The 70874-nt window shown below is 39.4% G+C and overlaps 6 protein-coding genes across 11 annotated transcripts in view; 2 read left to right on the top strand and 4 right to left on the bottom strand.

Moving 5' to 3' along the window:
• Nucleotides 1-8393, bottom strand: part of brd4 (bromodomain containing 4) — a 20062-nt gene extending 11669 nt beyond the window's left edge. The window contains exon 1 of the mRNA XM_044015862.1: nt 7701-8393. Coding sequence (XP_043871797.1) covers nt 7701-7798 — 98 coding nt within the window. The 5' untranslated portion in view covers nt 7799-8393. The remainder of the gene's footprint in view (nt 1-7700) is intronic.
• An 8176-nt stretch (nt 8394-16569) lies between these two features.
• lpar2a (lysophosphatidic acid receptor 2a) lies at nt 16570-20289 on the top strand. Its single transcript, XM_044015866.1, has 4 exons — nt 16570-16782; nt 17589-18335; nt 19330-19592; nt 20032-20289. Exons 1-4 carry the CDS (start codon nt 16779-16781, stop codon nt 20125-20127), a joined length of 1110 nt encoding a protein of 369 aa, XP_043871801.1. The 5' UTR covers nt 16570-16778; the 3' UTR covers nt 20128-20289.
• A 2671-nt stretch (nt 20290-22960) lies between these two features.
• pbx4 (pre-B-cell leukemia transcription factor 4) lies at nt 22961-50440 on the bottom strand. 3 transcript variants are annotated; one of them, XM_044015865.1, is made up of 10 exons: nt 49571-50438; nt 45592-45665; nt 28505-28749; nt 27707-27897; nt 27196-27331; nt 26882-27038; nt 26413-26415; nt 25494-25597; nt 24542-24628; nt 22961-23733 (listed from the first exon to the last, which is right to left on the bottom strand). In XM_044015865.1, exons 1-10 carry the CDS (start codon nt 49753-49755, stop codon nt 23644-23646), a joined length of 1272 nt encoding a protein of 423 aa, XP_043871800.1. In that variant the 5' UTR covers nt 49756-50438; the 3' UTR covers nt 22961-23643. The 3 variants fall into 3 exon arrangements, with proteins under 3 accessions (XP_043871800.1, XP_043871798.1, XP_043871799.1); XM_044015863.1 differs by lacking the exons at nt 25494-25597; nt 26413-26415 and adding an exon at nt 47222-47335 and having other exon boundaries at nt 49571-50440; XM_044015864.1 differs by lacking the exons at nt 25494-25597; nt 26413-26415 and having other exon boundaries at nt 49571-50432.
• Nucleotides 50441-53166: 2726 nt separating this feature from the next.
• On the bottom strand, nt 53167-58283 carry LOC122760698 (kinetochore-associated protein DSN1 homolog). 2 transcript variants are annotated; one of them, XM_044015847.1, is made up of 11 exons: nt 58209-58283; nt 57983-58019; nt 57125-57407; nt 56946-57019; nt 55442-55514; nt 55244-55328; nt 55088-55144; nt 54870-54959; nt 54639-54786; nt 53819-53906; nt 53167-53739 (listed from the first exon to the last, which is right to left on the bottom strand). In XM_044015847.1, the coding sequence occupies exons 1-11, from the start codon at nt 58241-58243 to the stop codon at nt 53657-53659; spliced, it is 1053 nt and encodes a 350-aa protein (XP_043871782.1). In that variant the 5' UTR covers nt 58244-58283; the 3' UTR covers nt 53167-53656. The 2 variants fall into 2 exon arrangements, with proteins under 2 accessions (XP_043871782.1, XP_043871783.1); XM_044015848.1 differs by having other exon boundaries at nt 54888-54959; nt 58209-58282.
• Nucleotides 58284-59585: 1302 nt separating this feature from the next.
• atp13a1 (ATPase 13A1) lies at nt 59586-67818 on the bottom strand. The gene is made up of 25 exons (XM_044015868.1): nt 67338-67818; nt 66600-66689; nt 65970-66233; nt 65724-65879; nt 65532-65601; nt 65334-65440; nt 65118-65247; nt 64953-65008; nt 64698-64824; nt 64427-64564; nt 64194-64314; nt 63883-64040; nt 63368-63543; nt 63169-63279; nt 62948-63073; nt 62760-62868; nt 62484-62677; nt 61883-61979; nt 61610-61794; nt 61284-61398; nt 60996-61192; nt 60745-60887; nt 60510-60621; nt 60276-60419; nt 59586-60157 (listed from the first exon to the last, which is right to left on the bottom strand). Exons 1-25 carry the CDS (start codon nt 67689-67691, stop codon nt 60047-60049), a joined length of 3591 nt encoding a protein of 1196 aa, XP_043871803.1. The 5' UTR covers nt 67692-67818; the 3' UTR covers nt 59586-60046.
• Nucleotides 67819-67855: 37 nt separating this feature from the next.
• On the top strand, nt 67856-69627 carry LOC122760712 (coiled-coil-helix-coiled-coil-helix domain-containing protein 5-like). 3 transcript variants are annotated; one of them, XR_006358474.1, is made up of 5 exons: nt 67856-68256; nt 68430-68570; nt 68670-68821; nt 68975-69112; nt 69331-69627. XR_006358474.1 is itself a non-coding variant. In XM_044015869.1 (4 exons), coding segments are annotated over exons 1-4 (366 nt in total). In that variant the 5' UTR covers nt 67856-68254; the 3' UTR covers nt 69402-69627. The 3 variants fall into 3 exon arrangements, 2 of the variants coding, with proteins under 2 accessions (XP_043871804.1, XP_043871805.1); XM_044015869.1 differs by lacking the exon at nt 68975-69112; XM_044015870.1 differs by lacking the exon at nt 69331-69627 and having other exon boundaries at nt 68975-69265.
• The last annotated feature ends 1247 nt before the right edge of the window (nt 69628-70874 follow it).

The following is a 70874-nucleotide window of genomic DNA, read 5'->3' as shown; positions in this document are numbered from 1 at the left end:
GTTTGTCTATTGTGAGATATTATAAAAACATGGGGGTCCAAAATAGCACCCTCAAAAGAGCTGACACAGCTTCTGATATAAATATAAAAGGCTCCATGTGGAGTAATGGAAAACAACAATTAAAAACAATGAGGTAATTGTACATGTATCAAGTATAATTATTTTCTGATCAATTTCTGCCCAAACCCCTTTAAGTGGTAATATGTCTGTACATCAACTATGCATCAAGAGGAACCAAGAGGCACCAAGAGGCTAGAACAGGGGTGTCAAACTCATTTTTGTTCAGGGGCCACATAGAGCACAATTTGATCTCAAGGGGGCCGGACCAGTAAAAATAGTAAAATAATAGCATAATAACCTATGAACAGCAAGAACCCCTTTGTTTTTTCTCCTTTGTTTTATATTTACTGAAGGATAATTTTACAAAACATGAAATTTCTTGAGAAATAAGTGCAATTTCAACAATATCATGCCTAAATTTACTATTTACACAGCACACTGGATCTATAAAGGCATAAACATTTAGTCACAGGTATCTGGAGCATTTGACATTACGTTTAGATCAGTGTGAAATTTTAACAAATTCATCCTGTGGGCCGATTGGACCCTCTGGCGGGCCGGTTCTGGCCCCCGGGCCGCATGTTTGACACCCCTGGGCTAGAATTATGACACGCATGTGTGTGCTTTTCCTGGCTCTTTGTCATTCTATTTTGTCTCTGGTAGCATTTGGGGATGTGGGCGGGGAAGAGTGGCGGGTGGGGGGTGTCACATCATCTGGCAGCTGAGGAACGGTGTGTACTCTCCCAGGCAGGAAGATCACATTCAAGATACACACAATGACTGTAAGACAACAAAGCCAAATAAAAAAGTAGAAATAATAGAAAAAACTAAAAAGCCAAAGGGACAATACTGTTAAGCAAAAAAATATTAAAATCTCTATTAGAAACAACCTCTAGTCTTCCACACTGAAATTCCCCACAAAACACTATTGAAGAAAAAAACAATCCACTGTACAGTATAGATCTGTGATTAATCACATTCCTGTTGAGTCATTTTCTGCAAAGAGCGAAGCAGTTTGTACACCACATGATTGGCGCATTGGCCTCCCCAAGGCATTGAAACGCAGTGGAGAATGTGACTGACCAAAACATTCAGTAATATGGCATGAAACAAAACACAAAAAGAAACAGTTTAACACTGATCATACATTGAGTTGAGCTTGAAGCTAAACTTGAAAGAGTATGACTTGAAAGATAATATCAAAATAAACACACACAAACTGTCTAAACCCAATAGACCATGGTCCACAAGGCTAATTCTTCTCAGTAAAGCAAAACTATATGTTAAGCATGTGCAGGTGACACTGCTAGAAAATAAAGCTTCTTTTTTTTTAAAGGCTTTAGAGAAACTAAACTAGTAGTTATTTTCATTAATGAACAATCTAACAATTGTCCTTGGCCTATGAAATGATAAAAAGAGGAAGGAAACTGAATGTACAGTAGTGTGAGATCTAACAGTCCACACAAATGTAATGTGCTATTAAGGGTACATATGGCTCAGTTGTGATACAATAAGGTTGTAGATCCTTAGCAATGAAACAGTCACACATTCAGAGATTTTCTTTCCTTTTCCAACTTGGGCAGCAGTCTTGTTAGCATCCCAACAATTCTGGGCTGAGCCAGGTCCGTTTTTTTTTGTTTTTTTTTTTACTAAAATGACTGACATGTTTCCTCATGTTAATGGAATATCTAAAAAATATATTTATTCGTGTGATAGACTACACACAGCATGCACAGCAAAACAGTTCTTGTTCATCATTAAAGAGATTAGGGATCATTTATGATAAGCATAAGGCAACACAAAAATAACTGACCTTGCTAAACAAGAATAACAAGTTATAATGGATGAGTTATCAGGAAGTCTGACGTGATCTGAACTTTGATCAGCTGCCCTTATTGCGAACATGACATGCTAGTTACAAACACAAATGTAAAAAGAAAAAAGGTGTTGTTTAGTCACCCATATTGTTGAACTACTGTTATATTTATCAAAATCCCAATACCCCAATATTTCGAATGTATTATGCGTAGCAGTCTCAGTAAGTGAATTGAGAATGCCCAAAGCAGGAAGCACAACACTAACCCGAATTCACCAACAGTGAAGTCTCACCGTGGCAGTGTTCTCACATGAACTCATTAGGACCTTAATCAGACACTGTACTAGGGAGCTAGCAAAGAAAATCTTTTCAGAAATTCAAGAGAAACTTCTGAGGTAATTTACATTCACACCCTCCACACAATCTGTGGAATATCTCCTGAGTTTAGTACATGTTTAACAGCAGCTTGACATCGAAGGTGAATAGCTCTCTGACCATCTCTCACTGCAAACTACCTCACAGCAAGTGGCCCAATACTGTTTTAGTAAGACCAAAGGATAAGACTGCTTCCCAACCTCAGTTTCCCCTGAGTTGAGAAATATCTTCATTCTTTTTGTTAAAAATACTACCCCCATTCTAGTAATACAAAGCCAAATGCAAATCGGTGAATTATTCCTTTAAATGAACAAAATACACATCTGGATTTCTTGGTGCCTCCTCTATACGTAAACTTGAAAACATAAGGACTATTTACAGATTAAGTAAACTATTACCTCATTGAGATGGAACATGTTCAGGTTGAAGGTGGCAGGTTTTAAGACCTCAGACACTTTATTCTAGGTCGGAACATCTCAAACATGGAGTCCTCCCCGGCAGCAGTGATGAGTTATTTCTGACTACGGTTTAAAGGGGGGGGCAATCATAAACCAGCACATCGATATCAATATGATAGGTAGGTTTTTTGTTTGCTAAACTAGATAACGGGGCACCAGTAATTCAATATTATTTTTTTAAAGTACACAACACTGAAAACCTTTAGTCTACATCGACATCAATTACAGCCTCAAGGAACATACAAATCAAGTGATGTCCTTGAAATGTGGTAGTGCATTGTGTTTTGGATTTGTTTCCATTACTCATACTACTTTTTCACCAACATTTTTTTCAAAGAAATAACTAAAATATGTAGTCTTTTTTTTAAATACAGGGATATATAATATGACATCATAAACAGATCTGGTAACAAAACTAAAAAAGTGAAGGTTAAAGTAGAAGAAAAAAGAAGTCGCAATATTCCTGATGTTGATTAGACTGTGCAGAACAGTGTAATCATACATACACACAAACACTGCCAGATGGACAATTGAAAATATTACAGCAACCGGTGCAATAACTGAGGAAAAACATAACACATGATGGTTATGTGGAACTTTTTCAGAGCGTGACACAGATATCAGCCAGTATTAAAAAAATAACTTGATAAGACACTCAAAGATGCATCACTTGGCTGAGCATGCCATGTTTTTTAAGCAGACAATGGAGAGTGAAGAGGGGAAAAACTAATGTGAAGGTTCTGGGTCATCCAGGTCAGTGCATCTTCATGAGTGTAGATATGGGCGACTCAACTTGCTTGAGTTTTGTTGAAACGTTTCACCTCTCATCTAAGACCCCATTTAGACCCTGGTATTAACATCCACCCCAACTGATCTGATTACGTCTGGACAAGCAGAGGTCTGAACAACCCTTGTGTGTCCTGAATGCATCCTCAGATCTGATCACCATCTCCTCATCTCTCTTTTTCTCTTTCTCGGTCATTTGCCACACACACCCACCTACTGATGCGCACACAGACATTGGTCATCAGACACATCGGTACAGACAGTCTCGTTGAAAGCATAGCATTGCTTTCACAAACAGACATAATGACATCAGTGCGTATTTGAATAAAAGCCTGGGGAAACCCAGATCTGATCATATGTGGTCACAGGAGATCCATCAAGGACAAATTTTGTTAAAAGGTGTGAAATGAACACTGTCCACTTATGATGGGATTATTATGGACATATGTTAACACTAGGTCTAAATGGGGCCCAAGGAACTTCTTCAGATCTGACCACCAGGGTTCACAAATACTGGGTATGCCGACTAAATTTAGTGTCAGTCATCATCTAACCGCTTTATCCTCCACCAGAGGGTCGCGGGGGGTGCTGTGCCAATCTCAGCTACATCGGGCGATAGGCGGGGTACACCCTGGACAGTTCGCCAGTCCATCGCAGGGCCACACACAACTAGAGACAAACAACCATTCACTCTCACACTCACTCCTATGGTCAATTTAGAGTGTCCAATTTACCTAATCCCCACATTGCATGTTTTTGGACTGTGGGAGGAAGCCGGAGTACCCGGAGAGAACCCACGCACACACGGGGAGAACATGCAAACTCCATGCAGAAAGGCCCTTGTTCCAACAGGGGCTCGAACCCGGGTCTTCTCGCTGCAAGGCGAGAGTGCTAACCACTACACCACCGTGTGGCCTAAATTTAGTGTGAAATACTAAATTTCACTTAATCTTTTTGAGTGTTTTTCTCAAAAACAAACAAAAGAAATACTGCATCAAGTACAAAAACTTTTAAGATTATCCCATGCACTGCATTTGATCTTAGCCAAAAAGCCAAGTAGCAATGAGAGCATGTCTGGTAATTTGGCCAGTTGCAAATAGTGTTGCTCAGTCGTTAACACATTAAAGCTCTGGCCAAAACAAGAATTTCTTTAACTGTTGCACACTTTTCCTAATTTTTCTGTTTCTTACACAGAAAAGGCCTTTGAGGAAAAAGTGAAACGTGAGACAATACATCACCTGTCATAAAACAAGAGTCACGCTCCAGCTCTTTATTCACCTTATAAAATATTATCTTCAAAGCTATGCGTTGCCATGATACATTTTTAATGGTAGCATGTCTTTAGAAACAGCTGTTGGTTTTTTTCAGTGATACCCCAACATTTGTGCAGCTGTCTTGTTGTAAAGCAACAAAACCTTGTTTGTCTTGACATGAAACGTATCACTTTATCTAAACACAGAAAAATACAGAGCAATAGTATTGTGTGAACTCATTAGACAACGGTTGGAACATGACAAACTTTTGTTTATATTTTAAAGTTAATGCACTACAGTTTTACAAAAACAAATTAAATGCAAACACTTGATTCAGATTAGAGAGAGGGACAAATATATTGGTATTATATTAATGATTTGTTTAGGATATATCACCAGTACTCATTTTTCATTTCAATGGCGCTGCAACAACTTTTTTGTCAAACCAATGATTATAATGCAGGGGTTGGTATGTGATAGCTTGGTCATTTGGGCATGGTTGATAATGTGGGTCAGTAATATTTGTTCAATTTAAAATTACAAAAGCAAAAGCGAACTGCTGCTGAGAAATTCTGACCTCCCCAAGGCAAGTTTGGCTCAAGAACCTCAAGAGTGAAGAGCATTTATCACAAGTCAATATGAGTGAAAATATGTCACGTTCGATATGATACAATCATATCACAATTAAACAGAATTGTAGTAATATGTCTTTTAAATAATTAATGTTGCAGTCAAATGTTACATTCTGTCAGTCAAGGCTGTAAGAAAAATGAGAATATGCCAGCCTTAAAGACCTACATTCAGATAGGACCAATAATGTCACATGAGACTAATCAGCCAACAGAGGCCTCCAACAGAGATCAATCAAGTGGTCCACTTCCTGCTGCTTCATGTCCTACATTACTCTAAAATCTGGAATAAGAGTTGACCTTTGCCCTGGACATACATCACTGCAGACTGCTGTGGAATGTTTTCTCAGGAGGAAGTGGCTCTGGTTACTGGGGTGGGGGAAGCACATCTCACACCAGGAAATATGTGCAGTGTCTCAAATTGGATAATTTAGTCAGTATCCTTACATACACAGAGTATAATCAAGTACACGATTCCGAAAATGTAATATAGTCCTAAATCCAATAGGGCTGTAAATATCTACCTTCCTTGTCATTGCCATATTAGCGCCTGCCCTTCCTTACACATAAAAATCATGTCATCAACTGCACTGACATGTTTTCCTTATACACTGTTTATGATGGGGGTCCAAGGCAGTGACCATCAACAGTGTGAACTATAAATTGTTTGGTTTTGACAGTTGTTTGTGAACCATAAAGTTAGTTACTGTGTACTTCATGTCACCATACTTCAGGATGAATGTCTGTATGGAAGAGTGAGCATGGGAAGTATGCATATTATTGACACAAAACCCTGATCCGGCAAGATGTTTGCATCTCTGATGAAAGAAAACTATTAATCATTCATGTATGCTGGGGTGGGGGGCGTTACTATGTGTCAGAATGATGTCCTGTTTTGCCTGAAAGCAACAGAATAAATAGTTAATGAGGCCACAGTGACATGGCCAAGAACGCCACTGTTTGCCTATTCACCAGCCTTATCACTCCTTTAACACTACTTCAGAGGGGAGATTAACTTGATGATGATCTAAAATAATCTAAGATTGGTGGGGGTGTCAAACGTAGTAACCCAATCGAAAATGATGGCTCCTCAACTACAACCCGGTATTAAGGGCCTGGGTGACATGAACTTCCATATGCTGGAAAGTCGCCCAACAATGTTTTCAATACATTTTGTGAACAATGAAAGGCCAAGCAAATGCAGGACTAGGAAATCAAATATTTGACTATCACATTTACTACTCAAAATGTATGTGTGTGCTGCTTAAATAGGTAATATATGTAAATAAAGCTAAAATACAGTACTTTTTATGAATTGTAATGATTTATTAGGCATTGCACATATGGCTCTAGTGTCTCCAGTGATCTATAAAGTAGAGGTTAAATTAAAATTATTAAAGTCAAAGTCAATAGAGTCCCCAAGTCCCTACTGACAGTCTAACAACAGTGATAAAGCCATTATCACCAGCAATATCAGTAACGGTATCAATGTGATAATCCCTCTAGGATGACTGAATGACACATTTACCCCACATTTTTCAAAATATATTGCTCTACCTCTAAAATTTGGCTTCATGAATAACAAACATCAAGTTTCTATGGTAACACTCAACATCACACTGCACTGTATTTTTTATTCTCCACGGTTCCAATTATCTCTGAGATGATCATTATGGTTGACCTATGCTATTTTATTGAGTCTTTCCACATAAGGAGAAAGTTTTTGTTTACTTCTGTGTGGGACAACTGAAAATTATGAATCACAACATTCATTGTTTACAATAATTAACTGAATGGTTGCATGTTTTAAAAGGTATGCCACTATTCAACACATGAAGTAGATTACAGGAAACTACTGGATGAGTCACACAAGAGTGAGCACACAAACTGGCTGGAAAGGTCCAACCATGAGTCAGACACTTATAACAGGAAAAGGCAAGCATCATGGTAGCTCCTTCGGGTCAACTTCCAGCTTGTTAGGATAAGCAAGCCAAGCCCTACCAGGAATCAAAAGACATTTCTGCTACTACCTCTCACAACCCCCTTCTTCCTCCAACCTATTCTCCCATACCCCCTCTCTCAACAGGAGGTAGGTTCATGGTTGCTGGCTGAAATCTGGATAACAATACTAGTCTAAAAACACGGAAGACATACTTCTTAACATTTACCACATACTAACAACCATTAGTCCAAGCTGTCTTTAATTTAGGCTTCAACTCTGGTGTTAAAACATGATAGTATTCTGTGTGTACACGATTGTAAAGATGTCACTGACACTGTTAAATATTGCAGAACTTTCCTCTACCTTACCAGATAACATTACCTTTTTACAGAGACTGAGTGTGCAATTTTTTCCAGGAGGGCATCCAGTTTTTGAAAATCCAGCAAATCGTTTGACTTGGCATGCATCTTGTAATCCATTTATGAACTCTACCAAATAGAAACTGAATCCAAAAAACAAGAATGAGGCTTGAAAGAATAACAAAGAAGTTTGTTTTTCCTTTCCTCTCATCCAAAACACAGGAGAGATTTATTCTTCATGCTCCAATATGTATACTAAAATCCCACAGAACATGGTGAGTAATCCTTAGTGTAGTCCAAACGAAGTTTGAGGATGGCTGTCCAGGAAAAGGGCCCCAGTTTGGAAACAGTTGGTCCAAGTGGGAAGGAAAGGGTTTGGAAGCCTCCAGCCAGCAGGCTGTGTTAGCTGAGTGAACCAGTCCGCTCTCTACCCCATCCCCCTCTCAGCAGTACAACAGGCCAGTTGCCACAGGCTCTTCGCTCCATTGTGTGTCTTCTCCAGGGCCTTCCCAGCTTAAATGGACACAAGCAGCAAGCAGGCAGTACACAAGGAGAGAGGTAGGTGAGAGAGGGGAGAAAGCTCCGATAAGATCCAGGCGGAGCTCTTAATTCTCCTTGCTCGCTCTCTCACCCTCTCTCTCACACAGGCAGACCAGCATGCAGTTACTCAACAGTAAAAATGGCTCTGCTGCTTCCTCATTCAGCAGAGCCTCAGCCCACACACACACCCCTCCCTCGCTTACTCCTACGTGCTTGCTCATTCCACCCCTCCCCTTTTCCCCCATCAATAGTTTGAGGTCCTTGCTCTCTCCTCTCTCTCCCTCTGTTACACCTTTAACACCCCACCCCCTTCTTCTTGTCTTCCTCTGTCCATTTCATCATACCCATCCCCCACTCTTCTCTTAAGAGTGATCTTCTACATGCTTTCTCCCACCAATTTAAGGGCTGCCTTACCTGGTTCTTATGAGGACCCACTTTTGATATAGTAGATGGACTACTACTGGTTTTATATTTTACAACTATGGAGAAATAACCATCTGATATAGAGCCATGGCTGTAAAATAAACTATGCTGTCCCAGTAACACTAGCAGCTTTAAATGATATTTATTTTTGAGCAAGATAATTTGATCAGGGAATCACCCTGATCAAATTGGCCAGGTAAACTCCTGAATAATGGAAAGTTTAACAGTCATGTTCAACGTCTTCATGTTCAACAGCTGTGAACATGAAGTTATCACAGAGAATAACCAGAAGTGTGTCAGAAAGACTTCAAAATAGAGAGATCACCCAATTTGCATTTCCTGTAGCAAAACAAACTCCAGATTTACATTTATCTGAGTACAGCATATGCTAGTGCCCTTTGTAGCATTAAGAAAATAACTGTTATCAGATAAACAATATGGTTTTGATTTAATCTGCAATATATTGCTTCCTTTGAGGTAAATTTGAAGTTGTATGACTGTAGTTACACGTACATCATTCATCCATCTTCTACCACTTTATCCTCATTAGGGTGGTGAAGGGAGCTTGAACCAACCAATCCCAGGTGACATAACTCAATCAATTCAAAAGATATGACTGTGTTATTCATCATTCAAAAAATTAAGACATTATCTGTCCAGGTTTATATCAATTGAATAAAAAAAGTGCCATAATACAGATGTGCCAGTAAATGATCGCGACACATGCAGGTAAAGGGGCAAAAGACATGCTTCTGCGTGTTTGTGAGCATATATGTGTGTGTATGTGTATGTGTATGTATATGTATATATATATATATATATATATATATATATATATATATATATATAAATAAAATGACTCCACTGATACTGTACACTTAAAAGTGACAAGACGACCAATGACTTGTCAGTTATTTTAAATGTAACATGACGAAGCCAGTACACATCAACAGTCTCAAACAATTGACATATGTCAAATCTATAGACGTCAGGTATGTGGTAAGGAGACACCAGGCACATTGTACACCAGTCTGGTCACTAGTGAGAGACGTGCACAAAATCTAATCTGTGGTCCAGCCAGACACTGATGGTGTCCTCAAAGACCAACTTCCCCGTCCACGTGCCATATGTACCATTCCCACAGACAATACAGCAGCTGCCAGAGAAACAAAGCTGTGACCGACAGCAATTCAGAGTCGGCCAAACCGATGGCCCTGCCACTGGAGGAGTGGGGGAGATGGCATTCACATTCAGACACAGAGGAGGGTGTTGGTGGTGGGGAATAATAGTATGAGGAAGGTGGAAAATACAGGAGTGTTGCATTTAGACTGGGGGTTGGGTAAGAGGAAGATGCAGTACAGAGATGAGACTGCGAGAAAGTCTGAAGGCACTTCCATTAATCATCAGAGCACTGGAGCAGTCAGAATCTACGAGAGCAGAGAAAATAGGGAAAAGGCAATTTGCCAACTTTAGGTGGGTGTAGCATGGACTACCTGTACCTTTATTTATGTGTTGTTTTTTAGTTCAGCATTAATATAATCCTTGCAGCTGACGACATGCAGCTAAACTGGCTCAGTTGCAGGACTTTTTTACATTTGTCCTTGCAAACAATCTTTATATACATTTACAGCCGACATGAAGACAAACAATTTGTGAATGAGTGCTTTGTTGCTGCTGTATCATTGCTAATAGGAGACAAAGCAAAGCCCAGCATCTACCACCAGGTGCATGACACAAAACAAATTCCTTTACATTAGAGGTTGCTGTGACATATATATCTTGAGTTTAAATGGCACCTGATAGAACAAGATTCCCTGGTATCTAGAAGTAAGCTTTATTAAACCATAAAATAATAATAATTGTGAATGTATGTTTGGGATTAAGAATTGTTAAGATTAGGAATTTGACTAGAAGGCCTGTGTCTACAAGAAGTGGGTGTTAAAAAAGAAATGAAACAAATTCTAACACCTGCTCAAGACAGTCCAGGCATCTGCTGCTACTTTAAGCCCCCTTTACACCTGGCATTAGAATGTGCTTTGTGTGATCAGGTAGCGTTTGGATAGCGCTTTGCCACATGCATTTACACCTGGTATTAACACGTGTCTCTAGTGGCTACAACAAGATTTGATCACTATTCGATCACGGCCATCCCACCTAATGTCACCTCCCCCTCTTCTTCTGCAAAGATTATGATTTTGGCACCATGTCCTGTGCACTGCCTTATCAACAACAACATTAGCCACACGTGAAGTGGATTACTCTCACTTTTAGGAGATGCATCAGAGAAGCATCAAAGAAGCATCGCAATTACACTTCTGTTCAATGTGGTCACAATACGTTTCCGATTGGATAACAATGTGTCCTTGGGTGTATTGACACCTGTATTTGCAAGTGGATTATGTTGAAATACTGAACTTAGCATATATGTGCCTTAAAAGAAATTGAGATCCATCAGACCAGACTATATTTCTTACTCAACTGTCCAGTTAGGGAGAGCAGCCTAACTTTTGTTGTGTATTCTGAGATTTATCACAATATAAAAATTAGGGTATCTTAGTTTCTGTGGTCAGCCTAGACAGGTTTGGCCTTTCTTCCCTAATTTCTCTCAACAACACATTTTGTCTGCAGAACTGCTGCTCACAATACATTTTTTCACCAGTCCAAGTAGACTTGGTGGTTGCTGTACATGAAAATTTCAGGAAATCAACTATTTCGAAAATATTCAACCAATGGCACCAAAAATCAGCCTGTACTTGGACAAATGTATGGTTTGTGCTGCTGTGACTTGATAAGTGTATGGCTAAGCAGTTTTACAGATATTTTGTACAGACTAAATGTATAGATCCCATTGCTTTATTGTTACCTGGTGCCATTTTAACATTTGCCAATTCCAACATTAAAAAGAAAATGAAAACTGTATCATTAGCTGTATATGCCCAACATGCCACTGCACAACAATGATGCTAAGATGAAATGTGGTTAAAGAAAAATCAAATATTACATGCCCTGCAAGTGTATTTACATTTGCTACGTTACTGTGGTTTTACTCCAGTTATCCAGCCAATAATTAAAAAGTGATAAATGATGCAAATTAATTAACATACACTATTATAGATTTTGCTTGATTGCGTGTTTGTTACCGGACCAAACTACTTTTCATTCAGAGGTCACTTATAACTAGGCCAAGGATGGTGTTGCCATGGCAACTAAACCAGAGAGAACAGAACCAAAAAAGGATTAAGAAAAAAACTCACCACAGAATAACATCAGGAACAAGGAAAGTATTCTCTCACAGTATTCTCAACACATGACTAGTTACCAAAGTCACAGCCATACCTAATTTAGATTCAGTGTTCAATGCTGGCAGGTAACTTCTTATTCTGATAAAATATCTATGACTAACAAGAATGCAGGTGCATTTAGCGGTACCCATCATGTAAAAGAAAAATAATGTGAGCTTGTAAATGAAGCAGCAGAAATGCAAAAGTACACATACAAAAGTATCAAGTATCACTACATAGTGCTTTTCTGAATTATAAAATTACATACAGTAGATCATCTGTATGCATGGCTTTCTGTTACCTAAAATGTTACCACAAAATGATGGAGCACTTCAGTTTCACCTGGAAAATGAATTTATATAAAGACATGCGTAAACAATAACGCTACACCTGGAGGTTAAACCTATTCAAATAAACACAGCGGCAAAGTAGTTAGAGTCAGTCAGTAGTGTCTGTTCATGTTGGTACACATGAGCATTCAGCTGTTATAGCGATGGCACTGACGATAACAACTTGTATAATTGAGGGGTTCTCTTCAAAGGAAAGTGGCAGGGACTAAGTGACGGGCCTTTATGCATGAGTAACCTATTTGAACACACCACCGGATGGATGCCACAGCTTTGTGTCTGTGACTTTCAGCCATATTAATCACACAAACACGACCCAAACACATCTGACTACGACAAGGACCACTACCAGATGTGGTGAATAAAACGATACATTACTAAGTATTGACTGCTGGCGTGCAACTATCGTCGAGGAGCCAAGATCCTAACGTTAGGCCACAGGGCATAGATTATTGCCTGGGTTTCGCAATGGACGCCCGTGTAGTGCAAGGAAGAACTGCAAGCATAATAATGAGAGTATGGGTATCCTGTTTCCAAGAACATGGCAACAAGTTCTGAAAATTGAATATCAGAATTCTATTGTTTTATTATTTCCTTCTCCATTGACTGCATTCTCAAATAATAGCCCCAGACTGAGTGTGCGCCATCATCACCGTGACGGCGTCACCGTCTCCCACAACACAAGACAGTCGACGAGCAAACTAGCATTAGATGCCCAACACAGGGGTCGTAACAAAGTTTATTTAGCTGCTCTTGTCGTAATTATGGCCAGCGATAGGTGAGACAGACGAGGGAAGTCAGACAAACACACAATGGAGGTGCGGTTATTGTGTCTTTTAATAGACAACTGCCAACTAGCTTTAGCTAGCAAGCTAGCTAGCCAGAACAGGCCGCCGTGCAAGTGGACGGTCTCAGTGGGCGCCGGACATCGGCGCTTTAAATCCTTAGCGATACTGATACCGTGTTTCTTGCTGTCTAGGCTTACTGTGACAACGAGACTGACAGAATAATGCTTGAAACAACGGCGTTTACCTGGGTTTATCAGGTTGCCAGGGCGCGCGGGATCTTTCTCTCCGAGGATCCTGAACACCTCTCGTTGTCAATGACGTCACGCGTAGTTCTTTCGTGAGGACGTAAAGAACGCGTCACGACGACCGCAAAAGCAGCAACGGAGACCAGAGATATTTCATTATATACTTCATTTATCTACAGACTCAATGTTCATATATCATATATGTATATGAATTTATATATATATATATGTATATATATATATGTATATGTACATATATATACATATATATATAAATCACACACACAAGTATTATACAAATACACACATACATACATATCATGTCTGTCCAAACGAATTAAAATACATACAATTGTTGTTTGTTCCAGTATTTCCAACAAATGGAGTATCGCGTCAAACACATTAGCAATTTGAGAGTTAGTAGACTGCATTGTCCAACCCTATTTTCCAAATATGTAGTATTGTTCGCATTTGTTTGTTTTATTTTAATTTAATCTTGGTTACTTTTGGATTTTAATTAGGGTTAGTCTGTTAATAGAAATTACCAGCAAAGTAAAATAGCAAAGTAGTAGCAAAACCTGACTAAATATCTCGGCACATATAAGGATATAAGGATAAAGCAAAGTTAGATGATATGTGTATACAAATAAAAATTGCAATGTGGACAAGCGGCAGAACAAACTTATACTTCAGTCAAATCAGCTTCTATTGTTATGTCATTCATGTAAACTAACAAGACACAGCCACTTTACATGCTATATTCAGCTCACTTCAGACAATACATAAGATTCCATATACTGTATACTGTATATACATACATATATGTATGTATATATACTTTACATATTGTATGTTATTATGAACTATTAAAAGAAGGCATCTGTACCAATGTCTCCAAGGCTGCAACTGATAACAAACAGTAGAATGTGATGTTGGACAGAACCAAAGTGATGTCATAAACTGATGCATCAAGTTTGCAGACAAATTTTAAAACATAATTCCTTAAAACAGCTTGAAGAGCATTGACTCACACTGACACAGTGCACTGGCACTGCACCATCTGGCTTCCTAAGTAAGATTCTCAGAACATCATTATGTGCCAGATAATGATGTAGTTCCTGTAGTGTTTAGTTGGATACCTTCTGCATCATCTTTGTTCATTCATCCAAGTGCACAAGGGAATAAACCCATCGGGAAGTCTGTGTTATCTTTTTTCAAACAGGAACATAGGGTACATCATCTTCAGACCACTCTCCCTGTCCTGGGTGACCGTGCCGCATTCCAAATGTTTTGGATCTGGACCTTAATCCCCCAGGAGTACTGGATGGGGACCATCTGTGTCTGTCTCTCACTTTGTATGGACTACACTAGATGTGTGAATGTTGTGCTTGGATTGGGCCTCTTGCATATTTGTGCAGTCTGTCATCTTTCCTGGTCTTCAGTGGTTAAGACCGGTACTCTGTGTGTGAAAGACATCATATCCTTGAATTAGTTATATTTGCACACACACCAATTAGTGATAGTGAATTTGACTTCAGCATTTAACTCATCCTTATTACACACAAGCGGGAGGCAGAAGCAGTGGGCCCTGGATTGGGTGCCTTGCTCAGGGGCACCCCAGTCCTTGGCCCTTAACCAGTGACCTTCCAATTATGTGCCCAGTTCCTTACCTCTTGGCCATGGCTAACCCGTTGTTTGCCTCTTCTTTGTATTCTAGAGGAAGGGAGGGGGGATTCCTTGTCTATGCAAAGATAGAATCACAAAGCCCATTGGGGCAAAGTGATTTGTGATGCTGATCCATAGTTAGATAAAAATAAATAACAATGATAATATAATAACTAAATGATTGATGATACATTTTCTCTTTTCTGTTTCATATTAGATGTAATTTGATTCCTCTAAAGAGTGAAGAAAAACAAAGCAAAAAGCAGATTTACACAATACTTAAAATTTAGAAAATAGGATTGGACAGTGCACTCTATTAGCTCCAAGATTGGCTGCTTTTTTCCAGTTACCAATAGAAAAATATTACTTTAAAATGCACAGGGAATGACAAAACTGTGGTTTACGACGCCCCCCAGTGGACTACCACTGCTCCACATGTCTTTTCCCTACCACAGAGGGAATAGCGGAACTCAGAGCGGAACTGAGTTTGACTATGTTTCCAGTTTCCTCCCGGAGCGGTCTGTTACACACCTTAACGTTTGATAACAACAGAGTCAAACATAACTGCTATACATGTTTATATCTTAAGCTTTTGATGACATTTTTTGTCTACTGGTACTTTATTTTGAATGATATCGCCAAAAGTGGTAGTATTCGTATTATCGCTACATTGAACCACTTTCACCCATTATAGTGCAGGTCCTGCGGTAGCCACTAGAGGGCAATTCAGCGGGCATAACCTGCGCTAGACTGAGGCAGTCTCAAGAGTGTTAACTGCCCTCCAGTGGCCACAATTAGGAATTACACTACATTAAATTGGGTCAAACTAACGTAAACAGAGAACGAATGGCGTACAAGCATTTCCGGTATGAATTTTCAAAATAAATGAATCCTAAATAACTAGACACGTAACCTATCGCCCAAATTCATAATAAAAAATATTCATAAATCAGAGTGTGTGACACTGGAACAGAGATTTTATACAAGGCGCTAAAGAAATCTGACTGACACTTTGATAATGGTTCCAGTTTCCTCGAGTCAAACATAACTGTTATACGTGTTTATATATTAAGGTTTTGATTATTTTTTTGTGGTTGCTGGTACTTTATTTTAAATGTTATCGCCAAAAGTGGTAGTATTCGTATTATCTCTACATTAAACCACTTTCACCTGTAATAGTGCAGGTCCTGCGGTGGCCACTAGAGGGCAATTCAGCGGCCATAACCTGCGCTAGACTGAGGCAGTCTCAAGAGCGTTAACTGCCCTCCAGTGGCCACAATTAGGAATTACACTACATTATATTGAGTCAAACTAGCGTAAACGTAGAATGAATGGCGTACTACCATTTCTGGTATGCATTTTCAAAATAAGGGAATCCCAAATAACTCGAACGGTAACCTAGCTCCAAAATTGATAATAAAGTATTCAGAAATCGGAGCGTGTGACACCTGTGGACACACATGTTCTACCTACCGCTAAACAAATCTGATTTTACTGACACTTTGATTGCAATTCTACTACGGTTATTCTAGTTCCGTTTGAACTGACTCAATCTCACCACCTCTGCTAAGAGTAGCTCAGAGTTGAAGGAGAGCCACCAAAGTAAACATCCTATCTCACGGAGTGGTGTTTGATTTTTTCCGATATTTCAGTCTGTACGTGGAGGCATCACCGCGACCGAGTCCAGCTGATGTGAGTGAAAATAATTCACGTCCACCTGAAGGAAGCGACAGACAGACACACACACAGAAAGACAGCGAGGGACACCGGTTTTTACGTCGGATCTGTCTGAATGGAGGAGTGTCTGAAACATGAGTAAGTTTTAAGCAGTTTTATACTAAACTTTCGTTCAGGTTTTCTGTTTATCGGACATGTAGGCTACTTGTTGCACACTATCTCACAGTAAAATAATAAAAAGTTATTGACATATTTCTTTCGTTTGGGGATAAGGCTTTGGTTAGGTTGCTGTTCATTTGAAATGAAGACGGTGCTCGGGACCAGTAGCCCTCATTGAGACTAAAACCGGGTCCTAATGAGGCCGAACCTAATTTCTGAGAAACTACTTCGTGGTGAGATTAAGATTAGGGTTAGTGTGTGCGTTTGTGTGTGTCAGAGAGAGAGAGAGAGAGAGAAACTTTGTTTTTACTTTGTTTCGCTGTAAACATTACAAACAACAGGAGTAGTTGAACAAAACTATTTTGAAGACATCACCACTGGTCTCGGGACACTGATGACATTTCTTTCTTTTGACGTTTAAATACAAGTTAACATAATTAACTATAATCATATAATCACAACTACAGCTGTAATTCATAGAACTTACTGAATGTATCTTCTTCTCTGTTGCTGAGGGTCATCTGTTCAGTGTCCTGATCACACTTATGTTGAATTTTGCCAGTTATGTGTAAACAGTGAAATCCAAAGATTAGTATAGTATAGTAGGGTCACTTTAAAATGTTTCTTTACAATGTAGAGCACTTTGAGCCTAAGGACATTTAATACTTTTGTCCTACATTGCTTTTATTGCATCTCATTTGTTAAGACATTATATTTCTATGCGTCGATGCTGCTGTTGTGTTGCCTGTTGTTGGGTAAATGTGATTGACATTTTGTGTCTGCAGCCACGACCATGGAGAGCAGTATGTCCAACACCTGCTACTACAACCAAAATGTCACCTTTTTCTACAACTGGGTCGGTAAGAGGATCAGTGTGGTGTGGACGACTCGGGACTTTGTGGTGATCGGACTGGGCTTGACTGTGTGTTTCATCGTAGTCCTGGCCAACCTGATGGTGATGGTGGCTATCTTCATGAACCGCCGCTTTCACTTCCCCATTTACTATCTCCTGGGCAACATGGCTGCAGCAGACCTATTTGCCGGCATTGCCTATGTCAACCTGATGTTGAACACAGGCCCATGGACCAGCACGCTCACAAAGGAGCAGTGGTACATCCGAGGAGCCCTGATTGACATAAGCCTGACTGCCTCTGTGGCCAACCTGTTAGCTGTGGCTGTGGAGCGCCACCAGACCATTTTCACCATGCAGCTGCACAGCAAAATGAGCAAGCGCCGGGTGGTGGTGCTGATAGTTTGCATTTGGGCTGTGGGCATCATCATGGGCCTGGTGCCGTCCATGCTTTGGAACTGTGAGTGTCATCTGGAGGACTGCTCCACTGTCGCTCCACTTTACAGCCGGCGCTTCCTGATCTTCTGGGCAGTTCTGAACTTGCTCACGTTCCTCATCATGGTGGCCATGTATGCGCGTATCTTCATCTATGTCAGATACCAGACTCGGTACACTTCGCAGCACACTTCAGAGCACAGCCAAACTGTAATCAAGCTGATGAAGACTATCTCCATGGTTCTGGGTGAGAAGTCCACAACCCACACACTCCATAAACACATTTACCACAGGCTACAGCTTTCAGTTTCAATACACATATAATAATAATAAATCTTTTGTCTGATGTCTGGACATAATGTGTTGTAATCCAGAGACTTCAGGTTGTTTTCTCTGTACTTAGAGCCTCCCTCTTCCTCTACAAACCTGTTTTACAGCTTCAGTGTCAGCCTTGAAACTAAAATACCTGCATTGAGCAGGTATTTTAGCAGGAGGAATTGCCAGTGAAATGGAAATCACAGTTGTCCTCAAAATCCCCTCCCTTGATTGCGCAAGCGACTCATCTCCAGTTGATTTTTGAGTTTCATTTGCACATTATTAAACAGATTTAACTGTCAGTGTAATTGTCAGACATGCACTAAACTCCAGAGATCCTCCTGAGAGTTAACAGGGAGTCTTACATGCCAACACAAATGCCCACTGAAGTTGTGTCGGAGATTCTCCGGCCAGATTGCTTGTAAGATCTCATGTTAATGTTCAAGTGAGCGCAAACTCTGGGGCAGCAAGTGTTCTGCCTCCTGCATGGTCAATCCAGGCGATACCCCTCATTTCATCTAAATAATACAACTCCTGTGTTTGTCATCTACGAACAGTAAACTCTGGCTGATAAAACCAAATCTCAGAACATTACCCATGTCAAAAAACAAAAACATTTCTTTGCACCATAGGAAGTTTGGTGCATCCAGACCTGGAAAGGACCCGTTTGTAGAGCAGATGTAGTGGAATACCCATTAGGCCCTGAGCCGTCAGCCTACTAATGTAGTTTTGAGGCTGTAATTAAAGCACAGCAGCGTGTTGCTCCACTTTACCTTTAACCTTGATATTAAATAATCAACTCATCATCATTAAAACGTGGACACTGGTGTCATATTATTTATTTATATATATATATATATATATATGTATATTATTATTATTGCTGTCGACTCTTCCCGCATCATTAACAGCCCTCATCTCTGCAGGTGCCTTTGTAATCTGCTGGACTCCCGGCCTCATGACTCTCTTACTGGACGGGCTTCTAGGTAAAGACAGCCACGCCAACGACTACGAGAAGTTCTGTTTGGTGATAGCGGAATGCAACTCTCTGGTCAATCCCATCATCTACTCCCTGCGGGACGAGGAGATGCGTCAGACGTTTAAGCAGATCCTGTGCTGCCTGTGTTGGAGAGGAGGTGATGGGCAGAGGGAGCCTTCACCTCTTGAGATCGACTCGGCATTACCTGAGGTATCTTTAGTTGGGGCTGATACAGGTTATTGGCCACACAGTCCAAGGTGGAGAACATGAAATCTACACATTACACAAACAAAATTTACACTTCAACACTTTAATTCCGGCTTGTTTAAAATTTTTCATCGAGAACCTGTGGCTTAGATGAACAGTAAAAGATTTAGATTTTGCCCCTCAGTGAGTCATGCAGATTTTCACTTACAGCTCAAATGCACATACTGATTACTAATCTAACGTCTGGCTTGAAGCAAGAAAATGTTTGAGGATCCTCTTGACTTTTTTTGGTTTCACTTAATTCATTCGGTAGTGAAGATTATATTTCTTTCCTTTTTTTTTTTAAATCTAGAGGAAATTGAAATGCATTTATTTATTAAATCTTTTTTTAAATAGTATTGGAAATGTGCACTCAGTAAATTATTTATTTTATTGCCCATAGGAAGCTCTTGGCTGTGCCCAGAAGTCAGAAGATCAGGCCTTGTGTGCACTTCAAGACACAAACAAAGATGGCGGTTGGACAATGCCAGGTGTGTGACAGCTCTAGGCCCACATAGAAAATAACAAAATGATTTTACGGTCATCTAAACAAGATATATTGTGTAAAATTGATTGAAACTGACAAACTACCTCCTGCATTTGTAAATCTACCTAAAATATGTATAAAGACGCATTCACTACTAACCTGAAAAGGCTTTAATCAATGCTGCACAGTGTTTTCATTCCTTAAGTTTCCATGATGCTGACACATTCACATCATCAAATGGTGCCATCTCTCCTTTTATTACATTTGACTATCACAAGAGCATTTGTGACAAATTATAAAATGAAAAACTCCTAAAATCTGAAATCAAATACTGAAGGGAGAAAAAAAAAAATCACACTAAATCATTTTATTAATTTTCTAATAAGAACACTACAATTTGTCATATTCTTCCTTTTGTTTTACTCTTTCTAGAACAATTCTAAAGTTGAGGTATAAAAGGAGTTCATACAGACTCACAGGTCTGAAAACAGTGGGGGTTATATACAAGAGAAATGGAAAGACAGAGGTAGAGAGAGGGGTAAATACAAGGGAAAGACGGGAGATACAAATATACTAATAAAACAAAGAAATCAAAAAGGTTTAACGTGACGTTTGGTGCTGTGGAAGTTATTTAGTCACTGACTGACTCCAAACACTTGAGTAGTTAAAATTAAGATCTGTATGATGTTTTTCTTGTTGTCTGTATTTTCAAGGTGAGTAACTACAGGAAGAGAGCTCAATGACTGGGGCAGAGTGCAGACCATGCACTTCAATGTCAGAGTCTCGAATCTTTTCCTGTTTCAGAATGTAACAAAAAATTAAACCGTTTAACCGCAATTTTGTCTGTGACAAATGTTAACATCTTATATAACTGGGTTTTCTTTTATAATTGTTCCAAATTCTGATGGGTTATTTAAATTTAGGATTATCATGAGGCACAATAATAGGTAAATATTTGACTCTATAACCAGGGGAGTATGGAAAACCTTCCTCTGGAGAGGGTGTCCAGGGAATAACCTGGCAAAATACCCCAAGTATTGTCCATTGCAGAAGCATAATCAATAGTTATCTTTCCACAGCATCAAGCATTACACCTGTAAACCTCGACATTGCCACTCGGTTATGTAACAAAAGACCTAAATAATATTCAAAGTTGATACAGAGTAATGTGAATCCGTGACACAAAGGCCAAACAAAAGGATATAAAAGGGAAAAAAAAATACTGAAACATTACACAAACTGTACAGTGACATCCATTACAACAGGTAGAAAAAGGAGGAGAGGGAGGGGCATGACAATTTGGTGTGGCGATAACCATAAGATTTTCATAAGATACAGTCGTATGAACTGCGATGAGTAACAAAAGCATGTAATTAAATGTGGGATATCAACTTGTGACCAGCTCATAAGCTCAAGTTTTGTTCTGTAACATGTTTCAACAAAGTCTGACACTTAAATATTCATAAGGCTTTACCTTACTGTCAAAATGCTTTGTTATTCACATAACATTTAATGTATAAAACAGTTCCAAAAAAAGAAAATCCCCAAAAATGCTGCAGGTATGTCTTTTACATGTTTTACTACACCCAGTGCTGCCTCTGTTTTGGTAACAGAGGAGAGAGAGAGAGAGAGAGAGAGATAAGCCCTTGCCCAATTGGCCATAGAACTACAAAACAAAGTGAAAAAAAATAGTTGTGGTTTTACCAGAAGATATTAAAAGATTGGTAAAGTGGAGAAGATACTTTCTATGTTCACAATCAAATTATACGTCTAATATGACAGATCTCAGTGCACCCACCCTCCCATGAAGACCCACAACAAAAACCCCAAAAAATCAAATCAACTCGAGGCATGACAACACCACACAGAGAGACACAGATACAAATATAATTCCCTCCTCGCCTCGAACTGCAAAGGTGGCTGTGCACCATCTTTAGAGAGAGAGACAGAGTAGCATTATTACATTGCTGAACGTGGTATTTTTGGTTTTGGTACAACAGAAGGTTGTAGTGTGTTACCTCGGGCTGGGCTCAAGAGCGAAAATGTTTCAAGATGGGGAGTAGATGTCAGTTGAACCCCCCACCTGGTGTGTCAGTGGCTGGTGGAAGCACCCAGTTTATATAATGCTTACAAAGGTCAGAGGGCACCAGCCAGTTAAAAAAAAGAAAAAGAAAATCCTAAGAAGACTGTACACACGCCCACACAGAGACACACACATCATAGCAATACATGATGCACTTTTCCTTTTTGGTCTGACTGTAATAATTATACCCTTTATTTTTTGTTAATAAAAACGAAGCTAAAAACTTGGAAGGTTAAATGAAAACAATATCACGCCTAGAAGTCCTACATGCATGGAAGACAGTCACATTTCTAAATTCATGTCACGTTTGTCCCAATAACACATCAATGCCCCACAATCTTTCCACCCTTCACCTAACGTCATTTAGATGCTTTATTGAGCTCATTTTTGGTGGTGGCTGGTGCATTCTTGGTGAAACAGCATTAGAAAATAGCCTACAATCAAATAAACTAGTGGACAGAAAGCAAGAAGTAAAGTCTACAAGCCATCTACCAACACCCTCTATTGGTTAGCAACAAAAAGGGCTATTAGTTACATCCACTCAACCAAAGGTATTCTCCTCTTTTTGCCCTTTCATCCTCCTTTCGCCAGCCCTATTATCACCTGTCCTGCCTGGTTTAGAACAGTGATCCCCTTTACTACCATTTTACAGGTAGCTACACCCATAACAAGGATGCTAACTTTTGTGCTTGACACATTTCTTTTTTATGTCAGCTCACTATGAAAACGACTGAAAAGTTGTAGGGTGTGGGTTATGGGGGTGCATGCACCTTTGCACATGTATCAATTACTCACTTTGAAATCTCCAACAGAATGAATTATCAACCTATAAGGACAGGAAGATACAACAGCGTCTTGTGTCAAGTTGGCAGAGGGTGATCTCGGAGGAACAGATGTGTTGACAACTACTGGGGCAGCACTTTGGTACGAGCGAGGTGAGCAGAGCTCCCTGGTGATCTGTATCAACAGATTGGCTGCAAATGCCAAGGCTTCAAGAGATACAGGCAATCACACACAGTTTTCCAAAGCAAAGGATCAAGTGCAGAGGTCAACAGCACATGGACAAGCTGTGTGAGTACTGTGTGAAGTTAACGTGCATATACACATAATGTACAGACATCATGATCATCTACACAGCTGGGTCAGTGGTTTTCAAAAAGTCCTTGATAGTAAAGATGTTTTCTATGTCTCAGTAAGACTCCATCCGTCTTTCACTAAGCGACACGGAGCTCGAAGCATTGAAATGGAGCTGTATGGTGGAGGGAGAATTCCTCCCATCTGTTCACTGTCCTGTGTTCCAGCACAGTGTGTGTTCATGAATTGAAATCACAGCCCTATGTGGCTGTTAAATTGAGAGGCAATGGAATATTGAAGAATGGGGACAGAAGATGTTAGTCAGAGCAGACCACAGTGGGAATGATGTGATGGCAGGTAGAGCCACTGGATCAATTGGAGGTGTCGGAGTGGACGCTGCCAGGAGGACCAGGAGGGGAAGTGACCGAGGGGGGGTTGTTGGTGTCCTGCCAGCTGTTAGCCTGCAAAGTGAAAAGGAGTAGGCATAAAGATGACATGTTACGATGAATAGTTAAAATACACTGGTTTTGTGCTTCCTAGCTAAATGTAGAGAGGAAATTAATAGCATTTTGTCTGCAAAAAGTAAGCTAAGAACTACCAATCTGGTATTCATCATCTAAGAGGCAAGGCAGTTATTCTTTTAGTTTCATGATGTGTATAAATCAACAACTCGGACTAAATTAGGTAGATCTAATTTGGTAGATCTGTAGAGCATTTCAAAGAAGTCAACTGTCAAAACAGGTTAACAAAAATAGATTTTCAAAAAGTCATGTTTTAATCATGTACCATCAACTTTTAAGTCAGGAAGAGCTGGGTTTTCCCATTTGGTGTCCAGTAACTACAGTGAAAAAAACCAGCAGTCACCTAGATCTTGTAAGGTTATCATCGACTACAATTCCATGATGTCAGTGCAAGATCTGGTTCATGTCAAACAAACCCATCACTAGCCTCAAGTAATGAATTCCTGGTGGTGAAATAACTTTTTCCCAACAAGAAGCCACTGTTGGTTTATCATCACAGTCCAGGAAGCATTCATTTTGCAATTTTAAACATGTCACGTTCAAAATGTGTAATCAAATGAAAGCACATTCTAGCTTACTACTCCGTACATTGCTTCAACAGATAGGATCTGGGTCACATTAAAAGATTTGTAAGCACATGTCTATGTCTACAAAGGTTCCTAAATAACAGAAAATGTGTAAAGACAGAGCATGCAGTAAATACTACTCATCAGCTAAACCACAAAAACTGACTTAAAGTAGAACTCACATCCAGGCCATGAGGGGTGTAGAGGCCACTACCCGACAGCTCCTCATAGCCGCCCGTCAGGTGTGTAGCACGGTGCAGGGTATCCACCTGTCACCAGATAAAACAGCCGCAATTGTCAATACAACGCCAGACAACTAAAACCCTTCAGCATCCAGTTGCTGTTTTTCTAAATGGACAGAGTAGTGATGGCATCCACAAATCTTTTCTGCTCAAGTACTCCCTCATGTAGTTAGTTGAGTCAAACATTATTACCATCTAATCAAATTCACGATTAAACTACTCTGGCTCTAAATTAAATTAAAGCCATAAACAGGTCGTGTTACATTTCTGCATTACATAATTCTTAACAGCAGAAATCTGTGGATACCTCCACAACAAAGAAATGGCATATTATGTTGAGATACTGTAACAACAACTACAAAAAAAGTTCAGTTTGAAGAAATGTCCCAATCTACACAGGTGAAGGGGTGAAAAGGTGTATGGGATTAAGGAAAGTTTGGAAAGGCAGGAAAAAAAATGACACATCAAGCCTGAAGGGTTCAGAGTGCATGGTGACAAATTGATAATTTACCAGGCGGTTCTTTGCCCTGATTTGTGTAAATATTCCACACAGCTCTATATGACCAATCACACGAGTATGGAGTCCTGATACTCAAAACCTGGTCAAGGGGTTCTGTAATGAAGCTGACTGTGCTCGCTTTAAAGTGTATTGTTAGTTTTAAACAAATTTACATTTATTATTCAGGCCTCAATGTACAGCACACACAGGGGGCAGTTTGTGTGTGCACTTGTGTTGGGGGATGGGATTCATTGGGTCAAAGGATGAGTCAGGATGGGACACAGGGAGGAGTTGAGGTTTAAAAGGATCTATGCAGTGGGTGGGTATCCAAGGATTCTGGGTGGCTAGGTTAACAGCATTGAGGTCAAATCTGCAGCTGTCCTCAGTGCATACCTGCTGCTGTAGAGAGGGGGCGATGTTGAGACCCTCCCCGTTGAGTGAATGCAGGCTGAGGTAGGTGTCGCCTGTTTGAGACAAACTGTATGACCCTGGTGACCCTGTAGGTAATATATATACATATATATATATATATATATATATATATATATATATATATATATATATGTATATAGTATATAGTATATAGCCAATATCCATTCAGCCCCATCCCAGTGCCTTGGGTTCAAAAGGTCACCACTGTTCATGGACATTGACTAGTAGCACAAAATTAAAAATCATCTTAAATGCAAGGGTCGTCTCACTCAGCTGGTTTAATTTTAGTTTTACAACAGCATAGATTCTGAGCTGGACTCCAACTGTGTGTACCAGTTTGAAATAAACTTTAACTTTAAGTGTTTTTACTGTGGATAATTCCTGGGAAAACTTCCTTGACAGTGAAGTAATCCTATCTGTCTCAACTGAGAGCATAGGTGGGGGAGATTTGTATTCTGATTTTAGGTTTGGTGTCATGTAAAGTCTTCAACAACCTGGCTATCCAAAAAGTGCCCCAGAGTGTTTTTATTACACTAGAAACAAGTCATCTAAAAAACAAAATATAGCAAAATGAAAATGTCAGCAGTTTCACAGTACACCAGCGAGAGAGAGGTGAGTGGCAGAGTTGTGTATGTGTCGGTGAACATAACTACACACATTCTTCATGCTTTAACATGTATTTTCTGCTAAGGTGGTGAAGTAAATCGCTCATTGCTGCAAGTGCTACCACAGTTACTTCTTCAGTTAAGCCCTTAGCATGTGTGGTGCAACAGTGAAAGAGTCCCCCCTCAAACAGAGTTTTGCTGCACCACGTTCCGGTTTTCTTGCAGCATATGAAATACTGGTTTTCTGCACTACTTTGAAAGAATAAGAAAAACACCTGCTTATTCACATAATTCTGTGGGAAAACAATCCTTGTTGATAGCAGAGAGAGAAGAATAGCCTAATCTGAGGAATCTTGACTTTTGCTGAAAAACGGTTACTAAGCAATACCATGGTGTTCCTGATACAGTGCTTAGTGAGTGTTTGCCGCTAGAATGTGGAAGTGGGTGCTTAACAGTTGGCTTGCCGAAGCTCTACTGGATGAGTAATGACTGTGTCTAGCTTTCTGATTGTTTTCAGTTATATAATATATTTTGTTGGTTCAAGATTTACCAATGAGTTCATGCAGAATAAATAGGATAATTCAAGGCACTATAGCAGCTACCTAAAAGCATATCTGCAGTGCAGGTTATCATTTTGACAATATGTCATCCATTGATACAGTAATTGTGAACAGGTTCAATTGTATATTCAAACAAGGTGTACAGGAAATTAAATAGGGCTTGTGAGAAGATGAAATTCATTACCTGAGTTGGGCGTGGCTGGAGAGTTAGCCTGGCTAGCCTGTGCCGACACATTGGCAGCATCCACCGCTGTTTTAACTGCGTAGAGGTTTGCCTCCTCCTGGAACTTACCAATGTTCTTCTTGTAACGTATTCTCTTGTTGCCAAACCAGTTAGAGACCTGAAGGACAAATGGATGTCAGAAAATCCAAAGGTGTTTGCTTGGCACTCATCAAAACTGTTACAGCATCATTCTTATAGCTCACTCAGTTAAAATATGTTCAATACATTTTGCTTGTTTAATGGTTTCCAGTTCTAATAGTGTTTGAACAAGTTACCTGAGACACAGTGATCCCACATTTTTTGGCCAGTTCCTCCTTGGCTTCCTCACTAGGGTAAGGGTTAGACAGGTGGGAGTAGAAATACTCATTCAGCACCTCTGTAGCTTGCTTGTTGAAATTGCGCCTCTTGCGTCTGACACAGAGAAAAGAGGTATTGACTTAAGTGTTTGACACAACAAAGTCCATGCTCAGATCACTTCAGCTGTCAAAAAAACAACAGGCCACACACAGGGACACTCACACAGTTTAAAGAGCTTGTCATGTTAAGACAGTGCACAGACTGCCTTCTAGTCCATAGCTAATGACAAAAGACATCATATCTGGTTAGGTCCTGGTTAGCATTAGTGGTCAGGTATGAGTAGGACAGCTTATACCAAATCCTGCCTCATATTAACCACTACCAATTCATGCTTTTTCATAACATAACCTCAATTCACACATGACCCCCAAGATATAACAGAAACACATACACACACACATTACACCAGCTAGACAAACACAGACAGACCTGGCGTCAAGGAAGCGTGAGCGCAGGATCATGACAGCCTCACAGGTGCTCTGTTTGAGCTGCATCTGAATTGAGCTGAACTTGCGGTGGATGATGGCCACCATGCGCTCAATCTCCTTTGGAGAGATGGGCCGTGTGCGCGACTGCTCTCTCAGCAGGTTCATTACATGGTTGGTGAACTCACTGCAGGCCTGGACCGAGGAAAGAGTGAGAGAGAGAGAATCCTACTGTAAAAATATAGTCCAAGCAGATACTATCCAGTAGACTGACTTGGGATGACATGTAGGCCTTGGCTTTCTGAAGAAAACATAGACTAATGTCACAATATGATAGTCAATAGTGAAACAACACAAAAGTGCAAGACTTTGACTGAACATCGTCTTTATATTTGTTAGACCAAATTAATGAATTAATGATGTAAAGGGTTTCATGCTGGTAGTTAAACTTCAAGGACCTAGAGAAAACAAGAATGCACAAAAGCACCTTGTATAGTCTTTGTTTGAATGGTACCTGCCTGAGGTTGTGTGTTTGGAAAGCTCTCCTTAACTTTAAATTCCACACCACAGTAGCTGATAATGTTGATGCATCAAATACATGGAAAACAATTGTTGCAGTTACAGTTGTTTTTATTCCCCTGTATTTAGTACAAATTTACCACAATATTTAACCCAGGGGAATGTTGTTGCTGACTTTGCCTGGGTGACTTTTGTTAATGTAATTATAACTCATATAATATAACTATAATGCTAATATTCATGGAAAACAGTACATGTTCAAACAGGTCTGCTTGGCACACACCTGCTCATACTTCTCCAGCTCAGAATGATATATCTGGCGAATCTGAGCAAGCTTGGCTCTGTAGTCAGAGTGTTCTATGCTGCTGTCGGTGGGTGAGCCCCCTGCTGCTGCTGCAGCTGCGGCCGCTGCAGCCGATCCTCCTCCCTTCTCTGGTCCTGACACACCTTCTGCTAACAGCATGTTGTCCAACCTCATGATCTGGGGATCTGGTGGGTCCTCCTCCTGCACACCTCGTATACTCAGCACTGAAAAGGAGATAAGAAGAAATTTAGACATTAAGCAGGCAAATTTAGTATTTACCTGTTCAGAGAAAGTAACTGTTGTCAAATTATAAAACCTTGCTGTCTGTCAAATATTTGCTTATTAAAAAACTGACAGACCACACATTTATATTTTTTAAGGAAAAGGGGAATATGATCAGTTCTGAGTGCAAAGGAAGATATTTCATCACAGCTGAAATTCAAAGATGTGGGTCCTGTCAAAACCCAGTCAAGTTTCTCCCCTGAGTCATTGCTAACAGTGCTTGGCTGAATTCTCAATAAGCCTGAACTTCATCAAAATCAACAGCAGAGGGCAGTGTGGCCTCTCAGTGGCAACCTGCCAGAGATAAGAGCATGAAGCATGGGACCAGTAATGGGAGTGCATGTGCTGTCACTATGAGCCCCAGTGGCCATAAGTATAGTTATCAGTCGTGCACTCCACCACTGTATTATACCAGGACCTCTGTCAGCCTACAGCCATGCTCTCATCTCTCTCTCTCATACACACACACACACATACATACATCGTCCTTACAGATACCACTTTGTTACAGAAAAGTTTTAAGTACAGACAACCATCTTTTCTTCAGAGCCCGAAGCTTTTAACTCTCAAATCAATTTCCTCTTGCCCCCTTTGCTTGTCAATCATTCAACTTAAAAAAGTATTGGAGGAAACTTGGGGAAGCAGTTGAATGCCCAGTATGTATTCTGCATGTAAATGTTTTAATCACAACAGTAACAGAAGATGGATCATGTGAATCGTCTGGCAGAACGTGCAGAAAACAGCAGTGAGTAGTCATGACTGTGAAAAAAACCCACTGGCTAACTAGTAGTGAATATTTCCTTCCTCACTCTGATGTTTTATAAGAGGTTTGTTGTTATTTTGAAGTTATAGCAGAGACAGTTAAGCTGATGACATTCAAATTTGACCAAAATTAAACAGTTTTTTATTTTTGAAAAGACATTTCACCTCTCATCCATCATGCTTCTTCATGTTTTCATGCTTTGAGTTTGCAGAACTAAACAGTCCAGTAGTTACCAAGTCAATGACTATTTGGACAATTATGACCTGGATGAATGAGAATCTACACACACATCCAATATGGTATAATATGAGTATAGTTGTTTTAGTACTAATATACTGAAATTTATCAGTTCCTTAACTTCTAAATTATTTCCAATTCAAATTAAATTTGTAACTTTTATTGGATGTATCCAAATGTTACACTTGGTTTCAGACAATGTGACACACCTCCAACTATATATACACATTATTTGTATTTAATTTAATAAGGCAATCAAACAGGAACTATTTTGGCAATTAAATAATTGATCAATTTTCAAAAAACAAACAAAAATGTACAGCTCCAGTAAGTACTGTTGCCTCACAACAAAGGCAGGTTTATTGATAACAGAGTTAAGCACTAAAACAGGTTTGCCTGTGAATAGAGATGGCTCAATATCACAAGGTTGTGATATCAGTCTGATACTGATATCACAACCTTTCAGGGTCAGACCGATACAAACATTTTACACCTTTTAAACTATGAAGCTGCTACCATTTCAAAGACATAATTCTCCAACTGTGTAACAAATATTATCCTCCCATAAAGAGACATTCAGCAGCCCACAACATGACTCAGCTAAAATGCTGTTGACTTATTTACAATTTTAAGGGTCTGTGCATCGTGAAAAACGCAATTTCAGATATATATGTGTATAGATTTTTTGGATCATAATGGATTTTTACATTTTTCTCTCTGATACCCAATCTAGAGATTTTGACCAGTATCAGACAGATACCAAGTATTGTATCAGTTCATCCCTACATATACATCAATAGTACATATCGCCAAACTAAGAAGAACTAATAAACTTTGCTGTGTGAAATTTAGGATTTCATAGGTGGGAATTAAAATGTAAATCTGTATAGGATGATGGCAGGGGGATAAATAAGCTGTAGTTATAAATTGTGAATATTTACTGTATGCTGATCTTTATAACTAGAGACTAAATCAAGGAAGTAAATGACAGCATTGAAACCACACATGATTCTGAAGGAGGTGCTAACAATATGGATGACAAGATAAATCCTGGTGGAAACGGAATAGCTTGGCCTTGTCAAGGATTACAACAGTTATTCAACGCTCATCAGAGGTTCAGGAGTGCATGAATTAGTTAATAAGCTACTCTAGTTAAAATGCTTTCACAAGTGCATTAGTCTTGTTGCTATTTAAGATTCCCTGTGGAGAATCATGTTGAAAACCAAATTTGCAGCCGTGGAGTGGTCAGAACTAACAAATTAGTATAACTAGTGCAGGGCTAACAGATGTGAAAGAAATGAGGACAAAAACAGTTTTGCTTAAAAGTTTCCAAGTGCTTAGTAGCAGACAATGTTTTTTTTAAACTTCATTTGATAAATGAGTCTGTTCCACCATTTAAGGCCTCCCATAGCAAAGTGTCCAACTTTCCCCTTTTTTTCTTGTTCCCTCTTGCCTGTTTCTTTTCCTCTACTTAGGTCTCTTCTCTCTCTTATGCACATTCCAGCTCTGCTACTCCCCCATCTCAGGGCTCAGGAATGCAGCAGACCCAGCCGCCTGAACTAATGACCCTGGTTCGCCCATCTCTTTCCCTCCATTTTCTTTCTTTTCACTCATTCACGTATGATAGTTGTACTTTTTTTTAATCAAGATAGCTTATTTAGTGACTGAAAACCAAAAGTATTTGTTAGGCACAGTTTATAGTCATCTGTATTTGATCTTCACTGTTCATTTACTGAGAGGAACAACTGACCTACAGTGAACAGGGCAACTGTGGCTCTTAAAGCTTCTAACCTCTTCCCCCTCCCTTTGCCCCCCACTCCTCATTATGGCCCCCAGCTGTAGCCTAATGCCCCTACATTCCCCTAATTACTCCAATTAAGCCGTGATTACCCACAGTTGCACTCATACTAGTGGCCTTGTGGTGCTATAGCAGCTGTTGAGATGAGTTAAGATACCACACAGAAAACGACCATATGACACAAATGCATTCCTCTCACAATCCTGCCATGAGACCCCAGAAAAATAATTCAAAGGAAGATATATCTCTAAGAGCAAGATGGCAGTTTCGCTCCAAATCTAAGCAGTGTTTTTCTGACATTGCCCCTGAGCTGGTTCAATTACTGACAGACGAAAACTCGGATTGCTGCAAGTAACATTACTTAAATCCCTCTTTAAAAAAAAATAGGAGGACATCTTAAGGCCTGCAGCCTGCATCCACAGCTCTTAGAAATCACACCATTATGCACACGTTACCACCCTAGCTGAGCTGTGTGCCATTGAGAGACGGAGCGAGCAACACATACTATGAAATATTCAGGGTATCCAGCTGGGCTTTCACTGCATACATAATCGTTCTCATTTCTGCACAGCCAATGTAGGAACACTGTGCTATACAGACACAACACTCAGTATATGAAGTGGCACAGGTAAGGGTGAACAACCTAACCACTAGTGTAGTGCTGTATATTAACTGTAATGCCTTCCACACATTGAAATAGATAAGACTTAAACGCAGTCAGTATATCATTGCTCAGCTCACAGCACAAGCTTTATCCTTGTCTGTCTTTTCCCTCGCTAGCATCCCCCTTTTCACTCTGTCTCCCCCAACACACATCCCCTCCCCCCTCTCCCTTTCAGCACACCACCACCCACCTCCCCCCAGTGCCCCCCTCCCTCTGTTCTCCATTTCAGTCGAGTTCTCCATGTGAGCCGCAATCCCTCATGCTGTCAGCCCCCCCCTCTCCCTCTCTCTGTAGACAGACAGGATTAGCATTTTAATTGCATCAGCTCCCTTGGGTATTCTCAGCCTTTCACTGGGAGAGAGCAAGGGAGCGGGAGGGAGAGAGGCATAGAGAAGAAAAAAAGGGGAAAAAGGTAAGAAGAGAGAGGGTAGAAGGAGAACCAAGGAGAATTGAAAAAAAGGAGTCACAGGAGAAGATATGTGTGTGAGAGGAAGAGACACAGAGAGTGAGAGAAAAAGAGAGAGAGAGGCTACAGGAAATACAGAATCCACAATACAGTTGTGCCAGAGAGTGAAAGAGAAAAGATACGACTGTGAAAACAGCAGTTTTTCCTTTTATTACAGACAGGGAATTCAGATAAAGAGAATGGGTCATAAAAATATAGCTTTCTTGATGAAAATTTGCAACATATGAATATGTAAAATTGCCACACATCTACTCGAAGTAAATCTAAACTGCAGATAGGATTAGTTTAAGAGAAACAAAAACTGTTAGCAAAGTATATATTATCAATCATGGAATACACATTGGGCTAGGTCTACCAGTCTACTGAAAACTAAAATCATTTTCAGTTTTCTCAGACACCATTTCAAAATAAATGAATGACGACCAAATTCCTTCCTGATTCATGCACAACAAGAAGAATGGTTGCTAAAAACCCATCAGGACAGGATGAATTTCATTTTCAGGTTCCACAAACCATGACTCATTATTTACCACTTTATCTTCCACATGAGGGTCATGGGGCTGCTGTGCCAATAGAGCTCCGTACGTCACATGACTTAGTCCCGATGATCCCCCATGTTGACAGCCTAAGATGTGGCAAAAATGAACGGGACCGGTGCTGGATTCAACCTGTCAAGAGTTCATAGCTCTATACCAGTTGACATAAGGCGAAAGGGAGGGGTACACCCAGGGCCAACACATAAGCCGTGTTTTCATATAGTGGACCAGTGGAACAAACGGTCATGGTACGGTTAGTCTAGACCAACTCCACTCACGGCAATCAGCTGATTGGGCGACAGAAAAACGTCCCTCACTCACGACCAGTGTCCTCCACTGTTTTCTATTGTCAGTTGTGTTATGCTCAGTGTCACCACTCACTGTTCGAGTCACCATTCGTGGGAGGAAACCAGAGTACCCAGAGAAAACCCATGCACACACTGGAAGAACATGCAAACTCAGGTTGCGAACCTGCAAGGCAACTGCTAGCCACTACTCAACTGTGTGTCCTACCAAGTCTCTATTCTACAAAATTTTAGAAAGAAATTCCTAATCTAAAAATGTAAATGCTGACCTGACCTGAATTTTATTTTCCCCCAATTTTCATGATGGATCACCATCATGAAAACCGCTATGCAAAAAACTGAAATGACATGAATCACATTAAAAAAGAGTTTCATCAAATTCCCCGACCTTTAATTGACGTGAAAATACAAACTTCATTGTCAATATGTAGTTAGTCACCCAGTTTAAGCTGTAAATGCAAAATTGTGTTGATTTGTAGACTTAAGGTCTTCAGCAATCAAAGCAATAAAAATTGCATTTTCAGATGAATATGTGCATCCAGACAAGCATTTTAGCTCTGCATCAGAAGTAATGTGCATCATGTGACTATTCAGGTACAATAGACATGCACATACCAGTGTAAACAGAAAGCTGACTTCCTCCTCTGCAAGTGTTTGCTTAGGGGCTGTGCAAATGATTGTATACATTGTAATGTGAATTTATTCAAATAAAACTTTGTTGGAAAACAGTTTGTACACAATGTGCATGCTTCAAACACATACTCAGTGTCTACTTCGTAATTGGTGTTATTTCTGCAGCAGCATTACAGTGTCAATAACAAACCTAGCATATGCACTACAGTGTTAAGAGTCGTTTTGGGGGGGTTACATGTGGGTGAAAAAATTTCTTGAAATGACGCAGTGTTTACGGAAAATGTTTCAAGAACGAAAAAGATATTACAGGGAAAGTAGTTTCCATGTGGATAAGGCCTTCGTTTCAGTAGGTTCTTCTAACAAGAAACAGTGGTGAAAATTAAGAACACTAATTTCTGATACAAGACCAAATAAAATGTGAAACTGAAAGTAAGCTCCAGGTCATACTGTATTTCTCTCTGTATGTATTATACAGAGAGCAATTTCACATTTTCACTTGCAAGCACATGCTAGCAATTTTGCTCATGCAAAGTGAGGGTGCGCATTAGTTTAGCATTCTACACTATCTCACATTCTACTTTAGAAATGGTGATTTCTCACCAGGAGTTTGTCTTTGCATTCTTTGAGTACAGTGTTGTGCTGTGTGGGTACCAGCTGACTTCCTCACACAGGCTCAAGCAAGTTTCCAAGATTATGGTCTTTTGTGTTCTCACTTTTGACCAAAACAACTGCACAGCCAAATGTTGTGTTATAGGGAACATGCACACGCAGATCTGAACTGGAGATGCGCTGGCCTTAATCTGTGCAGACCACCGTGGAAATGGTGGCTATGCAAACCCTTGTGGAGCGCTGCACACACATGTACATTACATTACATGTATGTGGAAAGTATGACCCAGTCCTATGAGCTATGACCTGTAAGATTCAATCAAGGAAGTGAATGCAGGTAACTGGGTCCCCATTCATACTACCACCAGTCAGAGGATGCCAGCAGAGGGGGTGTGGCTCTAACATGTCCTCATAACTTCCTCAAACCAACACCAAATGTGGTTTCTGCGGTCAGATGCATTGAGGGTGTTTAGACCTGTACTCACTCTGGATGGATGTTAATATCAGGTCATCATCTTTTCTGCCCTTCCAGATAAAACCACTGCTCAGAGTTTTCAAAATAAAATGGAGCAAGTATAGATCTCAAATCTTGTATATCAATTAACATTAACTGTCACAAACAGGTTCCTGAGAGTATATTTCAATTTACCATGCCATATTGGTAGGATATGACATCTTAAGAACAAATGGCTTGGGTTAATAAAATGTTGCCTTGGGCAAATTCTAGACTATGGCACTAAAACTTAACAGTAAGTATTAATTTTACTGATGGGGCTTTTCCCAAATGAATATTATGTTAGGAGTATTTCAATTGCAAATGCAACATAAAAACTGTGTATCCCATTCTTCTAAAAGGGTGTTTTTAGAGGAGTACAATGAACTTAATGAGCCCAATCCATATGTCCTTTCCTACTTTAAGCGCCTCAGCCCAATCTGTTTGGGTAGTTCACCTGAGCCCTGTTACACGCAGCCCCCCAGTCTCGCACAAACAGCATAAGACCAACACAGAGAGAGAGGGAGAGAGGGAGAGAGAGAGAGAGTTAACATAGTATGGTCTGATTATGGTGTGAATTGGAGAACTCACACCTTGGGCAAACAACACTTCAGTCCAACACATCATCAATCAGCCTGTAATTAACTAAAGAGAGAGGCTTGGACACTGGAGCAATGACTATGTGTACCCCCCTTGAATGGTCACACACAAACAAACTGCCACACACACAAACACTAATGAGGGATCAATGCGTGTTGTCACTTAATCTGCACAAATAGAACCAAATAAGGAATCTACAATGTATTTTCCCTTTGCCGATCACTTACACCATGAAGAAAAAACTCCCTGACAACCATTACAGTAGTTTCTAGAAGTAAAAAACAAATAATACATCAAATTGCTATAGTGCTTTTCCAGACCCTCAAAGACACTTAACACAAGAAAACAGTAAAAAATAATAATAATAAAGATAGCAAAAAAAATCAAATTTCATGATAATTCATACATGTAAGTTTTAAAATATATTAACAGCAAAATGAAAATGTTTACAAGCCCAGCAGGAATTCAAATATCACATAAGCACCCATGATTCAATAACTATAAAGAGCGACATATTCAGTAGCAATGTGTATGGCATGCAACAAAATAGATCAAAAACTGCAGAGACAACTTTATTTACAATAACGGCAAATATGAGACATTTTAATGTGAAACTTGAGTTTAAAAAGCAGAATTTTCATTAACAACAACTCCTTGAGTGCCAGTGTAACTACAGCCTTTTATGGATGCTGTCTATAGTGAGTCATAATGTCAGGGAGCCTTTTAAGTGTTTGGTAAGTTTAACCACCAGGGCTTTCTAAAAACCTAGTGTAAAATGGTCTTCTGCTACAGAGGAAATACATTTAAGATCAGTGAATATTAGCCCATAGCATCTACAGACATGTGCAGACATCTTTTCTCTACTGTTGCACAGTAACAACGAGCCTGTCTGTCGTAGTCAAGGTTTGCCATCAGAGGCAGAAATACCACAATTGAGACAGACCAAAAAACTGTCAGGCATGCAGTTATTTTTATGTGCATACACATATATACATACATACACACATATACATATATATATATATATATACACACAAGAAGAAACAATAATTTCTCCCTTCAGAGGCACTAGAATGCCCCCTTCACCTCAAATTTTTAAAAGGGGGAGACTTCCCCCTTCTGAACCATCCCCCCGCTTGCCATCAGTGTTGCCTCTCAAAGTTAAAAATGACTTGAGAGCAAGTTATCAAAAACAGCTGTACATCCCATAGCAACAGTGTTTAAGGGGGGGTGCATGATCATCTCAAAGATTTTTTATATGAACAAACATACAGGACAATAAACTTAAATATCCTCAGAAGTCACATGGTTGTTTAGGTCAAAGTATCTTGTTACATGGCAAGCTACTTGCAATTACCTCAGCAAAGTGTCTTATTAAAGAGCTAATGATAGACTGCAATGAGATGACACCCTGCATAATGTTCTAAACACCAATTCCAGAAGTAGTAGTTATAAACTATAACTTTTCAGCTCAGATTTACCGCATCGATGTGGGTCATTCTTTTTTTAGGCATCCATCTTATAAGGAGGCCTTGAAGATCCACTAAACGTGTTAGTCAACTCCCCTGGAACTTTTACTGGCCCTTGGCCATAGGTAATTTTGTTAGGAATTAGAATGAAACCAAACACAAGCAGTAACCTGGTGCCCATGTGATAAGAGATAATTATAGTATTATTATTATTATTTTTTTTTTCAATTATTTTTTTCCCACGTTCATATACTTCAGAAATGTAAGACGAAAACTATGCTGACAATAGAAATCATGTGACCCATTACACTTTAGAAATATAAACATATAAATTAAATAAAATCCCCTAAATTATCACTGACCACTAAGGGTTTTTGTGTGGATAAACTTTCATCTAAATTGATTTGAAAGCTCATTCTGATAAGTTTAATTAAGCCAACCTTGGATGGCAGGCAGTATAAAGATATGTGATCGTAGTTTGTGTTCCAACAGTTTACCAAGAAACATGATTCAATTTCTTGCATGCTGCCAGCCTAACTACTAATGATATTTGACGTTAATGAGCAACATTAGATTTTCCTAAGAAAATAATTTTGTGCCAATATGGTATTAAGTGCAACAATGAGTGATGTTTAAAACATAAAGTAATCACTGCTGAGCACATGTGACTAAATCTCCAACATAATAATTCTAGTCTAGTACATAGAAAAAGAGTCATGGAAGAAAGAATTTGAAATGTCACAAGAGGAAGAGGAGGATGATGAAGAGCACCTAAGCAGGAGGCTTGTTATAGCACTGCTAAGATCTTCCCCCAGTCAACTCTCATCAGGCCAGCTGCCTCCTGTGCTCATTAGCACAGACTCTTAAGGAGCTCCTAAAGACTTTGTGAAAAATGAACGCTCATTTGAGAGGTCGTTAATTTGCACTGTTATGCAAATTAGGTGGCAATTAAGCGATAGATCAGAAGAGCAGTGCCCATTTATAACAAGTGAACAAGCATTATGACACAGTCAGATGGTGCAAGAGAGAGCTGAGGGTACACGGTTAGCCTGCACAGGTCCGGTGTACCATTTAGTGAGGTATTAAGATTTCTGTGCCAAGAATATGTGTGACTGGTCAGGATAACAATTTAACAGTGGTTTCACATGAGGATACACACTGACTTTACTCATATATAAACACACATAATATATGAGTGCAAAAGACACTAAAAATACTAAAACAAAAAGGAATTTGCTTCTGAAAAGCAATCTACTATAACCAATACTATCATTACATTTATTTAGACCTATACATCTAACAGTAGCATGGGCTCACTCACTGTCTGTAAAAACCCAATAAATATTACTAATTTAAGGGCCGGTAGTATAACTCCCTCCCTCTACCAGCCCTGATGTTTCCATCTCTCCCCTACATTTATGACATGGTGTGAAATATACAAACATTCTGTACAGGACAGCAATGCGCACTACTGCAGAGGGGTGGAAGGCTCCCATCAATTGTAATTAATCCTTAATTAGTCAGGATTAGGAGCTAGGCTTCGACACACTCCCACCCCACTGCCACCAAACTAATACAATCCAGCTGAGACCACATTTCCATATCTTTAATTAAAGAGATGCCAGTTTCCTTTAAGAGGAAAACCTAAAAGGAGTGTGAGAGTCATACATATTGAGGGTCTGGTGGGGGTGAAAAGGTAAGAGTCAACTCTGTGGATGACCTTCAACCAAAACTAAAACAAAGTAGGTTTACATGACATGACAAAAATAAATAAATATATTTTGACTTTAAAATTCATGGAAACATGTTGGTCCAACTGAAACTGTACCAAAACAAGGATTCTGACTCAAGCTGGCCTGGGCACTCTGCACATGTGTCATAGTTCCCACCCCCGGCTTAAATCCAGAAATAATTGAACAAGCCAGAACACAGAAAATAAGACAGCAACAAAATATGATGAAATTAAGGTAGGCAGATTTTTTGGACTGAAGAGGAGCCCTATTTAATACCCTGTTTATAGAGTAGATTTTACAATTGAATATTTTAAAGTTCATAGATAGTAGGGAGACTTGGAATAGCACTCCACATGCTAACAACTAGCTGCAAGCTAAACTGGAAGCCATTTAAAACCAACAAACTGAAAGGGGGAATATCGCCATCTAACAAAGTGGAGGCGGACAGACATCAGTCAATAAATCAAACCCCCCTCTCTTGTATACTGAGACAAAGCCAGTAGTCCAATTGAACGGCATAGTCTCTAGCTCAAATTACCACTGTGCATGAAAACGTATTGACTGAGAGGTCAATCAGTATTTCCTTGTTACTTTTTGAATTTATGGTTTAAAATAAGTGCAATATGTACATAAGAAGGTACATTATTATATTACTCTGGTCTTGTGTGTGTCCATTGCCTGGGTTTTATTTGCTGCATTTTGTCTCCAACTAAATGCAATTATATCATTTTCATTTTGTTTCAGTTGGTTAGGATACCATCACTTACTAGATACATTTATCAGGCACAAAGACAGATTACAGGTCAACCAGAGAAGACAATTTATTTTCATGACAACAACACAGAGAACATGATTTAAATGACCAATGTTATTCATCCAATAAAAGGTTCCAGTGTGTTTTCCAAATTGCAGAAAAAGATTCTAGATTTAGCAATTGTCCTAATCCAACAGTGCACCACAGTAACACAATCATGCTGGTTCATGCTCATCACCACTTAAAAAGCCAGTTGTTTTCCATATCCTCCCACCTTGACCTCAGTGAATTACTGTTTCAACTGCACAGTGGAATCAGTGGAATGATGAATCAAAATCAAATTGTAGCAATATTCTAAAAGGTGAACAATTCCACTGAGGTTTATCATTCCTACAACACTCATACTCCAGACAGGGGTTTCCTGTCAATATACAGAACCCCTGTTCCTACAGGAATAATACCACATGGGGAAATCAGTGGGCCCACACACCATTAGGCCTAGGCTGAAGGTTGGGGTGCTCTGCCTCCCCAGTTTGAGCTGGGGTGGGTGGGTGGTGGAGTGTCTGTCAAGGCCAGGGGTCTGTGCGATATTAGCCGTCTGCCAATCTGGCTTGGGGAATGGACACCGAGTAATTACTCCTGCTCTTACTGCCTCATCAATCTCCCTGTATTGCTCCTGCTCCCCCCAACACACTATCTTTTTCATTCTCTTCTGCTAAGGAGGGGAGGGGGGGAGACGGTGGAGTGCCAAGACACCGCAAAACAAAACTGAGATCTCTGAAAAGCTAATGAGATAATTCTTGCACCACTGTGTAGAGTGTAAACTAGAGCTGCAACTAACGATTATTTTCATAATCGATTAATCTGACGATTATGTTTTCGATTCATCGTTTGGTCCATAAAATATCCAATAACCTTAAAATAATTTGATTGGTGTTTGTCAAACCTGGACATGATGATGTTCTCAAATGTCTTGTTTTGTCCACAAACCAAAATGACTTTTAATGATTTCTTTGTTATCCAGAGCAAAGAAATGAAGAAAATATTCACATTTAAGAAGCTTTAACGATCAGAAATCTTGTTTTAGTCATGAAAAACAAACCGATTAACCGATTATCAAATTAGTTGTTGATTCATTTAGTAATCGATTAATAATCGATTCATCGATTAATCGTTTCAGCTCTAGTGTAGATATAAAATAGGTTCCTTGAAAAATAAAAATGGGATATTTGACCGAGTCAATGTCCATTTCATTTTGAACCCCAGTGGTACTAAAACTGAAAATGTAGGTTTGGTAGGTTCTAATGGTTGTATTTCTGCCACAAACTATTTTTATCTTCTTTCAGCTTTGGCTTCAAATGCACTGTACACTTTCCATCATAAAAAATATAATAAAAGTCTTCCCACAGGTTTCTGACAACTCGTGAAATTTTATGGCTCTATTCCAAATTGGGCTTTTAAAACTAATAATAATTAAGTTGCTTTAATGAAGCATGTGAGCCACTAGACTTCATATACTGTAGTCCATCATCATGTTAATAATGTGATGCTAAAAGGGTAACAAAAGGTAACAAAAATTGCTAGCAAATGGAAATGTCTTGTTTTGCTCAAATATGATCAAATAAAAAAAGTATGCAATTTAAAAAGGAATTCTAGTTCAAATTCATGTGTTGAAAAAAACAACAACTGTGTGTGAATTGTTTGTGTTGAATTTGTTCAAGTGTTAATGTTGTGATTGAATTAACATAAGATTTGGACCATTTGGTTGCTGAAATGGTATTCAAATGCAGGCCAAAAGGAAAACAAATTAGGAGGTTATTAGGATTTATTCATTTGGTAAGAATATAATCACATGATATGATGATGTGTTGTCAACTAGATGCTGTGCAATATAATGACTAAGTGATGATGACTCTGTAGATGAGACAACAATAGGATTTTGTAGCATGGTTTACAAACACAGAGGTAATCTAAATGCCTCGGGGCCTGAGTCCATCTGCAAAATCAGCGTATTTTCCTTAAATGCCTCACAAAGCTATGACACTATGCATGCTATATAGCAGCGCAAAAAAACCCTCTGGTAACTGCAGTGCATGCAACTTTGGTGTGTGGCCAAAAAAGCTTGAAACAAGGCATACGAATGTTAAAATTTACGTTTAAGTTGAGAGAGTGTGATTGTATCCAATACGACAGGTCTTAGACAACTTGCATGTCTAAGACTTGCAAGTTGACTTCAAGTGACTTCAAACTGGTTTGTGTTTACATATATCTAAAAATGTCCTTAATGATCAAACTATTGTCAAATTGCTTCCCACAATGCTGATTAAGCACAACAAGCAATAGCTTGACAGGGCTTTTTCAGATGAAGGATGTACAAATAATGTTACATTGTTGCTGTTCACAAAGACCAAACAGAGGCACAATACTGTCAACAACAACAAAAAAATAAAAGCTGCAGCTTTATTTTTTTTTTTGTTGATCTGTGGCAAAGGCAGACAACAAATAACCACTGCTTGAAGAACCTTATAAGGACACTGGCATTACTGGGCACCTGATAAAGCAATGATAGGCCATTGGGATGTCTTATTTTTTGTGACGTTGTCAGCGTTATGACCAGTACATATGATTGTGTATGGATGGTGGTATACTGACACGTGTCATAAGAATAGGCACACTGACCTTTAGTAATAAGGTGACACAGAGCTAGCCGTTTCAAGATAAGAAAGTTAGGATGCAAATCAGTTAGCCACTATTTCTACAGAGCCCACTCATGGCATTATACTGCAGACTTGTTTATCAGAGAGCTAATCAAGATGAGTGGAAAGTGTGGAAGTGTGGACATAGCCAAGAGAGGGGGGCATTCTACCACTTTTGTGCTCAAAAATTGCATAGTTGCTTTTATTCCAAATGAAAAAAAAATGTATTCTTCATTCAATACCCATCCAAAAATAAACTGGGAATGTTCAAGCTTAAAAAAAGAGGGACTTGAGCAGAGTGATAGAACAGAGTGAATGACAGATTCACTGTTGTGTAAAGCACAGGGACAGCATACAAGTCAGGAGAAATGCCTCAAACATACCAAAACTAAATGAAAAACTTCTGAGTAGCTGCAATGGCTTGTGGGGGATTTTGGCATAAGCTGTCCCATTGCACCAAGAGCTATTTTTACAGCAAATACCCATGAGATAGAGAACAGAACTGAGTTGTAGCAAAGTCACTGGCTCTCAACTTTGATCATTTCCCCATCTTTCCATGTGTTTTAATTAGGCTTTATGAAAGTACATTTAATACCATAAAAGGAAAAAAATGTATGCAGAAGCAGGTCTTGTTTAATGTTAGAGCTCAGGACAACATGGGGACTGTTTTAAAATGGGGGTGTTTTGGGGTGGTGGCGAGGGGTACTGGCATTTGCGCAGAACATTTCCTTTACAATGAAAACAATCTAACCAACTGCAGCACTCAGAGGAATTCACCTACCATCCCCCACACCCCTCCTCCTTCTCCTCCTCCACCACCATTACATTACCATATCAAAGCACTGAGTTCAGAGCAAGTCTTCTCTTTCAAGAATAGGAGCTAGGAAGAGGGAAGGGAGGGGGAGAGGACAAGACCGAGGAAGTAAAAGTAGACCCAGGACCGAGTTTGCTTTTATCCCCGTTTGGTGTGTGCATGGGTATGCGAGAGAGACAGTATGTGTACGTGGGTGTTCCAACACAATAGCATGTTTGTTAGTAAAAAAATACTATAAGGAAACTGTGGAGATACATGAGGACTACAGATTGGATCTTCCAAAAGCTGCACTGAAGAGAAGTCAATTCACATTCCAGAGGCACATAATGGGGCCTGCAGGGGGTCTGACGAAGTAGCAGAGAAATGCCAAAGCAGGTATACAGTGCAGTTAGGAGGGCACCATGTGGCAGATGGCCAGCAGAATACAGACAAAGCTAAATATCTCATGGCTGGCATATGCATCGCAACCATGAATCTGTTGTTATACTATGGCATTTCTGATGGTCTGTTTTTTTCCCCTTAGCTTACTGTAAAAGAGCTCAGAGGCCCTCTCTCCAGTTTGCTGGGAGACTAAATGTGAAAATCAAACTGAATGGCATTAGGGTAAATAAGACCACTGGTTGCCTGGGAAACAGTGTACCCTGCCCCACTCACTCAAGCCTAGCCTTTACTTTTCTCCCATCACTGGAGAGCAATAATACATTATTGACAGAGGGACACAACAGGCAGCAGTGCAGCATTTTCAAATTGTATTTGAACAACACAGATTTGCTGTAAGAGGATACACAAAGCAAATGAAAAGCAAAAGATAGACTAGAACAGAGAGACACTAGCAGAGGGAGAGAATTCAAAAACCCACCCCATTCACACTATCATAACCATCAATCTGCCATCCATCCCAGGCTTCCTTCTTTGAACCCTACTAGAATCTGTCAGAGAGCTGACTTGAATAGATAACAAGATGTGAATAAGTAGTGTGTTTACTTAAAATAATTGGAAAGAAAACAGCACATTTGAGATGTGGTGTACCTGAAACAGCATTATCTTTGAGAACAATGACAGAATACCTTCTGGTTTCTTTGCACGTTGTGTTTAGATAAATATACCACATTAATTTGCACACAAATTCATCCTCAAAGCACACTTAAATATAACCAGGATTACACATTGAATTTACGTTGCTTACATAAAAGCAGTAACCCCTGTTGTAACTTATCTATGCATGCACATTTAGAATAACTAATAATGTGAATGATTGATGGTGGATGAGTTTGGGGTAATGGTAACTTAGGTTTTTATTATCCCACCTCAAAAAAGTAAATTTTGCTGTAGAATTCACACAACTATAAGAGTAAATTCTGTTGGTTTCAAATTCCACTCACTTTCAAAAGATTGACCATAATTTGTGATGTAGACTGACACATTAGAAGATGTTTGTCATTTGATATTTATCAGTTATAAATTAAATTCAACATGTGGAGTGTTCTGCAGCACCTTCTCCTGCCCGACTCAAGTTTGAAAAGCAGTGATCTACTACAGTTATTTTCAGCGGTGGGAAATTCTGCATTTTGTTATATTCAAAAGTTAGAAACAGCAATGGACATTTTTGATTTATCCAGGACCAAAGCATACATGCAGCCAAATGTATGCAGTTAAATTAGTTCTACACAATCAATATTCAATCAATAGAGTTCTCCAAGAGGCCAATAAAAAAGGTATCTTGGAGGCAGGAAAACTGAAGCAAAACACACTATATCTCAACTGTTTTAATTTAAAAATGAATAAATTCTGCTGCAAACATGTTTGCTCATCGATGGCTACAACTCAGCTATCAGCTGAGAATGAAAAGCTCAATTTACTTACTTTACTTTCACTTCATAAATCGGTCCAATCAGAGAAATCCCTGCTTTTCCCAGTTGCTGTTTTGTTGCATTTTTGGAAACTAAACAAACAGGTAGGCCACAAAGAAGAGAATCTACTTCCTGTGTACTCCAGCATTGCCTTGTGTACGTAAATGATATGTGATGTTTGTTTCATATGTTAATATAGATGCAAATTACTTCTGATGCCACTCTCACATGCTCATAACACAAATAATAATTACCCAAAACCTGTGTTTTTTTTAAATGAAAGTGTAATAGTATGGGTGTAGCCTACGTTACAACCTGTGCAGACTGGAGAATACAAAAGAAAACGAGTTAAGAAGAAACTCACCTGTCTTCTCTTTGATCTCACAGAGAACACTGAAGAGGGCTGGCTTCATTCTGTGACAGTTCAGGGCATGCTTCCTGTAAGAGAGAAGAAGGAATAAGAGAGGGAGAGAGCAAGGAGAATTACGATAAATGGCCCTGAATCTCAAGTCATACCGTGTCCTTCACTACCTGTTAATGATAATACAGAATTCCAGAGTGTACAGAGTGTAATGCAACACAGCAAAACAGAGCTATTTAGTCTTAAGGTATTTCCAATGGCCAAATGCCTTTCTTGGTGTATAAACAACCCTGATAGTTCCGTCTTGACCAACAAGAGTAATCTTGTCATTTGGATGCTTTGCACTGTGGGAGAGGTAATGATGCCAAACCTCAAGGTCATCATTACTAAGCACCAGATTCCAGAGTTAATACACAGTGATCTAATTTCTGCCCTCTCAGAAAGACTTGTTCCATTGAAGTAGATTGTAAGTTGATAGGGAAGATTAGTATTAAGTTGCAATTTTAATTTATTTATAGTTGTTGTCTTTATTGCCAAACAGACTAATAGCAAATAATTGAGAAAAGGCAAAACTTCAAAACTTGAACTACAGTTCAAGGTAATCCAATCAGAACACCTTCGCACAAAGTTGCTTGTTAATACTCATTCATGCCTCCACACACCTGAGACAGCTTATTGAAACTTGTAAGAGTGAGGTACGTTGAAGCAAATCTCTATAACCATATAATTACACAAATATAATTATTGTACTGACAATACAAATAATTTATGACAAGAATAACATTAGAAGCCGGACACATATGTCCATTTTTTTCATCATTTTAAACACGTGGAAAAAGACACCGACTGTACATGTGTATGTAAGCATGCAATTCATTAAACAACCCCTGTAGGTCATAATGCATCATTGTTATAATAGCCCATTATTGTTGAAAAATACATTGTTAAACTCAGTAGTAACTGTAGTTATAGTTTGCAGTGCTGGTGTAAAACTGCTTCAGCTCCTGAAAATGCTTCCAAGATATTGTACACCACCAGTAATTTCAGTTAATAGGCCTACAAAACCAAATATGTGTTTGAATGTGTTCTATTGATACGAGCTGACTGCTACTAACATCACAACAGATATTTATACCATAACCATAAACATCTCTCTGTGAAAAATATTTTCCTATTAGGATGCAATGCAGATAAAGTTTAGATGAAAAAGAAAAACAGCAAGATGCCTTTTTGATTTTTGATGAGCATGAATTGGAAAGGATGAAATGAGCAACTTGAAGTTGACCCTGAAATAGAGCATTTCTTTTCCAAGCAAACATCACAACAACCACAAATGAATATGATTTGGCTACACCTGACCTCAACAACAATTCCAGTTGTGAATGTCTGTTGCAGTATTTATAAAGGACCAAGGTGAACTAGCAAATTGTGCACCCACTGTATATGCTACAAACAACTGCCATTCTGTCAGTTTATTGAGGCAGTGTGATGGGTTACGAGTCTAGCATTAACTAAGTCATTTTGTCCACCAATTCTGTCACTGCTGGATTTGAGTTGGGGGGAGGGCTGCCATCAGCATGGAGGGTATGAGCAGGAGGGGGAGAAGGAGGTGCTCATGCGGTCCTGTACTGACCTGTGCTGGAAGTTGATAGGCAGGCCACCCCCTGCCATGCCCCCCCCTGCTCTCCCTCCCTCTGTGGGGTCGTCTGATCCACCCCAATGCGCCGGCGAATCCTCTGGCCAGCATCTGAACATATGGCGACAGGGTGAGAGGATGAGGGCAAACGGTGTGCAGGAAGTGTACTCAGCAACACCAAGTTCTTGCATTGCCCAGACCACTCCCCATCCCAACACACTGCCACCCTGCATGACAAGGCCGTCATGCTCACATGTGAGCCACCCCACACATGATCATAGATCACAAATAAGTGTCGGATTTAAGTGTGGGTGTGAAACCTGATCAGATTCTGGTGTGATTGTTATAAAAGACTGTACATTTTTGAGTGATACATCTGCTTTATATTAGAAAACCAATTTATAACAACAGGCTGTATGTTGTCAAGAATCGGCTTATATTTTGACGTTTTACTTAAACTAACTTTAGAAGCAAATAAGCAAAAAACAAAGAAATTGCATATTTGGTGCAAGCCAATATGTCTTCTTATGACAAACACATGCCGTTCAGAAAACTAATATAGTATCATTAAAATGTATTCATTGATTATATCCACACTACACACATGGAAGCAACTAGGAATTGTTCATACCACACAATGTGTGTGAAGTCCACCGATCGACAACACTGCATTGTTTATGGTATTAATCTTGCACATATGTATGGCAAGGGGACATTCTCCAAGATAGGAGTTCAGATCAATACAAACATACTGCAAGGACATCTCTTGCACTTTCTAAGCAGCCACACCTTTAAATAGTTTTTCAGAATAGTCTGAAGAATATTAATAGAATAATCCCACTTTCACCAAAATATTTGCCCGCCCAAGACCAAATAATTGCAATGTAAATAATGTCATTAACCACAGTGCAATTCTTTTGTAAATAAATTGTATAAGCACGAATAAGACAAAAGAAAAAAAGACAAGAAAAAGAAAATAAATAATGGACTATATGAAATATTTCAAAGCAAAAATATTTGCATATGTCCATAAAGTAAAGCCTGATTAAGTCTTCAAACTTGTGGTGAGGAAAATGTATTATTCCAGTGTTCATAGGCTGCTGGTATAGCATCATCCCTCCCCCTCACCACCATCTCATTAATAGAAACTCGATTTGCGGACAGCTGCACTCGCGTACACATTATAGGAGAATTGATTGCACCCAGCACACAATGAAAAGGATGAACACCAGGGAGGGAGGGAGTGAAAGAGGAGTGAATTAATTAAGAGAACCAGGTGGTCAAATGTTGGGTGGAAAATCACTAGCTAATGACACATCACACTGTGGCCACAGTCTTGCAGTGGACGGTTGTCTATTGTTGAAATACTGACGCTTCATCTGAAACTGACCTTATGCTCTTTGAGCCACATGGCAAATGAGTGCGAGTCATTCGCTGACATAAACCCTACAGTAATGATTGGTAAAAAACAACTCTAACACAAACATAAAGTGACAACTGGTATGAATGACCGATTGCTGTCAGCACAGACACCACTAAGCTAAACCGTTGAACAACTGACGAATCCCTACCCTTACCTAAATCCATCCACTTATTTGCATATCAATGACGAATGTTATAGACACCCTTTGGTGAAGAGAGGCATCTGAGAGACATGGTGTCATAATTACGCAAACCTAATTTGTCATAGTCTGATTAGTAATATCGTGAATATTTTATAACTCAAATGGCTTTGACTGTAGCAACTGAGATCAACATGCCCCATCTTAAAAAGCTTTAGGTGATTTGTTGATAGACTTGATCGTTGATAACTGCGAAAGGGAAATTAACTTTTATACGGCCCTATGAGCCACAACTTTTTCTTAAACTGCTTTGATTTTCGTAATATCCACTCTTAATGCAGTGGTTAATGAAACTATTCCGTCCAACGGCAAACTGTGCAATTCACACGGCTCCCATCCCCATAGAGTATAAACTTTTAATGCGACAATTAATTGATAAAGCAATTAGGATGAATGCTATAGCCGTTCTCAACCCAAATTAACATGATCGTAAACACAGTCTTCTACCGGAGCGCGGTTTGAAATTAACAAAGAGCCTTTTCTCGGGGTACAACAAGCATTGCAATGTGTGTGTGTGTTTTAAGTTGCTCTGGAAATAAAGCAAGAGTTACTGTTAAAGGACGGAATAACAATGAAACGTGCAGTTGTAATATGTTGCAATTGCGTTATCACCTTCCGTAGAGGTTTTAATATCAACGCTTCAGTGCCGTGACAAAAGTAACACACATACAGTGCACTTTAGCTTGGCTATCACGAGTGGAAAATGGCTCTTCGCCTGTCTTACCTGGCCTGTGCTTCGTCCAGGCTTTCGTCGGTGATGGCCATTATTTGCTGTAGGATATCCCCGATGTCTTGTTGGGGCTGACCGAGGGACTGTTGTTTCCTGACCGAGTCTGGGTCACCGACATCGGCTTGTGATAGTCCACCGAGCCCGGTGAGACCCGTCATCATCCTGGTCTGATCATCCATACTTTCAAAGAAAACTCGCCGTTTTCCCTCAGTCGAAGAATACGCACAAATAGCTAGCTTGTTAGCTAGCCAGCAAAGTATTTTCTACGACAAATCATACACCACTGCTTACCTCAACCGACACTAACGATTAGCAGACACTTAATGGTTGATGTCATAAACGAAATCGCACCGATATCCTTTACATTCGCGAGTGTTTTCCCCCCTCAAGTCAATAAATGCGGCCAGGCTAACGCTAGCTTACCACCGAGTGAAAAGCAGCTAGGTTAGTAGCTGTAGCCCAGCAGAAAAGCAGCAGGGACACACATGCACAGACTGTGTGAGCTTGCCAACAGCGCCTCGCACATTTTCGGGGAAAATGTCAAAATGGGAAAAAATATATATATATAACACCAGATGACCACTCTCGTCTCGATATTAAAGCTCACTAATACAATTTTAAAATAAGAAGATATAAAGGCGTAAATACAGGCGAAGCGATCTGACCGTCTAGCTCCCAATCAGAAATCTCCTACCCAAACAGACTACGGTTTGCCATTGTTGTTGATGTCGCGCGACTATGTGGGATGTTCGGGGCTGCGCGAACGCGGTGTGTCGCGTTGACCATTGAACTCATCACCAGCACACACAGAGCGCGAGCCTACGGGTTGGCTGATCCGCGCCACAAAAGGCACAGCTACCAAGCCCGACACACAATCTCCATATTTGCTGGTGTTTGGTATTTTTACACACAGCTTTGGAGACAATGTAACTGCTCACTTCTCCAGGTGACAAGAATCTCCTCAATCTTTCCTTATGGAAAACCCCTTACGTCACCGTTGCTTGTCCTATTATAATTAGATAAACCTGCCTTTTCTTTGACATTGCAATTCTTGAGGTAAAACGTGTTTTAGATCTTTCATTTTGTTTTGTTTTTTTAAAACACTGCATTCATTTGAAACAAATTGGCATTCATTCTCTTCATAACTGGATGCACGTTTACTCGTTCAATTTGATGAGTATGCAAAGTCTTCACATATGTAATGCTGTAATTCTTGAACAGTGTAAAATGAATTATACAAATGTTTTGTTCTGATTTTAATGCATTTTGAAAAATCCAAATTATTGTCCTATTGTTAATGAAAGTTTTCACATTTGTGTTCCCAGAAACTTGAATATTTTTTACATTTTGAAGCCTATATAATAGTTTGGTGATACAATTATTTTATTTAAAACATACAAACATGCAAGTGCCACGCAGTGAGACGCAAAATGCAGATTGGAGAGACAGAAGTGTTGTTCAATAATTACTAATATATAAATTATGCAATTTTGGGGGTAATTTGTCATCATAAAAATAACACCAACCAAACATATTGACAAAAAAGAGATATATGCTATGACACAAATCTGTCAAGATGGGTATAGGCCATAGAAAATCCCACTCTGGTTGACCTCTAGTGTTTTGTTTTTTTTGCAGACCCTGTAGCTGCCTCACATCTACAGGTGACAAGGTTATCCTAAAGTAATTAGATTAAGCTACATACCAGGGTTGTTTTGTTTTTCTAAAGTATGCACACCTAGAAGAGGCTTGATTGAGCTTAAAACAAAACAACTATTTGAAAACAATGTCAAATACAATTCAAGCCCTATCTCTTCTGGTTAAGTATTAAATAAACACATTGATGCCCATCTATGTGGGCAGTGTGGCAATATCAAGAGGAATGTGTAATTTCAAAGCAGAACAGACCGACCTAAGAACATCATTCTGTCTTACGACCCTGATGAATGAAACATCCCATCAGTTTTCAGTATGAAAATGTTGACAGCACAGATTGAAAACAAGTGTCCTTGTTTTTTGCAAACTGGGCAATTCTGCTGTAGTTTATCACTCAGATCAGAGAGACAGCTTTCCAAGACGAATGGCTGGCTGAATGGATGTGGAGGAGAGCTGCAGCCAGTCTAGCTGTACCAAGAAGAGATGATGGGTGTGCATGAGGGAGTAGGACCAAACTGGCAATGGTTTATGCTGACTCTCCACACATCCATCTCGTACAATCTGTGGCTAATCAATCTAAAGTTAGAGACATCGCGAATAGAGAACACAGTAAATGTAAACAGTAATTGTTCATTGAATGTGCATTATAGAACAAGTCACAATTCAGGGATTTTGGTTGTTGTTCCAAGCTGTGGTTTTTACCTAAGTTTCCCCACAACTAACACTCCTGTCGTACAAATATTAGGATTAAAAAAAAAAAAAGTACTCACTTATGTAATTGGAGTTGAAAACCTTGTATTTGTCTGCATCCAAATGTACCTTTATCTAAATATGCTTTGCATTCAAATTAAACACTTGGGGGCACTGAGGCTGCTTGAAACAACACTCAATCATACAGATTTAAGTGAGCAGCTACCGGGATTACCCCCAAACCTTGAGTCAATGTCTATCATTGTCAAGATAGACCTTCCTTAAAAGAGTGTCAGTGGCTTTGTGAACTTCTTAGTTTTATTGTTTGTGATTCATTTAAGGATCATTTCTGTGAAACCTCTATTCATTTGGATGCGAAAGCTGCCCTCCTCTCACCCCACAAGCATCAAGCCTCATTTTCATCTAAATAAGAATCGATCTCTCCTGCTGTGCACCATCCTCCTTTACTCACAACTCTCATGGTCACAACCCTGCCTGTCTTTTCCTCACTTCTCCATCCTCTTCTCCAAGTCACTACCTTGTATATAATCACAAGGAGAGAAAAAAAACACCATTACTCCATGTTGGAGATCATAAATGCAGGGACCTATTTACTCTGTTGGCAACAGAGAAGATGCTTTCCTTCCTTCTGTAATCATCAGAGAATGAAAAAAAATATGTCTGAGCATTAATGAGTGACTAGGTCCAAGAGATAACAGTGATGGTGAACAAAGCTTTGACTGACTGGTACAATGTCAAAGCTTCGTTCTGCATCACTGACCGAGCTAAGCAAGAGATGGGGGTGAGTCACTGTGGGGGAGGGGCCTCCTCTGGAATGGTCAGGGGACACAGATGAAGTGAAATAGATGCAGCACCAAAAAGAGAGTAAAAGTGACTGTGGATTGGACTCTGGTGACAGCATTTTAAACCAGAGGACTGCAGGCAAACTACAGAGCAGAATTTTAACTCTACCACTCAGTAGCATGATTTTTGTATAGTTGATGCTGTTCTGTTGTGCAAGTCAATTCCAATAGAAAAATGGGAAAATTGGTTTAACTCAACCTTTATGAACACAGCACCAAGAGATCAACACTTAACATACCTGTGATAGCAATAATCAAACTGCTTAAATGTCACCTCAAATGCATGAATTAATGAATGTGTAAAAAAACCCAAAGCAAAACAGTATTGTTTTTTTAATATCTGAATAATTCAAAACAAATGATCACTCTTAATAGGTCAGATCAAAGAGGTAAGGAATTTATTTCAGTCTTTATTTTATGATTCAAAGAGAGACCAATATTTTTACTTTGCAGAATGTTGGCCTACAAATATATTTGGCAACTGCCCAATTCCTAATCATTTATCAGGTTTTACAGGTGCAAATGTGTCTATGTCAGGTAAGTAAAAAACAACAACAAAGTCATAAACCAAACCTGTCATAGACTTATAAAAGTAACCACTGCCACCTGCTGGTCAAGCATATGGATTACTTGCAGTAATTATATTGCGAGTCTTGCTGCAGACTATTTTAAAGAGGAAACGTGAATTTACTTTTTACACATGCATTTTTATGAAATATAAAAAAGAAAAGAAAATAATAAAACTGGGCAAAAAATTAATTTACTCTTCCACATAACAGCAAAACTACATATGTATATAAGTATATACTTATATAATGTGCAATTCATTGCAAGCCAGTCCGCTAGACTGACTTGCCTCCTGCCACAGTAATTATATGATTGCAGAGGGCAAAGGTGCCGCCATTAGGTTCCTGATGGGGTCAGATAAGAGATCCTGGAATCCTGCCTCCATCGCTGGTAGAAAACAACCAAATTATATGTTAAATTGATGAAAGTACAAACAAAATTTCACAGAGAAGAATAAAATCATTACCCAATCGGCTACTGGTCTCCTTCACCAATAACTGGGACTGCTCCTTGATAGACAGAAGTTCTCTCACCATCTTACACTGAGTGTCCATCTTATGATTTAGAAGAAAAATGGAAATTTACATTCCAAAACAAATGTTAACTGTCTGATGTCCTGTTTAAGTAGTTGGTGTATTTAAGACTCTAGATTTTTAATGGCATTTCCTAAAGCAACATGAAAGGTTAAACTTTTATAGCTAGTAATACAAATTGATAACTAAAGGTAGCATGTAAATACACAATGTCAAATGTGTATTGTGTACAACATACTGCAAATGTTCTTATATTTTAGTGAATACATTAGTGAAGCAGTTCTTATATTTACCTGCTTCACTAATGATAAAACAAAAATTTACTCACATTTAAACTACTGGTTTTAAAGGATTCTTGTGAGAAGATATTTCTACTTATATACAACATACTGCAAGTACTTTCAGGGCTTTTGGAGCACTAAATACATTGCAGCAGTGAAAATACAGCTAAGGATATATAAAGAGTATACACATCGCATAATGTAGTTGTATTATCCCACATTTAATTTGTGTAATTATTAACCTATGTAGCTGAGGTAGGTTAATATCTTCCGACTTCTTCAGCATTTAAACTGCTCATAAACTAGCATTTGCTTAAATGCTCTGACAGCCAAAGAGCACTTATTTTAGTAGTTTACAAGATGGTATAGAACATAATATTCAAAACCTTACAGACTATAGCCATATTATTCATAGTATTGATAGATTTGTGTTTTTTAGGTCAACATCAAATTTAATACAATCATTACGTACAATCATTGCTATTGTATGAAGTTTGGGCTGTTGTCTAGAGAGAAGACCATGGTAATCAGGTTTGCTCTGGATGACAAGATACTGTGATGACTGGGACACACATGTAGCATCTAACGATACACCTCCCTCCTGGCCTTGCTCCACTTTCCTGAAACAAATTATGAAAAAAAAATAAAAATTGCAAAACCAATACACACACACTGAAAACCTCATTGCCACAGTTTTCCTCACTTTACAACATATGTCCACCTTTTTAATTCCGCTGCCTTATCGCGGTGTTTGTTCAACAGTGCCCCCCAAGATTCACTTTCAGCCTGAAGCCTAAAACATAACACATGTCATCATAAAAAACAGAACTTTGTGTGATAGGTTAAAGCACAAGTTTCACATAAATGTGGATATTTATTTTGTATGAACATATTGTGGTTAGTATATTAAAAACACCATGCCTGTTGATGGTTTTCTGGACTTTTTCCATGGCTCTTCGCACTGTGGGATCACAAGAACTGACAGAAAATAACAGGCTTAAATGTAGACAAAACTAATTCAAATTATTTTTAATATAGTTGATGCAAATTGGTGAATATGTAAAAAAGCTAGAATACCTGGCTGCAGTAGTGAATGGATGCACCTGAGCTTCACTGTGCATGCATTTGGTCATATAACCCCAATCTTTCTTTATGTGCTCAACTGTACCATAGAAAACAGGACACACACACATAAAAGAAAATCTTAAACATGACATTCCTCATAAAATGTTGTTGGAACATGTGAAGTAGAAAATACACTGTGCAAGCACTAACCTTGATTTTGAAAACAGTCCAGCAAGGTGTTGGGCACAGACTGGAGCACATTTTGAGTTCTTTCAACTGCCAGCTGGAGACAAAGCAGCTGTGATTAGACTTTCTGAAATGTGTGTTTAAAACTTAACCATACAAATATGATCCAAACATGCTCCTCACAACCCACACATTCATTAAAAGCTTGTATACAGCAGATAGATACTCCAGAATAACAAAAAAGTCAGAGTCTGTGCAACATACACACGTCGGTGTCCATATATGTTCCCGTTTGGTCATTGTTGTAAAGACACAGTATCAGATGAATGCTATTAAGTAAATGCTATTTTATGCAGTGCTCTAAATACATATTGAGGGTTTCCCTTTTTATCATAAACTGATTTGCTGTCACAGATCATCTGATAGTGAAAGACTAAAGGTAATGTAGTCAATTCCATTGTAAGTCGCTTTGGATAAAAGCATCTGCTAAATGACATGTAATGTAATGTAATGCAATGCAAATGTTTAACATTTTGACAATTTCAAAAGCAGAGCACAGGTCTAACTAATTACATTAATGATAGCTCTGTTCACTTCAAATAAATGAGGAGAATGAGTGCACATGCAACTCAAAACTGAGTCAGCTCAGTGGAATTCAGCCAGCATTAATTTAAATATTTTCACCTGTACCTTTCCTACTGTGACCCATCAAAATATTTGCCATGAAAAAGGATGAATATAAACATGGATGGTGTTTCTGTGTTGCCATTACACTGTACTTAAACATCATAATGACAAGTTTAAGTCAGCCACAAAGTTCCAGCTTTAACACCAACTGTGTCTGGTTTTTGTATAATGCTGCACTTAAATTGAGTTTTGATCATTCTAGATGTGCTTTGGCATGCACATCTAATTAGGGATGCTCACTAGGTAATTTTTATTTATAAAGCACATTTAAAAATCACTGACCAAAGTGCTGAATAGAAGAAATAAATATAATAATTAACAGTCTTATTGGCATCGCCCAACATTGGCTTTAAAATGTATTATCAGTTATAGACAATCATGCCAAGATCCCCCACTATGAGTAATGTCCGAAACAGTAGGCTAAATAGGCTGATTTTTATAAGTGCGTTCTTCTCAACTTTTTTTGTTTATTTCTTTGCACAATAATGAACATCTTCATCTGCTGCAAATGTATGTAATTTCACTACAGAGACTGAACGACCTCTGCAGTTGATCACAGGGAAAATCAGTAATCAACCCAGGCACTCCTGATATATCCCACAACAGATATGAGCAACAAGTCCAACATTGTGCATCCCCACTACCAATGTTAAAGATCTAAGCTTTATTGTTTATCTCTGTTCATTTTGTTTTTGATGCTTACATTAACTGTCATATTGGACACAATGTATGTGTTTGGTAAATGCAATTCAAGATAAAGAAAACTATGACTATTAATAAATTCATTCTTAATTTTTGGTGAAGTTTGTGATGACAATTTGCAATTATTTTCTCCACTCACCATCATAGAAGCCTCCATCAATTTCTCAAGCCTCTCTTGCTGTGACAAGGATGTACTTATGCCACTGCACAAAACTACAGTAAACCATAAATCATACATTCATATTAATATTGCAAGAACATAAACACCCCATGACAATTTTGAGCGACCGTAAAGGGCAGCACAGACAGAGATCTTACCCTGATAAGGGTTGGGCAGTGCAGGCAAAGAGCGTCGGGTTATGGTGGCTCTCCTCCAGGATTTCCTCCGTGTACTCGGACTGTCAGGCACACTTGAAAGCTCCTCTGTGTTTTCTATCTGCATTTGTTGTTTCTCTGTGTCTGGGTGTGCTTCCTCTGCATCTGCGGTGTCTTTGCCTGGTGATAGGGGCTCCATACGAGGAGATTTGTGTGGAGGTGCTATGCTGAGGCTCGTGTTGGGGCTTGTGGAGCATCTTTTCGATGTCTGTGTAACCGAGTTCACCTAAAGTCAGAGACAGAATAACACAAGTACCAATAAACATCTGGGGCAGGATTAGCTTGTGGATAATGTACAGTGCTTAACAAATGTATTAGACCACCTGTCATAAAAATGAGAAAACAAATATTTTAAGGAATCTTTCAAAAACTTGTTTAAAACTTAAAATTGTTACTATTTATTTGATCTGAATTCACCTATTTGTACAACATTTTGTAAAATATTTTTCTCAGTTCAGGAATGCAACTAAATAACTATAATTTAACTTAACAATCAAGAAATAATAATGTGCTTCACTATGTTTTCTGTCTTTTATGTAAAACAGCATTTGAAAATGCATGGACAACAACAATAATTATATTTTAGCATTAAAAATGTAATTTCAAGAGCTTATATTACGAGTGTGTAAGCCATTACAAAAACATAAAAAAACAATTTTGATAAATACCTATGTTGTTAATTTAGGGCAGCTGTGGCATAAACCCTACCTTGGGTGGTAGTCTAATACATTTATTACGCATTGTATGTGTCTGATGTCATTCGGTAGCAAGTAAGTTTAGATTAAATGACAAAATTCTTACATCATTCGGATTTCCTGCAACGACGATAGACCCGAAACTGCAAGAAATGTGAATGTACAAACGAACGTCATACGTACAGAATATAAGAGAAAACGTTTCGCCGTTTATGGCATGCATCACAACAGCAATTTGCTCAGGCCATAACTCAAACAGACAAACCAATTTAACAAAAATGTTTTACTTATCTCGATACATGGCACATTTCAGAATGAAAGAAGATACAAACCCGTCTTGTCCAGCTTCCGAATGTTTTTCCGCCATTTTTCCTTTCAAATAGTTTACTTCGCAGCGCGCGCCCAACAAGCCAAACCCCTCCGTTGAGCTAAGAATCATGGGAATTGTAGTGTGATCATGATCATAATGGGACAAATTGTACTTGCAGAGCAGTAGTTTGCTTTTGAATATTGATCGCACTGTTGATGGTAAAATTCTTCACAAAGAAAATAGATCATGTATAAACCTAAGAGTTATATATTTTAAACACAGAGCATAGGACAATACTATGTGCACCTGTAACATGAGAAGAAGATAATGTGAATTATTTGATTTGTATGTCTGCTTTTTGGTCTTGTTCGAAATAAACTAAAACATAATATATTATATCATGCCCTTGAGTTTATTTTGGTTATGATTTTTAACAAATTCTCAAGGAGATCAAATGCATATTTTTGACAGAAGTTTATGTGGCAAAGGGGCCTCAGGTGGCAATAAAATACAAATTAAGACAGCGTCTTGACTGACTTGTTTTAAGTTCTGTTTGTACACTTTGGTTGGATTTTCTGATATCCAGCCCAAGTGCACTGGAAGTTGATTTATCTCTCCCTCATGTATTTCCCCAACTGATGTTACATTAATAGACTTAAGTGCATTTATTTCATGGATTTGGTCATTTACTTGAGTTGTCAATACATAAAAACTCATTATGCAGTTAAAAAGTTTAATGGAAATGAAAAAGTGAAGGTACCACTGAGAGCTATCGTAATTTTGTTTTCTGACAAATTACCTGGAAAATTAGTTAACGATGAAATCATACATTTAAACAAGCAAGTTTGGCATCTTCTTGACTTCATATCAATATCACAAATATTACTTTTGCTCTTTGGTAAGGCCAAGTTCCACAAATTCAGCATTCAGAGCACAGTGGAAAAAATCTGAGAGATTTATCATATTTTGTATTTCAGTGACCTTCATCTGCTCCATAGCTCTTAAATGCTTCATATAGTACTGAAACACAAGGGAGTGCATTTATATATGGAATGGCCATTAGTTTAAGCTTACCTTATCAAACAAAGCTTTGTGTAAGTTTATGTCAGAGATAAAATAACAAAGCTGTTTATAACTGAGTTTAGCATTTGTTAGTTAAAACCTGTTGGTAATTAAATAAAGACTTAACCTACATTTTGGCTTGGCCAATGCAACATGTCCCATATCATAAAAGGTTTCAATAGAGGGATGTTTTTCTTATCTCTCATCAGATACTCGTCATTACTTACCTTTTTTGGGTCGAAAATAGTTCATGACCTGCTCGACTGGAAATGAGCATCCTTTCCTTGTGTAGACACACCAATATTTGTATTTGAAAAACACTTGACAGACATCATCATTTGTATCTGTAAGTCTTTATAAGTCTGTTAGAGATGTTTTTCACTTTTTACAAAATAAAGGGTCAAAAAAAAATCAAAAACACTTCTGCAATTCTCTCAGAGAATGCCCATTAGTGTGCCTGTGTTTCACTCTGGCTGGCACACAGTCTCGCACTCCACTCAATACTGCTGTCTTCATGGCCTTTTGTAGCAGCGGGGAAAGGACAGATGAAGAGAAAGAGAGAAATATAGAAGAACTGAGGAGTTCTGAAGAAAACAGAATCTAAACACAGGAACTCAGATGGTAACAGAAGGGTGGAGTGGAATAAAGGAAGGGATACACAGAGCACAGTACCGCTTGCCATGACCGTCTCAAGTGTTATGTTTGTGTCACAACAGCTTTAATTGTCCTCTTCATCCAAAGTCTTCTCTCCCTTTACAGTTCGGTTGGTAAGGGCAGCAGTAGCTATTGGCACTGAGTTCAAGAAGGCAGCCTGAGAGCTCCTTTGCCCAACAGGAACTGCAGGACACGGTCCACCAGAAGAGCCGCAACAAAGTCTACAACCAGGACCTGGGCAATGATCATTTTGAACTGCAAAGGAGTACAAGAAGGGTGATTACTTCAATGGCCATTTCATTTTTACTACATTTGACTGATTATTATCAAGTGTAAATGACAAAACAGTACAGTTAAAACAACATATGCTTACCTCCGTTGGAATATCAACAAGGGCAAACTGTTCATTGAATTCTGGTGAGGAACCAGACAGAAGGCCCACAATTGCTAAACCTGACAGAGCTATACTCCACAGTAGTGGTCGATTTTCAGTGAGAGACTCCATGAACGGGTGACCCTGCCAGACACAACAACATATGTTGTAAATCTATTTCAGTAAAATGAATGCAGGGATAACTAATTGTATAATAGAATTACAAATGAGCACCTTGTAGTTAATGGCAAAGGTAGCCATCTGCATGGCCATGGACATTATATACACAGTGCTGTTGATTAGACTGGGTTCAAATTCTTTGTACAGATCTGCAAACTGCTCCTCTCTGCAAGAGAAACAGCACAAGAGAATTGTTATTAAAATGTAGTCATGTTCATTTACAAATGCAACTATTGATTTTATAATGTAGCCATTTACTCTCTCATTCTCTCGCTCTACTGTGATTTACCTGGGTGGACTTCTGCTCTGAGCCTCTTTGTAAAGATATACCAGACTACAAAAGTGAACGGCAAACTGCAGTAACACAGTTAGCACCGTATAAAGATTGAAGATGTTTGGCAACGGTCGCTCCCGTGACAATGTTTTTAGTGGCTGTGTACACAAGAGAAGAAAAAAGGCTCCATCAAAAACGGTAAGTCATTTTTAAACTGTGAAAATCATCTTTCAAAGAGAACATTCAAAGTAGACACTAATTCTCACCTTTGATCTAGAAATGAAGAGGAAGCAGCCAGCTAACAGTAGGCCCTGCAGGGTTGCCTGGAAATCACTAAACTTGACTCCCTCGAGGTACAGTACAGACTGGCTGTAGGCCAGTACCAGGGCATTGAGAGCCAGAATTTTAAACATCTGGAGTGTTGTCACGAGAGTGCAGCGACCTTGCTTTATTACATGGCAGACTGGGGGAAAAAAGAAATGGAGAGTGACTTAATGAGAGTTGCCAATTACCGTATATTAACATCTCAAAGCTGAGAAACACGTATTACTCACTGCATTGTATGGATGAGAGCTTGGAAGTGAAAGGCGCTGCGATGGAAGCATCACCCAGCTTCACCACTTGTACCTGATCCTCTTCCATTTCCCGTAAGACTTGACTGATTCTCTCCTATAACAGGAAAAACCTTGACATTTTCACCAGTGCACTACAACTCTTGTAATCAAAGAAAAAAAAACATTTTTCCTGAGCTAGAAAAGGGCTGGGATGCTTTCAGTGGTCCTATGAACAAGTGTCAGCTGTCATAGGGAGGAAAACAACTGTTGTTACTGTTAATCATTCCCGGAAGAATCAGGGAGGAGATCTTTCTGATGATGTACACCTTTTGTGCTGCAAGCTGCTCTTCTCTCTGTGCCATCACCCTCTGCCTGGCTGCCCTGGAGCTCAGTTTTCCTCCTGAGGTAACAGGTGGTAAAGGTCTGGATTCTATGGTAGGCACATCCTTCTCTCTCCACCGTCTCCTTTTTTCGGGCATGCGTTCTGGGGCGTTGGCCAAAAGAGCAACACCTGAGGAGAAAACAAAATAAACATCCTTGCTTAATGTTGGGATCATAAAACACAAAGGCCGCAAGTCTCTGTGGTTGATAAAACTTACCAACGTGGGCGTGTTTGAGAGCTCCAACATCATTTGTACCATCACCACACATCAGCGTTACATAACCAAGCCCCTTTAGACTGGTGATCACAAACTCCTATGACACAACAGACAACCATCACACCCTTTAAGTCATTTACAATGATACATGGAGCACCTTAAATGATTTGTATTCAGGGGGACATTTATCTAGATTTCCCAAAATCCCTCTCAACAACAGTGAAATACTATTGGTGGGTCATATAGTTAAAATACATGCCTAATTTGCATTACAGACTACTACTAAGTCTACCATCTACCACCAGCAAAAACTAATCTGACATCAGCTATTTATGTTTGCGATGGACCAATGAAAAAGTAGTAGTTAACTTAATTAGACCGGTGTTTTATAAACTTCAACATAAAGGACTGTCACACAGTATGGTACATATTAAGCCAGTTAAAGGTAACTGAAATTCAATCATCACACTAAATGTGACCCAGATAAGCAACATCTGTCTCAGGTTTATGATTAGTAGCTCTGTTATATAGTGGACTTTCCCCTAAAGTGGAGCATTTCTACTAGATTTAAACAATACATAGTTGCTGCTGTAGGACTTACTTTTTGTTTTGGACTGACACGGGCAAACACTACTATGTGAGGCAAGAGAGTGTGGAATAGCCGTGGGTCACAGCTCAGTCTCGCCAGCCCCTCTCCTGTTACACACAAGTCGTACTGATGCACGAACGAAGAAAGGGAGGGGGGGGGCACTGGTACATGCACGCTGCCATCAATGGATTCCCATTGCCACTCACCTGTAAAACAAAATAATAATTTTCAGCATTCGGTGTCCTTCAGGTACAATGTTGACTTTGCTTTACTGGAAACTTGTCTTACTGTGATCGGGGCTTGGTTGTAATATCAGCGTGTGTTCTTTTTGAATGAAGTGAAGCTCTCTTGCTACATGGCACGCTGTTAGAGGGTTGTCACCTGTGATCATCACCACCTTAAAGCAAAAGAAGCATCTTCTTAAAACCATTGTATTTGCATAGACTTTCAGAATTGTGTGTTGTCAACTTGTTTACATGATGAGATGCCTCCTGGATCTCTTTGATGACTGCCTTGCTATCACTCTTGAGGGGGCAGGACACAACCATGAACCCAGCAAAATGGAGGTTGCACTCCAGTGCATCACGACTTATCTCACGGACCTATTAGATCCAATAATATCCAACTCAGTTCAAATGTATTTATTACTCACAGACATCACACAACGTGATATTTTCAAATAAAATTAAATTAGAACCTGCTGATGACTGAGATGTCCTATCTCTTTATATCCCAAGGCCAGCACTCTGGCCCCTTCCCGAGACATTTCCCTGTGGACTTTGTCATAACCCGCTGGACATACTGCAAACTACAAACACAGCCAAATTAGAACACCAGAAGATCCTGTTGATTAGGCTAAAAAAACAGCACATTATGTATGTGGACAGTGTACGTACCATTCCTCTGAGTGTCTCTGGAGCTCCTTTGACAGCGGAGATGTAGCAGAGGTCAATGGAGCCCATTTTCTCATAAGATGCCAGAACTGACATCCGCTTTAGAGCACTGGCAAAGTGGAAACGCTGGTGGATCTTAAGGCCCTGGGTTTTGATGCCTCGGGGGAAAACCTTTTCATCTGGTCAAAGAATCAAAGGTTAAGGAGACGCTCATTTATGCATTATACCTTTATAAACATTGGGTCTGTCAAATCCATAGTATAAAGACAAAAACCTCTACATTTAAAATGGAAAGAGAATATTTTGAGATGACCTGGATACTTTAAAACAAAAACAATCAAGAAAAGAAACACTTGTGGTTTTAATTCCAAACCAAAGTGCATGAAATTAGAGAGGGCCACATGATTATATGGAGCCTAACAAAAACATGAGCATCCACACATGTTGTCTCGCACACTTACCGCTGCCATGTGTTGTACTTTCTGAAGCTACAATATGTAGAGGTCATATCCCTGTACCTTTAGTGAGGGTCCAGTCAGCGGCAGTCAGCATGGCTTTCTCCAGTGGATCTCCGACCAGCTGTCCATCATCCAGTGTAACCAGTGAGTGACAGGTGGCCACTACCCGATGTGTCTCAACAGGGATCTCAGACACAGGCATCACCTCCTTTCCTTCCCTGTCAATAACACAAACAGATATTCTCTATGCAAATACTTACATTTGGTAGTAAGTATTAAAATGACTTTAAACAAAAGAACAGGCTTTGTGTTTTTGCTTTACTAATTATATTGTTTACAATAAAACACTGAGAATGGTGGGCAGAGTTTACCTAAGGCCTGCAACCCCACGTACGACCAGACTGTCACTGGTCAGTGTTCCTGTTTTGTCAAAACAGCAGACCTCCACTTTCCCTGCAAATGGTATCCTGAAGGGCTCTGTACAGAATACATCTAGGCAGGAGGAGAGAAAAGGAAGACATGAATGAATCCCTGCTCTTACAAGCTCTGCATATCAAGGTGCCACACACACACACAAACAGGAAAGGAGTATAAACAAGCTTACAGAGTTTGGCCAGAGCGATAAGAGATGTGTTAACTGCCAGCGAAAGCTCTATGGGGAGTTCTGGTGGAACCACTGATGTGAGGATTAGCGTGCACTCCAGAAAAAGCTTGTAGCGATTCCTGCTGAGATCCTTGGTCCCTAAGGGGTGACACAAAATGCATAATATTGTGATATGACTTACACCCTTACCATTGACATATTAGCCATCACTTTGAATGTGATAATCCCTGTGTTAAATAAGAATGACATAAGTCGATTCTGTGCACCTCACCTTCTACCCACACATAAACTGCTGCAGCAATGGCAAAAACCAGAAGGAAGAGGATGAAGATGAATGTCTCCAGGTTGTTTGCTGTCACTCTCTTCACACCAAAGAGGATGGTACGCAATAGTTTACCCTGGAGGACAGTTTGCAAATACCATCAGTACAGCCAACTATGCCTTAGACACAAATATTGTCAAAACTGAACATAAAATGCATGAAAATAAAACATACTTATGTAGACATACTAAGCAATTTTCTCACCTGAGAGGTGTAGAATCCTGTTCTTAAGACATAGGCCACACAGCCATTGTCTACAGCTGCACATAAAGAAAAGGATTTATGAGCTTACATCTCCATTTTAATGAAAAAGACTTACTATTTGCTTAAGTATTTTAACAAGGGGGGTTGGTAGCAAACAGCACTTACGTTTGAGTCCAGCACTAGCCTTTAAAGGAGGGCTATGTTGGACCACTTTTGTCCCACCAGAGATGATGTGGAGTCGAGAGTCTGTCTGTAGGTCCAGGACTCGCTCTGGGTCCAAATCCTCAATTGGTTCCTGTATAATCCATGTTATCAGAAGTTATTAAGTGCCCCACAGTAATCCTAGTCCATACCATCAGTAAATATTAGTTAGCCTCCAACCTTCATCTGGGGCACAGATTCTCCAGTCAGCATGGCCTCATCCACAATGCAGCGACCCCTGAGTAGCAGTACATCACAAGGTACCAAGTTGTCCTGGGGTGAACGTCCTATGCAGGAGACAGTACACATATAAAAGACACACTAACACAGTGAATCTAATCTTCTTAGTGAAAATGGAAACACTGCCAGAACACTTACCTATTGAGACAATGTCACCAGGAACAAGCTCATCACTTGAAATAGGTCTCCACTTCCTGTTGCGATATACCTGGCAGAAAATAGGAAAACATGGAAAAAAAATAATGTAATACAGCAAAGAAAAGCGATTACAAGGTAACATGCTTGTTTCCAAATTACTAACAGTCAATATAGTAAATTCATTAAGCCTACCTGGATCATGTAGGGCTTGTTTCCCATGCGTCGAATTTCAGACATATTCCTCATTTGTTGTTGAACCAGGGAGGCCTCGAACGCCACCAGCATGAACAGTGTGAAAACACTGTAGTACCAGTACTCATCCAGACACCACAGCCCAACACAGAATACCTGATGGATGTCACAGGACAAACAACTTTACATGTATGAAGTTGCTATTATCAGCACCAGCACATAAAAAACATTCACACATTTGCATACCTGGAAAACAAAAAAGGGAGCAGTGGCCCTTTCTCTAAAGAGCTCCAGGAAATCTGGTACTACCATCTCAGCATGGTTGGTGCCATAGTTCTTTTCAGCCAGTCTGAGTTCAGCCTCTTCCTGGTAACCACGCCAGGACTGGAAGTAGCCCATTGGGTGATTGATTGGAAATGCTATTGGAAGGAAACATTTCTTTTCTTGGTGGTCAAAGATGTAGCGAATCTTTTGAAACTCAAAAGATAGGGTTCCCTCCCCATTCTCATCCTGTTGGTCAAAAAACACAATTTAAATACAGAATTCATTCAAGTATTGTATTTTCAAAACGACCGGAAATTGTTCTATTTTTATACTTTTGGCAAATCAACAAATAGATGCACTTAAAATGGAATTTGACAGACAAATGCATCAAACTAATTATAATATCTTTAGTTAAGTCTAAACCTCAGTGATAACAATACAATTAATCATATTGTTGATGCCCTACAATGAAGCCTTTGCAAATATGAATGACAAAGTAAATAATGATTTCAAACAACTGGTAAAACTTAAGCTTGGTAGGCAAAGAATGGGAAATCGCAGACATGTTCCCAAAACATCCAGAGCATCCAAAGAGTATGTTTAAAAACTGACCTGGTCCCTCTGTAAAGGTACGAGTTCAGCAGAGCCATTGTTGGGGGTGGGTATGACCTTTGCCAGCGTAGCCTTGTTTGGGTCTGCTTCCTGTATGTCAGGTGACAAATTCACACACTATCACAAAAATGTCTCCGTTATTTTGAGCATAAAGACGTTCCCCTGCAGCCTTGTCCCTTTCAAATGTGGCATGACTGACATACTGTATGCATGATATCTTGCTGTCCAGGCATGTTCCCCTTGACTTTTAAATCTGCCCACAAGATTAATACCAGGTTATGTTAATACAAGTCTGTTGTGCTGTTCTGAAGGGCTCTTAAAATAACTGCTGCACCACATGTCAGTCATGATGTCTTACTATATCAATGTTGTGAAACGTCAATGAAATTTCTATGGTCAGTGAAAATTAAAACTGGAACCCGAGGACATATCGCCCATCCATTATAAAAGAGACTGGTGCGACTGGTACAAAAGCACTCAAACGGCAAAATAAAGAATTTTGCACACTATTTCACTTTCACCTTATGTTTCACAAGTAAATTATGCTTGATGAAGACACATTTCTTGAATTAATGCATTGTGTGCGGAATAACTTATTTAATTTAATTTATAATATTATTATAGGCGTGAAGTCACTGGGTATTTCATGAAATAATACCCCTGACTTAATACTATGCAAATGGGACAGGGAAAAATATGTGTGTTATCATCATCATTATTCGTGTTCTTATTGTTTACCTTGGAACAAGTGAGCCAACAGTGCGCGTGCACGGACCAATAACCAGAAAGAGCTGTGAGGACGTGCGCGATCCCGATAACGGCTAGCGCCAGGAGGCCTGCCTCCGGATACTCTGAAGCACCATAAACTCCTAACCACACGTACAACCAGCACGGGTAGAAAACGACCAGGAATGGGAGGATGGTGCCGTGTAGCAGCCGGGGCCTTCGCCTGTACAATGTCACCGAGCTCACCAGCTCGTCGCCGGTGCCGCTGTCATGCTGACTATGGTTCACAGAGGGGGCCATTTGCAGCTCACCGGGTCCCCGGATCCCGTCTGCAGCTATATTTCCATCTTTCCTGGCGTCGTTCATCGTACTTTATCGACTCCTCTGCCCCCCTCTATCATCCACCACCACCCTGTCGTGCTGTAACCGGTAGAAATGAAATTATACACGGTGCTCGGTCCAGCCTTCGAAGCCCGTTTCCCTGGATTGCTCGTACTATGACCAGGGCTTCCGCATACGTAAACGCGTAAAGACACGTAAGAGTCGTGCCGCTGAAACCAACCGTAATTACCGTCCACACATTGGAATTGTTTTATTTGGGTCAAACGTCATATGACACAAACTCCGTTTAGAGATTACTTCGACGAAATGTCGAAAACATTTTCAATGTAACATACTTTTATCATGAAATGAAGTGCGTACCGCTTTAATAACTTCTTCGTCATCATAGAGGGCGTAGTCATACCTTGAGATTGACACAAACCAGGTCCAATAGGATGAAAGAATCGTGTCTTTTTGTGTGTTTATATCCAATCAGACGGTTATGGGTGTAAACAGAGTGTACCGGTTGTGCAGTCATGGCTCCATATGCTGGAGTCGTAACCTTGATATTTTAGCCTCTTCGTTTGTGACAATCCCACAACAGCAACATGTAAGATTTATAAGTATGACTCATACCATTAATGTATGTATTTATTGTCTCACCGTATAAGTAGGTACCGACTATTTCTGTGTGAATTCGACTGCATCTCCCTTATATACGTTTTGTTAATGGTTATATCTCTTGGAATTGATCATTCATCACTCTCACATGCCACCATTCAGGCAGGCTGCAATGGACATCACGGCAAAGTACTGCCATAAGGAAATGGAGGAATATGGGTCATGTGTGGCTTCCAACCCATCAACATGGCAGCAAACGTGTCATGAACTTAAGATGAAGGTTGCACAGTGCACGTCATCACAGTAAGGCGAACACAGTATCACTCATGTGGCTCTAACATCTTTATAGCCACCCGTATCAAAGTGAAATGGCTTCTAACCCCTGCATTTTGCTTTTTGCAGTCCGGTGATCCAGAAGATCAGAGAAGACTGTTCCAAGGAGTTTGTGGAGTTTGAGCGTTGCCTGAGAGAAAACCAGGACAAACCTGCCTCCTGCTCACCACACGTGGCTCGCTTCCTTGGCTGTGCAGAGACCGTGGACCTCAGTGGAGTGGGTAAGTCCTTGCTGGAAATCACCATGGACATCTCAAGTTTACATGAACAGTTGTGAATGCATTAGTAAAAAAAACACACAAATACTGAATCATGTTTTGGTGTAGTATGTAAATAATTGATAATAAATTATGTTTCTTTTCTAAAACATCTAGCTCAGCCGTAGTAGCACTGAGACACCAGCATTCCATTACTACCCGATTACACCTGTGCCCGCAGCATCACAGATGCTGGTTTCACTTGTCTGAGGTGTATTCAGTGTGTGCATTTGTCTTCAGCAATAACAAGACACTGCGAGTTGGACTTATGTGTTCTTTTACTTCTCTTGTAAATGTGTTCTTGTGAAAATAACAATTATACTTGCCTGTAAGTGAGGAAATCTGTTTTGTACTGATTTTATTGAGCTAGTTAATTAAAATAGACATCACACTTGTATGTATTACTCATCTGGCGTGGTTGTCTGTTGTTTTTTATAACTTATGTCTGTCCTTCCCAAACTCATCCTCTCCAGGCCTGGATCAGAGTCAAATATTAAGCCGGAATGTTGTCACTCCCACACAAACTCTCCTGACCACTCAATGAGTGAAACATAGGGAGTCTGGGAAGAATGAAGGAGGAGGAGGCTGTCCACCTTTTAATCAACAATACTAGTGAGAGAGACAGAGGGAGGATGTTGAGTCAAGAGCCCTGTGACCACTGAGCAGAACAGGCCTTTTCTGGTTCAATTATTAAAGCACTGAAGGGGGTCATGGAGGGGGGAAACATTCATTCTTTTCAAGTGTAATAAATACCTCCCTGCTTCATATGAGCAAGCGATCTTCATTTATCATACTAAGGACAAATAAGGCAAGTGCACTTCAAAGATGAAACCGCAGATTGTATTGAAGATACGGCAATATTACATTCAAAGCACATCACCTGGCAGTCACTGAACAAAAAAATGTAAAACAGGACCTCGCCTAGTACCACACAAATAAGTTACATTCACAAAAATATCACTTTAAAATTACCATGACTCTGTGATCAGAGTCGAACATAACGTCATGAAGGAATGCCACAGACTGTAGCCAATCACGGAGAACTTATATGATATGGGTACGACCCTAATCCTATTTCATTTTGCATTTGTTGAGTTGCATCCCGACTCTTTGTTTAGCCTCAGTTTGGAGGCGTTTTCCTTAGACCTACTTTGTGACACACAGATATCATGCTACAGTTTAAATATTTGCTGATTATCACAGAAAAAATTACAAAATATCTACCTAACAACAATTTGCAATGTTTGGAAAAGAAATTGTTACAGAAAGTGACTACAACAATTAACTGTAACACAGTCATACTCACATTTACATTTGGAGTACATCATCATGTATCCTGTGTCCTAACTTTTAGGTATTATATATCTATTGGTTATTTGCTGTACTGCTTCTTGGTGATAAAATTGAAGGGAAAGCTAAAGCAATAATTACTTGTACAACCCTGTGTCCGCATAAGGCTCTTCAAATGACCCTGTAGTGTTTCCTAAAGGCTAATAAAAATGATTCTTTTTTTTTTTTAGATTTTTGGTCCATATTATACCATGCATTAACAAAAACTTATGTGGTTTGAAATGATAATTTTACACTGAGAGTTTCCTCCATGTTACAATCTGCCTTCTCAAAATCATTGGGTGAATTAAGTTGTAATCCCATCCAGCACAGTATCCTGAGTTTTTGCTCAGGTTACATAAACATACACACTAACCTGAGAGCAAAATTGTACGCCAATTCATATACAATATTGTATATGCTGCATTCTTTCTCGTACAATAATTAATCACTAGTCCCAAAAAAAGAATACAACATACTAATTTAAAATAGACCCTTAGCTGCGCATAAGACCTGCAAAGACTAAATACATTGAAGTTGATTGATGATTTCACTTTCAACAACCACTTTTTATCTGTAATTCATGATATACACAATAAGAGTTGTCAGTTATGTTGGAAGTGCCACAGAATGTGTTTCAATGAACGTCACAAAAGTACAACAAGCGAAATTGAGGTCCTTAACATTT

This window comes from Solea senegalensis, unplaced genomic scaffold (assembly GCF_019176455.1).
Source record: "Solea senegalensis isolate Sse05_10M unplaced genomic scaffold, IFAPA_SoseM_1 scf7180000013955, whole genome shotgun sequence".
Taxonomy (NCBI): domain Eukaryota; kingdom Metazoa; phylum Chordata; class Actinopteri; order Pleuronectiformes; family Soleidae; genus Solea; species Solea senegalensis.
The sequence above is the reverse complement of the archived record's forward strand: the minus strand, read 5'-3'. Positions and strand labels throughout refer to the sequence as shown.

What these genes read in the sequence shown, in the direction of transcription:
- lpar2a (XM_044015866.1), top strand. An exon ending in GACTATCTCCATGGTTCTGG is followed by an intron (nt 18,336 to 19,329) that starts GTGAGAAGTCCA and finishes TCATCTCTGCAG; the next exon opens with GTGCCTTTGTAATCTGCTGG. An exon ending in TCGACTCGGCATTACCTGAG is followed by an intron (nt 19,593 to 20,031) that starts GTATCTTTAGTT and finishes TATTGCCCATAG; the next exon opens with GAAGCTCTTGGCTGTGCCCA.
- pbx4 (XM_044015865.1), bottom strand. Translation starts at nt 49,755, where the DNA reads ATGGATGATCAGACCAGGATGATGACGGGTCTCACCGGGCTCGGTGGA. An exon ending in CTGGACGAAGCACAGGCCAG is followed by an intron (nt 45,666 to 49,570) that starts GTAAGACAGGCG and finishes TCTCTCTTACAG; the next exon opens with GAAGCATGCCCTGAACTGTC. An exon ending in GTGGGATCACTGTGTCTCAG is followed by an intron (nt 27,039 to 27,195) that starts GTAACTTGTTCA and finishes TTTGTCCTTCAG; the next exon opens with GTCTCTAACTGGTTTGGCAA.
- LOC122760698 (XM_044015847.1), bottom strand. Translation starts at nt 58,243, where the DNA reads ATGGCGGAAAAACATTCGGAAGCTGGACAAGACGG. An exon ending in TCGGAAGCTGGACAAGACGG is followed by an intron (nt 58,020 to 58,208) that starts GTTTGTATCTTC and finishes CATTTCTTGCAG; the next exon opens with TTTCGGGTCTATCGTCGTTG. An exon ending in GTCCAGAAAACCATCAACAG is followed by an intron (nt 54,960 to 55,087) that starts GCATGGTGTTTT and finishes GTTATGTTTTAG; the next exon opens with GCTTCAGGCTGAAAGTGAAT.
- atp13a1 (XM_044015868.1), bottom strand. Translation starts at nt 67,691, where the DNA reads ATGAACGACGCCAGGAAAGATGGAAATATAGCTGCAGACGGGATCCGG. An exon ending in TACCTTTACAGAGGGACCAG is followed by an intron (nt 66,234 to 66,599) that starts GTCAGTTTTTAA and finishes TTTGACCAACAG; the next exon opens with GATGAGAATGGGGAGGGAAC. An exon ending in GGCTAGTGCTGGACTCAAAC is followed by an intron (nt 65,009 to 65,117) that starts GTAAGTGCTGTT and finishes CTTTATGTGCAG; the next exon opens with CTGTAGACAATGGCTGTGTG.
- LOC122760712 (XM_044015869.1), top strand. An exon ending in GCACAGTGCACGTCATCACA is followed by an intron (nt 68,571 to 68,669) that starts GTAAGGCGAACA and finishes TGCTTTTTGCAG; the next exon opens with TCCGGTGATCCAGAAGATCA. An exon ending in CGTGGACCTCAGTGGAGTGG is followed by an intron (nt 68,822 to 69,330) that starts GTAAGTCCTTGC and finishes CATCCTCTCCAG; the next exon opens with GCCTGGATCAGAGTCAAATA.